The sequence below is a fragment of the Nomascus leucogenys genome, chromosome 5, assembly GCF_006542625.1.
Source record: "Nomascus leucogenys isolate Asia chromosome 5, Asia_NLE_v1, whole genome shotgun sequence".
NCBI lineage: Eukaryota > Metazoa > Chordata > Mammalia > Primates > Hylobatidae > Nomascus > Nomascus leucogenys.
Window position 1 is genome coordinate 25,513,320 of NC_044385.1, and position 72,089 is coordinate 25,585,408.

At 41.3% G+C, this 72,089-nt stretch overlaps 1 protein-coding gene across 1 annotated transcript; it reads left to right on the forward strand.

Moving 5' to 3' along the window:
• The first annotated feature begins 17,514 nt into the window (after nt 1-17,514).
• On the forward strand, nt 17,515-58,234 carry DUSP10 (dual specificity phosphatase 10). Its single transcript, XM_003265073.4, has 4 exons — nt 17,515-17,710; nt 19,926-20,779; nt 53,164-53,535; nt 56,993-58,234. Exons 2-4 carry the CDS (start codon nt 19,969-19,971, stop codon nt 57,256-57,258), a joined length of 1,449 nt encoding a protein of 482 aa, XP_003265121.1. The 5' UTR covers nt 17,515-17,710; nt 19,926-19,968; the 3' UTR covers nt 57,259-58,234.
• The last annotated feature ends 13,855 nt before the right edge of the window (nt 58,235-72,089 follow it).

A 72,089-nucleotide genomic window follows, 5' to 3' on the forward strand; every position in this document is an offset into this window, starting at 1 on the left:
CGTTCTTGCTCTACGAAACGTGAAAGACTGCCTCTCTCCTTGAACTTCATGTTTTTTTAATCTGCAAAATGAGAATAGGAACGTGCACCACAGAGTTGCTGTGGAGTTCAAATGAGATAAAATGTATAAAAGCACTTTGCAAAGACAATTGTTATGACACAGCATTGAATTATAGTTATCTGTAAGCATACCTCATCATCTAAACTATAGGCTATTTCAAAACAGGAAGTTTGCCTTACCCAGGTGATATTCAAAATTATTATATTCAAAATATTTAACAACTTGTAGGGCATCAACCAATCAGACTGTACATTGGCCTAATCAAAGCAGACACTAGCTATGAACACCCAGAATGGCTAAGCCCATGCTCACGACAGCCCTGTGCATACCCATGGGAATATTCCAAAGGGACTAGTACAGTGCCTCGCGTATAAGGGATGCTCAGTGAATTTATTTGAAACATTATCTGCTTTGCGAAACTTTATTTTGCTCACAACATTTTTAGAAGAACTTCCAGTATAAAATGAGCTACATCTCTCTCTATTTTCCCAATATTTCTCAGGGGCATGTGATCTATTCTTGCCCTACTTGACTCCCCAACAGAATATTTTTTTTCCCAAGCTTAGTTCCAGGTACTAGTCCCTGAACACTTGAAGCCTCTTTTCTTTTACCTAAGTTACAGATTCATTAACCCAGACTTTTAAAAAATGTTATTATTAGAAGTTTAATCACCCATGTCCTCCTTTGAAGTTCTTTCTAAAATTACTTTCTGGCAATAATAATTATGTCAATCAGGGGGCAGCCAAATATAGCTGTGGCCCTTGGGCCAAATCAAGACGGGAGTTTCCAGCCATAATCTATTATTTAGCTCCAAATGGTTGTGCTAGTTTCCCCACCCCCACTCCCTCTCTGTCCTACCTACCGTTCTTTTGGCATAAAGTGACAACCTAGCAGGTGAAGTCCTAAAGACCAGGATAGAATGTCAGAACTGGGGCTGTTTTGCTCTCTTTGCTACATTGGTGTCTGTGGCCAGATTTTGCAAGTTGTATCTTATAGGAATGCAAAGACAAAAATTAAATGATAAGTCAAGGACAGAAGCTAAAATGGTGGTGGTGTTTGTGGTGATGGGGGAGGGGGATGGTAATATTAGGGATATAAGAGAGAGAAGCCAGGGAACCTAGAAATGAAGAGTAGCAGACAAAGTGTGTGGATGGTAAGATTCTCATTTTGAAAGATGATCTCAGTCACAGCTGATTTTGATGTAATCCAGGAACGCTTTTATGAATGTACCAGATTCAGTGAAGGAAGCCACAACCAATAGATGCATTTCAGTAGTGGCTCTCCTGCCTTTCATCCTCCACAGCACTCCACATCCATTGTTGGGGTTCTATGACTTTCTCTATAGGCTCTGGGATCTGAGACCACCTTGACCATAATCAGGCAGCATTTGATGACACCACTTTCATCAGCTCTGCTCAGTATGAGATCAACTAAGTTATCCCTTGGCTTCATTTATTCATTCAACAAACATATACTGGATGCCTACTATTTTCCAGGCACTGTTCTGGGTGATTGGAATGACAAAATGTCTATTCTTAGTGGTAAGGAACTAAGAGGCAACAGAAATATCGGCCAAAAATCTTACGTGAAGGTAACAACATGCATAAAAACTCAGAGACCAAGGAAAGGGCAGATTCCAGTAGTTCAAAATGCCAGGCTTGTGGAGAGTTAACTGAGCCATGCCTGGTGTTTACATGGGCTATAAGGAACCAGTGAAGGGCCAACCAGTGGAGTAAAGTGTTTAGATTTGGACTTTCGACAGCTCACTGGAGCAGCAGAGTAGAGAAATGCTTGTTTGGATTTGCCTGACAATATCCAGGCAAAATTTCAAGGTGGCCTAGACTAGATTGGTGGTAATGAGGATAGAGAGAAGAGGGTGGATTTGAGAGCTATGTAGGGGAGAATATCAACTAGGCTGGTGAATGATTAGTCAAGGCAGGTGAAGAAGAATACTCCTCCATATTTCTGGCTTGATGCCTTGGCGATGGAAGGCACCAACTCACCGAGGAAGAGTAAACAAACAGAAGAAAGTATAGGAAGTAAGGTGATGAGTTCAGGTTGGCTAGAGATGTCTCTGGAGTATTAAGATTGACATGTCACAAACAACCCCATCAAAAGGTGGGCAAAGGACATGAACAGACACTTCTCAAAAGAAGACATTTATGCAGCCAAAAAACACATGAAGAAATGCTCATCATCACTGGCCATCAGAGAAATGCAAATCAAAACCACAGTGAGATACCATCTCACACCAGTTAGAATGGCCATCATTAAAAAAACAGGAAACAACAGGTGCTGGAGAGGATGTGGAGAAATAGGAACACTTTTACACTGTTGGTGGGACTGTAAACTAGTTCAACCATTGTGGAAGTCAGTGTGGCGATTCCTCAGGGATCTAGAACTAGAAATACCATTTGACCCAGCCATCCCATTACTGGGTATATACCCAAAGGACTATAAATCATGCTGCTATAAAGACACATGCACACGTATGTTTATTGCGGCACTATTCACAATAGCAAAGAGTTGGAACCAACCCAAATGTCCAACAACGATAGACTGGATTAAGAAAATGTGGCACATATACACCATGGAATACTATGCAGCCATAAAAAATGATGAGTTCGTATCCTTTGTAGGGACATGGATGAAACTGGAAAACATCATTCTCAGTAAACTATCGCAAGGACAAAAAACCAAACACCACATGTTCTCACTCATAGGTGGGAATTGAACAATGAGAACTCATGGACACAGGAAGGGGAACATCACATTCCAGGGACTGTTGTGGGGTGGGGGGAGGGGGGAGGGACAGCATTAGGAGATATACCTAATGCTAAATGACGAGTTAATGGGTGCAGGAAATCAACATGGCACATGGATACATATGTAACAAACCTGCACATTGTGCACATGTACCCTAAAACCTAAAGTATAATAAAAAAAAAAAAAAAAGATTGACATGTCAGTAGGAAATTGCGTGGATTGGCGTTTCTCAAAAGTACCTGCCCTGGACACTGTGATGAGAAACAGAGTGCTGCCAGAGGTAAATTAATGCTGCGCTTCTTATAAAGAGAAGAAGAAAATCAGTTGTTTACTTGCATTCCAACACAAGCTTCTCCTCTGAATTTGAGCCAGCAACAAATAATCTGTAGTCCTGCACTGGCCCAAGGGACCCTGACTTTGAGAAGCTCAGGTCTAGGGTAGGAGTTCAGGAAAGTTGGGACTAGATGTTCAGGTAGACCATCCACATGTGATGCCATCTTCACTCTCCATAGCTGGTCTTGTCTCCTTCTTCACCTCTTCAACTGAACTTCTCTCCTCTCAACATATAGCTAAATGTTTATTAATATTTCCATTTCATCTCAGAAGCAAAGGTGCCTCCTCACTTTTGAAGGCTAATAAATGCCCCTGGCTGGGTGTGGTGGCTCACGCCTGTAACCCCAGCACTTTGAGAAGCCAAAGTAGGTGGATCACTTGAGATCAGGAGTTTGAGACCAGCCTGGCCAACATGGTGAAAACCGTCTCTACTAAAAATACAAAATTAGCCAGGCGTGGTGGCATGTGCCTGTAATCCCAACTACTCGGGAGACTGGGGCAGGAGAATCACTTGAACCTGGGAGGCGAAGGTTGCAGTGAACTGAGATTGAGCCACACACTCCAGCCTGGGTGACAGAGCAAAACTCCATCTCAAAAAATAAAAATAAAAAATAGAATAATTGCCCCCGGTCCTGCTGACCCATTCATTCACTCTCCTTCATTCAGGACATGGTGCTGACAACTGTCTCCCCCTTGTACTTTCCACGTCTTGAAAGGAGTTCATTTCCATGAACTCAACACAGCCTCCAATATACTCAAGTCCTCCATTCCGAAAAAAATAAACAGGAAATCTCCTGGCTACCCCTGGCTACTGCATCTAGCTCCTTAGCTCTCTCTTTTCCTTTATCACACACCATTTTGAATTCCACTGTCCCTCAGGGGACAACTCCCTCCCTCTCTGCAACCTGCTTTCGGTGGGATTCTCAGTTGTTATGGCTACGTCTTTTTTCCATCTTCCACCTACTAAAATTCTTCACAATGTTTGACATTTAGTCAAACATCAGTTAGTCTTCTTGAAACTTGCTCATTTCTAAGGTCCTTGTTCTCCCAGTTCTTTCCTCACTTCTTTGACCACTTGGCCACAAATTCGTCTCCTTCCACAGATGCCTAGCAGATATGACTAATTTCTGAAATAGTTTTTGAAAGTAGTTTGAAAATAGTTTCTTTTCTGAAACTATTATGGAAAATATCTTCCTGCATAAGTTTCTTATGAAAATAGAAACTCTTCCTTCCTTCCTTCCTTCCTTCCTTCCTTCCTTCCTTCCTTCCTTCCTTCCTTCCTTCCTTCTTTCTTTCTTTCTTTCTTTCTTTCTTTCTTTCTTTCTTTCTTTCTTTCTTTCTTTCTTTCTTTCTTTCTTTCTTTCTTTCTTTCTTTCTTTCTTTGAGATGGTCTCCCTCTGTTGCCCAGGCTGGAGTGCAGCGGCATGATCTCGGCTCACTGCAGCCTCCCTGCCTCGGGCTCCCGTGATTCTCCTGCCTGGGCCTGCTGATTACCTGGGATTGCAGGTGCACACCACCACGCCGGGCTGGTTTTTGTATTTTTGGTGGAGACCGGGTTTTGCCGTGTTGGCCAGGCTGGTTTCCAACTCCTGACCTCGAGTGATCTGCCCGCCTGGGCTTCCCGAAGTGCTGGGATTACAGACGGAGTCTCGCTCACTCAGTGCTCAATGTTGCCCAGGCTGGAGTGCAGTGGCATGATTTCAGCTCGCTACAACCTCCACCTCCCAGCCGCCTGCCTTTGCCTCCCAAAGTGCTAAGATTACAGCCTCTGCCCGGCTGCCACCCCGTCTAGGAAGTGAGGAGCGTCTCTGCCTGGCCGCCCATCGTCTGGGATGTGAGGAGCGCCACTGCCTGGCCGCTGTGCAACCTTCCAAGTGTGAAGTGACAGCCTTCGTTGTAGAATGAATGAAGACACTGGCACTGATTATATAACACCTTGGCAGCTATCTCAAGTCGTTGATGGTGGAGGTATTGGAATTATAGAAGAAAGCAAACACACAAATTTGACTAAAGGCTATTTTGTAACTTCTTTCTATTGGCCCTGGCAAACCAAGGTTATTCTGGATGGAAATAGCCTTGAAAAGGTGATATATATATGAACGTATCTGATTTTTTTTCCCCGTATAGTTCTTACTTTGTGCATTTGATATTCAGTTGTGTTTGTAATCACGGAAAAATAAAAGCATATATTTTCTTAAAAAAAAAAAAGAAAATAGAAACTATTAATGAAAGTATGTTCCTGGAATAGTTTCTTTTGAAAATAGTTTCTTTCCTGAAACTACTATTGAAAGTTTGTTTCTGGGTAAGTCACTCCAACTTTGTCTTTTTTCTTCCACAAAATGAGCAGGGTTGTGTTGTGACACTTCCAGTCTATTCCAGGTAGAATTTGATTCAAGAAACATTTATTACATGTTTTATATGTGCCAAGAATAGATTTAGAAAATATACTCAAGAAGTGTGAGTTACATCAGGAGTCAAAATTCACCTACAATCTGCCATGCAACAATAACCTAACCAGCTACTCTAAATATGATTATGGTGCTCGTTGTTTTAGCCATCCAAAAACCATTCATTGAGCACCTAGTCTCTGTGTCAGACATTATGCTAAGTACACAAACAGAATCATTATTTCTAATCCCACAATACTCAGCAAGGCAGTGTTATTATTCCCATTTTACCAAAAAATAAACTGAGGCTCAGAAAGAGTAAGGAATTTTTATACAAGACAAAAGAGAAGTTGGGGTTGTGTCCTTTAATTATGTATTTATTAGTGTGCCTTCTGGTTTAATGTCCATTTTCTCTTCTAAACAGTAGGCTCTTTAAAGCAGAGAAAATGTTCATTTTGTTCATTACTGAATCCCTAGCACTGAAGAGGTAGGTACAGAGTAGGTTACCGAATGATCTAACCAATCAGTTGATCAAATTAAACTCCAGGGTCTCTTGATTCTAAAGCCCATGCCGTGTTTCCTAGGAGACTTGGTCCTTTATAAATGCAATGTTTGTGTCACAAAGTTTTTTGGGAACACAAAGGAGAGCCCCATTAATGAATTTTTGAGAGATCTTTCATGTCATTTTTGGCTATATCTTGCTAGAAGGTGTATATCCTGACACATAGCACCCTAGATGGCCAAGGAGTGTTGGGAGCGACCATGAAGGGGCCTAGAGGAGGAATGCAGAAATAAATAGTTCCACAGCAGCTCCAAGGAGCAGAGGAGAGATAAAGAGATGGATCGAGTTCCTGGTGAAAAGTGACCAAAGGAACAGAGAAGTTACTCTCCCTCACAGTCTCTCCAAGTCCAGCTCTGTTGATCTAGAGGAGCACTATCCAAAAGAAATACAATGTAAGCGGCAATTGCAAACAACATAAGTAGTTTGAAATCTTCTAGTAACTGCATGTTTAAACATAACAAGAAACAGGTGAAATTAATTTTAGCAATATGTTTTATTTAACCTAATATATCTAAAATGTTATTTTAACATGTAATCAGTAAAAAATTATGAATGAAATATTTTGTCCATTTTTTCCTAGTGAAACTTGGAAATCTGGTATGCATTTTATACTTAGATTAGATCTTAATTCAGACAAGCCACAATTCAAGGGCTCAAATAGCCACATGTGGCTAGTGGCTACTGTATTGGAGGGTGTGGATTTAGACAAGCATAGTGTGGTATGTAGTCCAGTTGCTTCAGAATTGCTGGAAAGCATGAAAGGAAATGTAAAATTTCCACTCCCATCCCAAACCTACTGAACCAAGCCCCCCAGGGATCTGTGTGCCTTTAGAGTTGGAGCAATGCTGGTCTGGCTAACAGGCAGGGAGCTTCCAGTCTACTAGAAATGAGGGAGAATGAAATGGAGAACCACATATTCACAGTCAAGCACTCTACATATCTCTGATAAAGAGCCAGGGAAACAAAAAACGTAAGGCAGCTGCAAAAATGGCATGCATTTTTATCTCTGATTTGCTCTTGTGAACTGTGAACCCTTCTTGAGAAATCCACTCCTTAGGCTCTTAGCTGAGATTTTATAATTCAACCATATGTCGATTAACTTGGGAAAGCAGAAGTAACAAATAAATAACCTCAACAAGATGTCAACATTAATACTGAGATTTAAAATGGCCTTCTTAATACATGCTATAAAATTGAGAAAACAATCTGTTCTTACTATGGAAACTCCTGACAGTCTCAAAATTCAGGATGTTTAGAAAAAGATTAAATATGCATTTGGGGGAAAGTAAAAATATTCATATATTTCTTCCTTCAGGCTGAATGGACACAAATCAGAGGCTCAGAAACTGTATCTTAGGTTTATTTTTATCATTCCAATCTCCAGATTTCTTTAGAATCCCAAAGCCAGAAACTTCAACTGGGATTTTCTATTTTTCCGTAATAAATTATAGGGGGGAAATTTGTTTTTCTTTGGCATCAATAATTCTATCTTAGATCTATTCAGTGTATCCTCATCACCTTTTTAGGGTAGCTTTAAACTCATGGAAATTATGTTACTCAAAGGTGAAGATGAACCCAATTCAGTACATTTTTTAGTGATACAGGACAGGATTGCAGGACACTTGGTACAATGCTCATCTTCTAGGCTATGCTTTACTCTGTCCACCAAAGGGGAAAAAGGGTGTATTAGGATTCTCTAGAGAAACAGAACCAACAGGATGTGTATGTGTATATATGGAGATTTATTCTAAGGAATTGGCTCATGCAATATGGAGGCTGGCAAGTTCAAAATCTGCAGGGTGGGCAAATGGGGAAAGAACCAATGTTGCAGTTAAAGTCTGAAGGCCAACTGGCAGAATTCCCCTTGCTCAGGGGAAGTCAGTCTTTTGTTCCATTCAGGCCTTCCACTGACTGGATGAGGCCCACCCAAATTATGGAGGGTAATCTGCTTTACTTAAAGTCCACCCCTTTACATGTTAATCTCATTAAAAAACACCCTCACAGAAACAAACACCTTCACAGAAACAAGCAGAATAACACTTGACCACATACCCCATGATCCAGTCAAGTTGGCCACAGAATTAACCATCAGAAAGGAAGATTGCACTAGCTTAAACATACAAAGGGGAAAGTTCTGCATCCACACAGAGAGAGACACAAACTACTCCTTATGCCATGGGACTAGCGGAACTTGTCTTTGAGGTTCTCCTGGGTTGAAAGAGAGGGGCCCCAGGTGTGTGCTCGACATCCCTCAACTGTACAAAAGCTGTTGGCTCCTGTCTAAGCCAGTGCAGCCTTCCTTAACGTGCACCAACACAGACAGCCCTATTCTTTCTTTCCTATCCCAGGTGGTGGGGCCCAGTGTCTGCTGAAATCAATTAAAATGAGTTTTAGTAATATCACATTTTTTTTTTTTGCCAGCAAACATTCAACAATCCCTCTGTAACCAGATCCTGTTCTATTTAATAGCTTGTGAAATTGTAAATTTCTGGAAAGAGCAAAATACCCTTTACTTGTCTGCTCCTTGCCTTCTCTCTGCCCAAAGTTACCCTTCCCAACTCTGGAGTCAAAATACAAACTAAATTTTCAAACAAAAGCAAACAAAACAAAACAAAAAACCCAGCCAGCCCACTGTTCTTTTTGCCTGCCTGCCTTACTTCCTTCAGTCCTTCTTTAATATGCTGGGCAATTTTGATGAGTTAAAATGTCTGCCTTTAACTCCTCTGATCCATATTTGGGAGGACTCGTGTATTACATGAAGATTAGGACTGTGTTGAAAAAGGAGTCCAAATCTATTGGCATTTCTATTCTGCAGAACATAGAAAAGACACTTCATTGGACTGTTTGCTATTATTAATTCAATTTAAGGTTTAGAATGGCGGTTCGTAGAGTTGCTTCAGTTTTCCTAACTACTGGGAATAGGAATTGCAAACTGAAGCATGAAGGAGCTAAGAATTCTTGTGAATTATACATCTTAGTTTACTACTGTAGAAAAATGACACAGTTTTTCTGTCACCATACCTGCGATGGTGAGCACTGGCAGATGAATGAAGCACAGTGCCAGATCTCTGTTTGGCTACTTTCTGATCCAATCTATTTATCTTTCTTGCATTCTAAATTTTTGTGACCTGCAAGTTAATGGCAAAAATAACATTTCCTTCTTTTCTAACATTTCTACTTGAACTAAAATTTTAGCCAGTTCCAATAAGGATTTTTCTCTTACCTGTTGAATAACTTGAATTGACTAGACCTGACCTGATTTGGATTAATTTGAATACCCCTACTATATGCCTGAGTGGTACTGTGGGCTCAGTACTTAGCATAGCATAGACACTTAAATTCACCCAGAAAGGGCTTCATCCACCATGTTCATACATTCTTGGCCCTTGCTGGTCATGAGTATAATTACAAAGTGTTTGCTTTATTTACCAGCTAAACCAGGGAAAACACTGAACCCTCCCCCTGGGTGGGAAATCCAGGTGGACTTGGGCCCATTCACAGAGCATTAGAGACAGGACTTCTCAAGGTGCTGCTCCCCACCTAACCGAGAATCGGTAGTGGCATTTCCTTTCAGAGCACATCACCAGGCAGATGAAGAACTCACTGATTTCCAGGCTCAGGTCCTTGATTAAATGCCTTTCTGAAGAAAGCTATTTATTGGCATCAGTCACATGCTAGAGAAAATAAACACTGGACAATCCGTCTGTCAGGGAGATAAACACCAGGAAATGCATGCCTTTGAGAATTACAAGAAGGAAGATGTTGAACGAGAAAAGGAAGATACCTTCATCCTGCTGAAACTCAGTGAACAAGAAGAGGAATTTTTTCTAAGCATTAAAGACAATCATAATTGCAAAGAGCACTGACCAAAACAAAAATAAAGTACGGTATGGAATATAATGAGATGGATTATAATGAGAAAGATGTTGATATTTTCTAAATTCTATGGGAAATAAATGGAGTTAAACTGTAAAGAGGGAAATATGATCACAACAAAACAAAACAAAACAAGTGATGTGTAAACAATGTAGCTCCCCAGAGATAGACACTTGGTTAATATCTGCATAAATAATTCAAAAGAGGAGTGAATTTAGGGACGTTGGAGGTTTCTAAGTTTCCAGCTATTACAGAAGGCCAAATCAGTAGCTAGAAAGCTATCATCAGATGGACCAGGGTATGCCTCTAGAAAAATGAATAATTCAAAGGTACGTTCTTGCTACAACCTGAATATTTGTGTCCTCCCAAAATTCATATGTTGAAATCCTAAGGCCCAAGGTGATAATGGGGGCAGAACCCTCATGAATGGGATTAGTGCTCTTATAAAAGAGGCCCTAGAGAGACCCCTCACACTTTCCACCATGTGAGGACACAGCCAGAAGTTAGTAGTCTGTAACCTGCAAGAGAGTCCTTACCAGAACCCAATCATGCTGGCACCTTGATCTTGGACTTTCAGCCTTGAGAACTGTGAGAAATGAATTTCTGTTGTGCGTAAGCCATTCAGTTTATGATATTTTGTTATAGCAGTCTGAATGGACAAAGACAGTATGTTTAAAAAACATTCTCAGTTCATTCATTCATTCAGTCACTCACTCACTGAACTGAAGCTTAATGAGTTCAAACTATGTGTTAGCTCCTGGGCCACCTGCTAGGGATGGGATGGCAAACAAGACATGGTTTTGCTAATAGAAGTGTCATAGGCTCTTCCTTGAATTTACCAGTCCAATCTGCAGTAGCAACCAAGCCATTGACACAATTTAGGGCAATATTTGAGACTGTTCTGGAAATAAAGTGGAGGTCTGGATCCGTTCCCCAATGTGGAGGCTGAGGTTGTAAGAGTGAGACCACATGGAGATTCACGTCATAATGGACTTAGAAAAGTTCAGAAGAAAACAAAAGAAAAAAACAGCAAATTCTTATGAAGAGGCACTTAAAAATATACTGCAGTCTGGAGACTGAGGGGGACATGATAGAAGTTTATAAAATCACAATGAGAGTGAATGAAATAACATAAAATGGTTAAAAGCAGATGCTCTGGTGCCAGATTGGGTTTAAGTGTTGACTCTGCTGCTTTCTAGTTTTGTGATCTTGGGCAAATTACTTACCCCATCTGTATTTCTGTTTTCTCATCTTTAAATTAAGCTAATAAAAAAGTACTTACTTACAGATCGATGTGGCTGTGAAGATTTAAGTGAGTTAATGCATGTAAATCACTTACAGCAGTGCTTAGCACAGAACAAAACACTTAGTAATATGTTACCTATGATTATTTTTTCCCCAAATTCTAGATCTTTAAAATCAGTTCAGTTAATATTCAATTATAAAGATACAGTACATTATGATGTACTTTGTTGTCTAAAGGAACTTCTTATATGTAGAAGTGGTACAGTCTGAACCTACTAGGAGAAGCTGAGAACGTTAGATTAATTCTTTAGTGTTACACCTGAAACAAGTCTTGAGGGGGTTTATGAATGCTTTGTGTGCATGTTTACCTTATAACTTTGCATCCCTCAGTAACACAGTTGGACCCAGCCTCCTGGGGTTGAGAAACTGGCGCTGACAGCATATCGTAATGATAAAACAAGATTGCTCAGTTTAGTGAAGGGGAAAATGTTAACAGTCTTTGATGTAGCAACACATAATAACAATAGGCCATCCGCCACAGAGGAGGGCATTGTTGGAGACCCAAGGCCAGTGAATGTTTTGTGTGTGTTATTTTCATAAAGAAAATAAGTTTACATCCATTGTCCACACACTTGGGCTGAGGCAAAATCCTCTTCTGAGAAAGAGCAGCAGATGTTTGTGGGGTTACAAATAGGGGAGCAGTGAAGGGGAGGAAAAAACTGAAAGGGATCTGTTTGCCTAAATGAAGACAGGGAGCATATTAATTCCCCTAACCAGCCAGTCACCTCTGTGTGATCAGTAGAGGCCGGAGTGAACCTTGAAAAGAGGTCTGAGGTCAATCATGCTTTGGCCATGCCATACAGTGAAATTGCTTTACAGGCAAAAAAAAAAAAAAAAAAGAAACAGGATTAAAAAATAAAACAGAGGATGGGCGTGGTGGCTCACGCCTGTAATCCCAGCACTTTGGGAGGCCAAGGTGGGTGGATCACAGGGTCAGGAGTTCGAGACTAGCCTGACCAACATGGTGAAACCCCGTCTCTACTAAAAATACAAAAATTAGCCAGGCGTGGTGGTTCACGCCTTGTAGTCCCAGCTACTCAGGAGGCTGAGGCAGGAGAATTGCTTGATCTCGGGAGGCATGGGTTGCAATGAGCCAAGATCATGCCACTGCACTCCAGCCTGGGTGGCAGAGCAAGACTCCATCTCAAAAACAAAAAAACAAAAAACAAACAAACAAAAAATCCAGAACCACCACAACAAAAAAATCCTAACCAGGACCCTTTCTTTAACTGAAATCTTACTTTGGAACCCCATGAATAAGACATATATCTATCCACAGCTATATCTGCATCTGTCAAGTGTGGAGGTGTGGAGGACAAGATTGTGGTCACAGAGGCTCCACCAGTTCACCCCTGCTCCCATTTCTATTGCCCCCACTTGTACTGATGTCTTTTACACTTTGTATATAAAGTTTTCAAAATCCAATGTGTATTCTAATCTTATGGCACATCTCAATTCAGACTAGCCATACTTCGAGTGACCGACACATGTGTCAAATGACTACCACACTGGAAAATACAGATATAGAGCCTTAAATGGCTCAGAGCCTTTTCCTGAGTCACAAACACACCTGCCCATGAATTTTGTAGGAAAGAACTGCAGGCCTCTTGTGTTCAAACTCATAGATAGTGGGACAAGCACATGGCCCTGCCTCTGTTTCCATCATTACAGTAGCCACCGTCTTAGTCCAGTTGTACCGCTATAACAAAATACCTGAGACTGGGGAAGTTGTAAGGAACAGAAATTTATTGCTCACATGAGTTCTGGAGGCTGGGAAGTCCAAGATCAAGGTGCCACCTGCAGGTTCACTGCCTGGTGAGGGCCCAATCTCTGATTTCAAGATAGCACCTTGTTGCTGTGTCCCCACAGGGGAATGGAAGAAAACTAACTCACTCCCTGAAGCCCTTTTGTAATGGCCCTAATCCCTTCCATGAGGCCTCTGCCCTCATGACTTAACCACCTCCAAAAGGCCTCATCTCTTAATACCGTCACACTGGCGATTAAGTTTCAACATATATTTTGGGGGAACACATTCAAACCACAGCAGCTCCTTCCTTCAGGGAACCCTTCTTATCAGCCCTTCCCTGGGCCTGGAGAGTGTTGCCGGATGTTTTGCCAGGCTGGTCTCAATGACCTCAAACACTTACCATGCCACTTTCCTATTCCTCAGCTTATTCCCCACTCCTTCTGGTATAATATCATCTTTATCTTGGATTATTTTTAAGTTTTCTCCAAGCCATTCTCTGCCTTAATTCTAGTACCTCCAGAAATCTACCTTGACCTTGAGGATTATTTTGAAGGCCCCACCTTCTGCCATTACCCCCCACACTTAACCATTTAAGTGCACAAAAAAGAATTTACTTAATACATTTGCTAAATACTATCTATATTATATCTTATATGTTGGCCTAAGTTATCATCATCTTTTGACTTTAATACACAGCACTTTGTGCTGAAACAGTCAATATTTTTCTTATGATGTTTGTGGGAAAAAAGATATGCTCAATACAATCATGTTACAACATCCAAACTGAATGAAGGTGCTTCACTGTTTCTTTGGGACTGAAACTAACATTAAGCCTCTGCTTCTGGTTATTGATATACAGATCAGATTTGTAGCCATTGGCTGACTAGCATTACGAATTTACGTCTCAGGGCATTATATTTCAGTGTAGTATTTTCACATTTATCACTCAAAAACAGGAACAAAACCACTTCTTTTTGTCCAAAAGATGTTTTGAAGAGTAATGAATGGAAAAAAATTCCATCTATAATCTGATTTTTTTCACCAGTCTTATGACTTGAATATAAGCTTAGAGATGCCTAACTTAAAAAATAACTACAACTTTGCTTATATTCACAATCTGGTAATTATTCCACGTTTCAGATTTGATACATGATAAGGAATTTTGCCATCTTTCCCAATGTTTCAGCCTGGATGGCTTAGATTCTTAATCAACTAAATTATGATAATCTACTACTTTGAAACTATAATAAAACAATCATCTCATTATGAGAGTTACATTTCTTTTTGAAATTACTTTTCTTTTTTGGGCCTTGTGGGAAAAGCTGTTAAGAACTCTTCTGCAATTGTATAAATCTATAATTTGGGTTTAGATATTGAGGCATTAGAAATGAATTCATCATTTATAGATGATACATACCTTTAAAGATAGGCTCCTTATTTCCTAAAGCAAGTAAATTAATTTTTTTTCCACTGAATGCCTTTTATCAGCAGGGGATCTTTCTTCTCCCCTGAGCACTTGAATGAGTTCCCTTTTTCTTCTGAGTTGGGGTATTACCATTTTATGAATAAATGAAGACAGAGACTGGATGAACAGATGTAACACATAGAGTCAGAATCAGAACTTAGAACTCTCAAACTCTGAGTTAATGAAAAATTTTCCAATAATTGTCTATGTTTAGGGAAAGGTAAGCTTGCAGCCTTCCAGCTCCAGATAGATCAAAGGTAGGACCTCTGGGAAGTTCTTTTCTGATTTGTATAGAAATTACCCGGAACCCGTTTCCTGACCATAACCTGTTGATCTTCAAACATTTAAGAACCAAATGGTGTGCCCTAAGCAGTCTGCTGTTATCAGGAGGGTGAATGGATGTGTGTGTTGGTGTGTGGATGGAGAGAAGTGTAAACCAAAATTAAAATTCTAAGCCCTCCCCCGTCCCGCCGCCACCCCCCCCCCCCCCGCCCCCTTCCCAGGCAACCATCTGAAAGGACTAATTTCTCAACGAGGGCTCTTGTAAAATTTATCCTGAAAGACTGGTTGAGGCCATGAGGGGAAGTGAGGGTGGGATGCGCCCCATTCATTATATATCAACCAACGGACTAATTTCTCAACCAGGGCTCCTGCAAAATTTATCCTGAAAGACTGGTTCAGGCCATGAGGGGAAGTGAGGATGTGATGCACCCTATTATATATCAACATGAACTTTAAGTCTGATAAGAAACATTTTACAACCTATTCTCTCTGAACCTGCTGCCTGGAGACTTCATCTGTATAATAAAACTTTGGTCCCCACAAGCTCTTATCTTAACCCAGACATTCCTTTCTTTGATCTCAGGTCTTTAGACAAACTCAACCAATTGTCAACCAGAAAATGTTTAAATTTGCCTATAGCCTGAAAGGCCACCCCCTCCTTAGAGTTGTCCAGCCTTTCTGGACCAAACCAGTGTATTTCTTACATGTATTTGATTGATGTATCATGCCTCCCTAAAATGTGTAAAACCAAGCTGGACGCCAACCACCTTGGGCACGTGCTCAGGACCTCCTGAGGGCTGTGTCACAGGCCGTGGTCACTCATATTTTGCTCAGAATAAATCTCTTCAAATATTTTACAGAGTTTGACTCTTTTCATCGACAGACGCTACACAAAATCCTCTCCTATGTAAGACTATCGGACGTCTACGTGATGCCCGTCATAACACTGGTGTGAAAAGCTGGACTGGGGGGTATGTGTCTGCGTGTAAGTGGAGGTGCCTAAGACGATTTCTCTTCACAGCTCATTGAGCATAGCTGACTTGCTAGCTATGGTCTGACACTTTCTGATTTCAGATCTGCCCTGAAAACAATTACATGAATATGCCCCTGCTACTCAGTATACTATTAGGCTTGGAGTCTGAAGTAGACCTCTAAACCCCATCCAGTCAGGTAAGGGAGAGAAACGATAGCCCAACATTCCCTAGTGCTCATAATGTATTATTCCGTTATTTCACTTTTTAGCCCTTCTCTCACAGATAAGAAAAGACAAAGCTCTACTTCTTTAGGGTTCTTGGACGTAGACTCTCCACAGTTCATCTGGGGTTGTTCATCTCCACTTCTTTTTGTATCCCAGGGCAACTTTCCTGCAGTTTCCCTAATGAGAATATTTTCCGGACTAGGCATGGGGCGGCTTGCCCCGCCCCCTACTCTTCTCCCGGGACAGGAGCTGCTGCCAGCTACCTGGGGACGGCCAAAGTCAGGGGAGCGGGGAGAGGCGGCGTCACCTCCTCCAAGCTCCTCCGGCCCCATTCAATCTAGCTATTTGCACTCGGCTCTGGCTCTTTTCCTCCAGCTGCGGCTGTTCCAGAAGCGCCGGGCTGCCGGTCCTGGCCTCGGCAGGGGCCGTGCGGGACCGAGGGGTGGCGGCCGAGGCCTGCGGGGCGGGTGGGTTGCGCGCGGCTGGCACGGCGCGGGGACCCAGCGCGCCAGGCGGGAAAGGGGGGCGGCGGCGTGTGGGGACCAAGCCCCGGATGGACGGCGGGCGGGTAGCGGGCCCCAGGACGCCCGGCCAGGGGATTGGCCTCTGCGCGGCTGCTGAGGGCGCGTCCCTTGTCGCCTCTGGCGTCGACTCAAGCCTCCTCCTCCGAGCAGCCCTCAGTGGCGCCGCCTTAGTGCTCCGGGTCGAGCCCCGGGAGGGTTAGCCTGGGGACGGCAGGGGCGTGACCGGGGCGCGGAAGTAGGTGAGCAGCAGGGCGGCGCGCGGCGGTCAGGCCGGGACAGCAAGAGGGGCAGCGACATCTGCGGGCGGGCGGGAGGCGGACGCTTCCCGGGCGGAGCAGGGCCGTCCGGAGGACGCAGGCCGCGTCGAGGCTGAAGGGCCTCCCTGTCCGGGACGGTCAGCTGCCAAGTTCGGGCCCTTAGCGCGTGGCCCTGGGCCGCGGCTCGGAGCGGAAGCGTCGCCCCTGGCTGCGCGCTCATGCTGGTCCTAGCGCAGAAGACCGGGCGAGGTCCGCGAATTTTGGCTTAGGGTTTGTCAAGTCACCTCGAGCGACTCGGAGAGAACCCGGCTTTCCCACTAGGGACGGTGATCGCAGTCTCTTTCCTTTAGAAAGTTACTCCGACACTTTTGATCATCCGTCCATAGTAAGGAGGAAAAATAGATGGTTTGTCCCCGGGTGAGGGAGTGTTGGAGGATCCCGTCCAGTGGGAAGAGCCAGTTTTAGCGGAGCAGCGCGTCCAGCCCGCTGACGCTTCAGCCTGGTTAAGGGTTAACTGCATCCTGCCGGTTCGGTTTACATGTAAATAGAGAGCAGCTGCTCCGCGCGGCCCCGGCTGGCTCTTTTAAGTTTTTGATTGGTTGCCAATGACATCACCGCCCGTGTTATAACACCGAGGACCCAGAGCAGCGTCGGACAAACCCTCCTTAAAGAGATGAGGCCACGCCCTCTTACCCGCCCCCTAGGCTGCCCATTGGTCGCGGGGCTCTGTGAGGTAGCGGTCGGCTTTCTCCGGATTCTTATTGGTCCAACTCGCCGTCTGTCGGCGGCGAGTCCGCCCCCTCAGAACCTTACATTTACAGTGTAGCAAAAGAGAAAGTAACTATGTTGCTGCTGGAGATCAATGAAGCTAAGTGAATGGGGGCTGAATGTGCGAGTCCATAGCTGAAGCGGAGCGCCAGATGGTGGAGGAATACACTTATTTATGAAGTAAGTGGAAGTCACTGCGACTACTCCTGAGAGCCCGAGACTGGAGGTGGAGGATTGTAAGGCGGTGCTTGTGTGAGTGTGTGTGTTTGTGTGTGTGTATGTGTGTGAGAAAGAGAGAGAGAGAGAGAGAGAGAGAGAGAGACAGAGACAGAAAGATAGAGATGCGATGCTGACGGAGGAGCTACAGCAGGTAGGGTTATAAGGTTCCGCTGTTGGCTCCTGCTGCCCTGTGCGTTTACTCTCTCTGCAGTCTACTTGGGTTTGGGGCGAAGAAAAAAATGAGGTTTGTTGGGATGCTTTGCGGCAGTTTTAAATGCCCGGGGCTTGTTAGTGCGCTGTGTGCCGAAGATTGAAGGGGGGGGGCGGGGGCATGTTAAGTGCTCCAGGAGTGGGGAGGAAGCATTCTCTAACCACTTAATTTTCTCTCCAGCTCTTGCCTAGTGGTGGAAGGAAGAGGGGATAGCTCAGTATTTCTCTGGGAGATTTTCTGGGCCAGACTGGATGGTTTCACGGGCAGTATATACGCCCGACCCTCTGCTGCAGGGATGCAGATCTCTCTGTACACTTGGTGTGTGTGTGTGTGTGAGCCGTGAACTCTGTGTGGAGGTGGGGGTCCCAGCGTGTGTCTCTGTGAACACGCTTATGCGTCCCTCTCAAAAGAAATGGTCTGTTGATCCTGGACGTGTCCTACCAGGTAACACAACAGCAAAGACTTTCACCGCTTGGTCCAACCGGGAAACAGTTATAGCTTCTGGAATAGTACTCGCTCTTCAGAAAAAATACTACGCAAGGGAAGGGGGGTTGACTCCTTCGCTCCCATCCAAAAGTGGATGAGAGAAACCCGAGTCGTTGGAGATCTGCCGACGTGATGGGTGCGTGCCCCCGTGTGCGCGCGTGAGTGTGGATTCCGCCTGTGACACTTTGGTTCTGTGTCAGAGAATGGTGACTGTCGTGTGTAGACGGATGAGAGTGGTGACGGTCGTGTGTAGACGGATGATAGATGGCATTTTTCCAGATAGCTCTTAAAGTTCGTTTAGGTGAGCGGCTCTTGGCGTGGGGTTTGGTGTCTTTGCTGTGTGCATGTCTAATAGAAGCAGAAGAGTTAGCAAGCCTGGGTTGTAGAGTGCCCCTGTGCCTACAGGAGGAAGGAGCCGTCTTTTTGCAGACACTCTTTGAATTCAGAGATAGATCTGGTGGGCAACAATTCACTGCCCCCTTCAACGAGTACAGGCTAATTGGGAGGTCCTCTTTACGGAATCAGTACTCTCGAAGGGGGGATATCTGTATGGGATTGAAACCTTATACAACGTGGCTGCCTCCCATTGAGAGAAGCTCTAGGATGCACAGTCTGTGCCAGCCAGGGAGATGAAGAGGGGAGGAGAGCCCAAGTTGTCCTTTCCAGGCAGGAATGAGGGTAGGGGTAGGTGAGAGGGCAAAGGGTGATGGATCTGCCGGGGTTGGGGTTTCCAGGTTTCCAGATCTGGCTCCATGGCTTGAGATTTCGTTTTAGGACACCAGTTAGTAGTGAAAAGGGGAAATGCAGATTAATTTATAAGAGGCCAAAAGACAACATGTGAGGTTTTAATATGACTATGTTGTGCTTTTCAAAGGACCCCAATAGAGAATGGAAGGCAAGAATAGCTCCAAGTTAAAGAGATTCACTTAAGGGGATTTGCAGAAAGTTGACATCCACCCTGATGTATATTTAGCTGCTGTACATTTCTGTGAACCATGCCAGTGCTCTTGGTTACCCCTATGCCTTTGCAGCGAGTGAGGGAATTAAATGGCAAGCATGCAAGGGTGGACAAATTGGTCTTTCTCAGATATTTGCAGTGTACTTCTGCCCAAGAGCTGAGGTTCAGAATAGATGCCTCCTAAGAGCCTCCCTTCTGTCTTCAGCTTTTCTAATTATTTGTGCTTATACCTTCTCTACAGCTGAACTTTTATGTAGGTCCAGGAAAGGTTGTTCATTAACATTTACAACATTACATCCAAATTTAACGTTAGACTTAGCAACCAAATTGATTGGGGCCCTCAGATTTGCATCCTCTTTGAATACATAAAAATGAATTTCAAGTTTTGATAGTGGTATGATAAAGGGCAATTAGGATGACTTTGCTCAGAGGGATGCAAAGGTCTTTCCTAGGAATTGGATGAGACTGCCTTTTGTGTCACGTGACTTTATTCTTTCTTTTCCCCTTCCCCTTCTTTACAGACTGTCTTGAGTTCTTCTTGAATTGCCAGTTTTCAGCCTCCTCATGCCTCCGTCTCCTTTAGACGACAGGGTAGTAGTGGCACTATCTAGGCCCGTCCGACCTCAGGATCTCAACCTTTGTTTAGACTCTGGCTACCTTGGCTCTGCCGCCCCAGGCAGTAACAGCCACCCTCCTGTCATCGCCACCACCGTTGTGTCCCTCAAGGCTGCGAATCTGACGTATATGCCCTCATCCAGCGGCTCTGCCCGCTCCCTGAATTGTGGATGCAGCAGTGCCAGCTGCTGCACTGTGGCAACCTACGACAAGGACAATCAGGCCCAAACCCAAGCCATTGCCGCTGGCACCACCACCACTGCCATCGGAACCTCTACCACCTGCCCTGCTAACCAGATGGTCAACAATAATGAGAATACAGGCTCTTTAAGTCCATCAAGTGGAGTGGGCAGCCCTGTGTCAGGGACCCCCAAGCAGCTGGCCAGCATCAAAATAATCTACCCCAATGACTTGGCAAAGAAGATGACCAAATGCAGCAAGAGTCACCTGCCGAGTCAGGGCCCTGTCATCATTGACTGCAGGCCCTTCATGGAGTACAACAAGAGTCACATCCAAGGAGCTGTCCACATTAACTGTGCCGATAAGATCAGCCGGCGGAGACTGCAGCAGGGCAAGATCACTGTCCTAGACTTGATTTCCTGTAGGGAAGGCAAGGACTCTTTCAAGAGGATCTTTTCCAAAGAAATTATAGTTTATGATGAGAATACCAATGAGCCAAGCCGAGTGATGCCCTCCCAGCCACTTCACATAGTCCTCGAGTCCCTGAAGAGAGAAGGCAAAGAACCTCTGGTGTTGAAAGGTAATGCCCCTGCTCCCTTCCCAAGCACGGTCCTGATTAGCCAGGTTCACTTTGGGTTTTCTCGTAGAAGTGACAGCATTCTCCTTACCCTGGCTACCAAAGACCAAAATAGACTTTATTCTTGTCTTCCCTTCTATGCTCTTTATTGTTTTGGTTTAGTAAGAAAAACGCAGCAGCACTGAACTGGAAGCCAGAAGATCTGGGTTCTACCCTTAATTCGGGTTCTAATTTGCATTGTGCAAGTCATTTCACCTCTCTGGGACTGTTTTCTCACCTTTCTAAAAAGGGGCTTTATACACACCAGATGGTATCTCAAGTCATGCCTGGTCTGCTAGCTCTATTCCAATCAATCACTAGTTGGAAAGTTATTGTCTCTGAGACTTAACCAATGTTGATGGAACAGAGGAAGGAGCAACTATGGTGAACTACAAGTAAACCTACAGGTACCAGTTCTTATTGTGGGAAATTCTTTCTCTTTCTCACCTTTCTGACCAGCTTGACTTTTATGTGGTTTATAAAGTGACCTTAAAGAAGGGCAGAGCTTCTTATTCTAAGGTCCTATATAAAGTATAAGTTCACCAATTACATCCATTCCTCTGCCAAGGCTCCAAGGGAACAGAGACGTTTTTATGAAACACTCCCCAACCCATTGTTATTTCTGGCCTCACCTGACAACAGTTGGCATCATGGCTCCTCCAAAGATGGAGTAATGGGTCACTCGCCCCAGTATACTGAATACAGAATAACTGAGATTAGTGGAACTAAGCTCCAGCAGAAGGAATGTTCACCCACTCTTCTCGGAGCACCTTCCATACCGTGTTGCCTAACTTTTCCAAGTAGCCTGCATCCTGTGCCCAGCCTAGTTGCACCTCTTTGCTCTCAGATACTGACTTTTGGGGCACTGTACATCACTCTCATTTGGCATCTTTTACCTGGTGGTGGTAGTGAGAGATAGTCATCTTTTCTCTTCTCTTCTCTTGTGTTTTGAGCTAAGGTACACAGTTTCTGGGTCACATCTCCAACCAGTCTCCTAAAGTGTGTTGACCAAAGGTGTTGCTGAGTTTGAACACATTGCATATTTAAATTGCAATAGGCCATGTGGGTGAGCAAGTTAGTTATTTTGTCTCTATGGGACAGCTTTGCCATTCTCCTTCTTGTCTTCCCAGTGAGGCATTCTGCCTTTTGTTAAGCAGCATTCTGGGAACTATAGTTCTGAATTCCATTGACACAATCTCCTCTTCCCACCCTCCACTCTCCTCAAACTTGCCCTCATGGGGCTACACTACCACAAAGGCACATCTCTCCTTAGGGCTGGTGGGCTTTGCTGGGAAGGAGAACATGAAGGAATTGTATGTAGAGAGTTCCAGAAGCTTCTAGGCATTTCCTGGTGGTGGTGGTTGTGGTGGTGGGTTTTCTTGGGGTCACAAATATGTTCAGATTTCCTCCATATAGCTCTGTATTTTATTGTTTCTGTTTTCTTGTTTGGTTGACTTTGAGTGATTCCCAGGATATTTACCCTACTATTGTCTTACCATAATCTTGATGTGTCTGGCCTCTTACAAATGAGAAAATCCTACCAAGGAATTTCCCATTTGTAATAGTTTGTCTTGGGGAGCAAAGAGGAGGATAGCCAAGGATCATGACGATCTCCTCTTTTCTCATGCAGAGCAGTTGTTCATGATAAAAAGCAAGTCTTTTGTGTCTTCATGATCTGAAGAGAGGAAACAACACGGATCAAGATGACCCTAGACCTCCCAATCATGGGGATGATTAGGAGGAGTTGCAGACCCTACTCTCTATTTTGGAGTGGGTGGAGTTGTGGATAGGGGTGACCCGTCAGTCATTGAGAAGTGAATCTCCTGGGTGCTACTTGTGAAAGTGAGGTTCCTCTCTCCTTTTCCTGTGGATGCAGCTGAGATTCTGGACAGCCTAGACTTGTTCCTCAGTGTCAGAGTAAGATTGCCTCAATGGGGCGGGGCAGGACACACTGCTGACCTCACCACTGGGCGCCCTGGGCAGCCACTGTGAGGGCTGGTCATTTCGAGTTGGTAAGACACTGCGGCGGTCGACTTGGAAGACGCTCTGGTGGTAGAGGTTAGATTATTTGTAGTTTTGGGGGCCTTTCCCTTATCTGGGAATTTCATTGAAAATATGTAGTTCAGGAGTGAAGGGGTCTATGTTCTGCTTTATAATTATCATTGTCATTTGGTATCTTTTGGGAGAATGGCCTAAAATTGGGACCAAGATGGAAAAGAAGGGAAAGGAATGGGTCACTATTAGAATGCCCTTCATTATCTTTTCAACTTGGTAAACCAGAGATTAATACCATAGCACCATTGTGGTGAAAGACGGGGTGGGCATTCCCCAAAGGCATGACCAGCAGACTTCTCCCAGATTCTTGAGTGGGTCAAGCAGACCATTCTGGTCTGGCTTCTCCTCTCAGATTTATTTGAGTAATCCCCTCCCTTGGTGATAAGATTGTATTTCAGCAAGAATGGTAGTGGTACCATTTCGGAGGGAGTAATTTTTGCAGGGAAGTTGGTGGGAGGGGGGCATAGTTAGAACATAAGGAGGAAACTTCTAAAGGCTTGTTAGTTTATTTTCAGAGATTTCAGTACAATCTTGGGTAATTTATGGCTGGCCCATCTGATGCTCTGGTTTATGTTTGTAAACACTGGTTGCTACCCTCCCTGTCCAAGCTCCTTGTCCCCCTGTCTCCATGCCATACTCTCCATTTTTGGTGCTGTCTGTCAAGTAGAGCGGCTGCTAACTTGCCATTTTAGTAATGCTGTGTCAGGTTGGGAAGAAACCGATCAGAGGCATGGCAGCCCCTGGGATTAAGTTACTGTTCTAATTTACAGTGCCCTCCCTGTTGTGACCTATGTTAGAATCTATGTTTTAGTCTCATCTTCTGAAGAATAAATGGCATCAGACCTGTGCTTCTCTTCAACTTGGTGAAAATGATCCAAATGAATAAATATTTAGGGATTTGTGAGGTCTTTGAAAGAATTATATTGTTTTACTCAAAGCTGATTTTTAATCAACTAAAACTTGCTTTCTAGTCAAACTGAATAAGAAAGCTAAACAATTCTAGACCATCCACAATGACAGCTGTCGTTTTTGCTATTAAGTTTTTCAGGCTCCCTTTCTTTTCAGTAAAACTGGGTCCAGGGAAATAATTTGTCATATACTTAGGTAGGAAGAAATAGTCAACTGCCCCTTTTTCTTAAACACAGTATATGCCTTCAAAAATGTTATTATAAACATTTTCAAGCATATAGAAAAGCAGAAAAGTGTATAATGAACATCCATATACCTATCAACCAGATTAAACAATTATATTTTTCCTGTTTGCTTTCTCTTTTCTGTTGAAATATTTAAAAATATAATATAGATAACATTTTAATGTATTTAAGTATGTTTAATGTGTAACTTAATGTTTCAAATTCAATGAAGCTGGAAATATTTTATAGTATACTATGAACAACATTTTCACTCGTAAACACTTGAGTGTCATGTACCCATTTTTAAGTGCTTTTCAACTTAGAATCCCTCTGTGACTGACTGGCAGTCAGGTCTACAGAGGAGCTTCCCTCCCTGGGAGTGGGAGGGCTCCAGGTGCCTCCTTGGTGTCTGTGTGTCCCCTTTCCTCCCTGGTATGTCAGGGCCCATGCCTGTACTTGCTCTATGCTGTTGTAAAACAAAGAATGACCAACTGCTACAATCTTTATAGGACTGCTCTGTACCAAAGGCCTTTACTGGGGAATGAGAGAAGAAGAGGGAAATGGTTTAAAAGGATGATCCATGGGGAGGATTTGATCATGCAGGCAGTTAGGCCTTTATACTATAAAACTTCATCACTCCTTAGAATTGAGCACCATAGATTGCACACTTTTCCGTAGTTGAAAAGAATTCTGAAATATACTCTTATTGGCAATGTAGAGTTCTATGACAAAGTGGATGGCTAGGCTCAGAAATCAGAGACCTGTGAAAAATATTCTGTTTCTGCCCTTTTTTGGGGGGTGGGGTGGGGAAGGGAATAAAAGTCTCCCCTTTTCTCTCAGAGATGTTATGAGGATTTTTAAAAATATCTGAAATAAAGACATATCTACATTCATAAATGTGCTGTTGTTATTCTGAGCCTCTGGTTAACATCCGAGGCTAAAATGTCAAACAGCCTTGTGGCAAATGATGGAGAAATCAAGGCAGAACTTTGGATCTAGTCAGCCTGAATTCTAGTCTTGGCTCCTCTCTAACTAGGTATGTGCCCTTGGGGAAGGAACTGAATCCTTCAGTTTCTTAGTTACCTCATTAACAAAAAGAGGATATAGCAATAGCTATCTCAAAGTATTAGTTTCTGAAATAAATGAATTAACGTGTGTAAAGTGTTCAGAACTTTACACACATACATGGTAAGCACTCCATAAATATGGTAGAATGTTGTTATTGATATTGATTGAAAGGAAATGATAGTGCCAGTAAAAAGGCAAATTTTGTTTCTAAGGAGTACAAATAACAAGCAAGGTATAGTAGAATGTGTGTGTTGCTATGGCCTAAAAATAACTTGGTGACTGTTAACTAATTTAAGTAGCATGGAGTTGGAATGCCAAGTAATTGCAAAAACACATTGAGCCAGGAGGCTGGAGTAATTTGGGTATATCCAGAATTATTTGTTTTAGGGAAATTTGTAAAAACATAATAATTCTGTCCAACTAATGTCCCATAACAAAAGCATAAAACTTTTTAGCTTTGCTTTTTGTTGCCTCTCATCATCTCATCAGGAGGATTTATTTTTGGAATAAGGATTGCGGACTGACTATAAAAGGGGAGGTGGAAGGAGGGGTGCACTGGTTCCTGAGTCTGGGGTTGTGATGAGTTGGAATGTGAAGGAAAAAGGAGGGAAGGAGTTGAATGGCCTGCTCCTGTCTTTCAGGAAGTCCTGAAACTTCTTTTTGAACTGCTGCACAGTTAGTTGGCTGTCCTGTCTCTGAGCTTTTGGGTACACTCTCCTGCTTCCTAATTTAAGTGTAGGTGAACAGATAATAGAAATGAACTCTCTCTCCCAGCCACGTTCTTGCTTCATCTGTTCCTCATTCACGATGTGCTTAGCAGAGTGAAATTTTGCTCACTTACACCTGGGTTCAAATCTAGGCTTTCCATTGACCAACTGTATGCCTTTAGGCAAATCAGGGGATCTTTCAGAGGCCAGGTTTTCTTCATTGTAAAACAGGAACAGCTCCAGCATCCTAGGATGAAACTAGGTGATATAAAGTACCTGGCATTTGATGGCTGTCAGTAAATCAAGCCTCTGGACCCTGCTCTCCTACTCTCATGCGCTAATGTAAGAACCTCTTACATTGCAGGGGCAGGGGTGTTGGGGAGGATGGGCAAGTCGTTCTAAGCACAGTACTGTGGGAGCCTGTTAAGTATGAATACTCTTGCCCTTACCAATTCAGAACAGTTAACTTAATCATCCAGCTTGTCATGGACGAGTTCAAGAAACTCCTCTCCTGGCAATAGTAGATATGATTTCACATTAGAAAAAGCAAAGTAGGGGAAGGAACCTGAATAGGTAAAGCACTTTGCCTATTTCTGTTTTCAAAACATGTTTGTATAGGAGAATGGAGAAGGGAGAATGGTGAATATGTACACTTTTCTACTTGGTCTTTTGGGCAAACCCATCTGAAGGTCTGACAAAATTACAGGAGCAGAAAAACTTTCCATCGCATACTCCTGGTGCATCCACCCTCAGGGACTAAGTGAGAGCTTTTGACCAGTAGCAGAAATCTAGTTCCTTAAACCCTGCATTATCAGAAGCCAGAACCTCCAAGCCCCAGCATTGCTAAAGAGCAGTTTGGGCATGAATGTGTGATATATCGGAGTGCTTAGGCAGTTTAATCCAAGTTCCTTGAAAAAGATAGACTACATACTAAGGAGAGAAATTCTAGTTCCAAGAGAGGTCATCTCACCTTTTTGGAACCAAAGAATCCCAGCTTTGAGAAGAGCAAGGAAGTTTAGAGGGCCCCTAATCCAGTAGTTTTCACTGCAGGCTGTTCATTGATATCACCTGAAGGCGATTTAGAACCTATGATGCCCAGTTCCTGCATCCAGAGAGCCTGATCAAATTGGTCTGGGGAGCAGCCTACACATCAAGATTTTTTAAAGCTCCCAAAGTGATTCTAACAGGCAGCAAAGTTTGAGAACCACTGGTCTAGTCCAGTATTCTCATTATGCCACTACAGGAAAGCGGCCTGTCCAAGGTCACATGCGTGATTAATTTTAGAGATTTGGTCCTTAATGTTAAAGTAGGTCTTGCCAGGTTCAACAGATTCAATAGATATCAACAGACTGAGGTATTCATATGTATTATTATTTAATAACAACAGAGTCTAATATATAGCATGAAATATAAGCTTTTTGAGTACTGTTGCCTTTCTTCTTGAATTTTGAGATTTCACTTCAGAACTAAAAAGACCAAAGTCTGAGGACTTTCAAAACCAGCAGTTCATGGTCTATATGTTTGCCTGGATATTAGAATATGAGCCGAATATTAATGTTGATTTAATCTCTTCATCTAGGGAACCTAGTGGTTTAAGCTGTTAACCTAGTGGTTTAAGCTGTTAACAGCTATCAAAACAGGTATCAAAGAGGCCCAACCATCTTACATTTCTAGGGGCTTTTTGGTAGTGGTCTCCACAGCTGTACAAACTTGTGGGTAGAGGAGATTCATTTGGTTGTTCAATAAATATTGTTGAATGCCTTTGGTGTGCTAGGCACTAATCTGCAGGCTGGGGAATCTGCATCACAATGCTTATCATTCAAATGCAAGAAAGACAACATATATGGATGGGACCAGTCTTCTAGATCCTTTCCATCTTGGAAATTGTGTTCGTGTTTGTATTCTTCATCCTCTTCTGCCACACAATCTCATTTAGGGAGTGTTTCATCTTCAGGAAATTTTGTTCTCCTGCGAAGCACTTGTTTCTACTTTTTTTTTCTTTTTCTTTTTTAAGAAATAGCTGGCCGGGTGTGGTGGCTCACGCCTGTAATCCCAGCACTTTGGGAGGCTGAGGCAGATGGATCACGAGGTCAAGAGATCGAGACCATCCTGGCCAACATGGTGAAACCCCGTCTCTACTAAAAATACAAAAATTAGCTGGGCGTGGTGGTGCACGCCTGTAGTCCCAGCTACTCAGGAGGCTGAGGCAGGAGAATCACTTGAACCCTGAAGGCAGAGGTCGGAGTGAGCCGAGATTGCGCCACTGCACTCCAGCCTGGAGACAGAGTGAGACTCCGTCTCATTAAAAAAAGAAAAAAAAAGAAAGAAAGAAATAGCCTGGACTTTTCTAAATATGTCATGGGCCAATATGATTTCTTTCCAATGTCTTGACCCGAAAAGAAATGATTCGTTGGTTTTTAACAAAAAAATAAATATATATGCCCTCTGTGCCTCAAAAGCTCAGGGCTGACAAGTCTCCTCTGTGTGGGAGAGTGAAACTTTGTAATTTGGACCCCCCCCAATTTTGTACATGTTGATGATAGGAATAAGGGCTTCGTTTATTTTCGCCGCATGCTCTCTATGGAAAGAGGATGTGCTAAGCAAACAAGCATTGTAAACGATATTTCAGAGGCAAGGTTTTGACCTGCTTAAAAAAAAAAATGTTTGCAAGTACGATTAAAAACCAGTATAAGGGACAGGGGTGGGATGAAAACATGTCTCTAAGATTTCAAAGCTTGCATTATTTCCCCTAAATCCCCTTCAAGGAAGATTTGAATCCCTCTTCAACAAATTTTCATTGATTATGTTTCTATTATATATACTGTAGGCTCTATATTCACGAGTGTAATCATACTAATTCAGAAAAATATAGGAAGAGAAAATGAGTATGACCTGTAGCCTGAATTTCATTATAAAAGATTTAAAAATATACATTTTATATTAAAATTGATGTAATCTTTTAATTATGAAGTCTTCGATTCTTTAGGTGTTTTCATCCATAACCCAAGAGTGAGATCTTGGCTTCAGTTTTTTCCAGGTTATGTCTACATCATCTATTATTATTTAAAAGTTGGAGTTACATATAGATACATAGATATAGAGAGAGATACAGATATATGTAATTTTTTTTCATTCCAGTCCCCCACCCAAGCAAGACCCATATTTTATGTAACTTAAAAGTAAAGAAAAGAAACCTTGAGCATATGTTTTTGGATAAGGAAATGAGCTATGCAGGCCTAGTACTTTCATATAGGATAAAGGCTATTACCCTACACTCTGTCTCTGGCAAAGGAGAGAATCACTTACAGAAAGAAAAGGATTTGTGGATACATCAAATTATCTGCATTGCCCTTAACGTTTTATGTGTGGTAAAGGCCTACTCAGGCCACCGTCCCCAACCCTGGCCCCCTAACTTGAATTTCATAGAACACAAAACAAAGCACAACTCTTCCTGAGTGCTTCCACAACGGGATTTTGCTTTCTTGCCTTACCACTTCAGAATGGACCACCGTCAGGCATCTGTTGTCCATTGCACACATCAAGTAAACAGATTAAACTGCCTGAGCCAGGGGGGTCGCATCAGGCCTGTCCTCCCTTTGAGGAGCTTAAACCTCTCGTGTTATAATGCGAACTTGACTGATCTTATTTTGTGTCCTGAGGTAAGGAGGCAGTCACCATTTTGCATCAGAACATCACTATCCAGTTGTTTAATATCTCGTATTTATTTTATGGAAGAAATAATCTCACATTCTTTGTATCACATCCCTGAGCTTCACTACCATTGAGCTAAATATTACCAGCTGTTGCTACTGGCAAGAGAGAAGCAAAAAACAAATTTAATGGAGAAAGAGGAGGGGTGGGGAAGTAGACAGAAAAGAATAACATGAGGGTAGAGGGTCTGAGGGTGACAGCAACATATCTTCTAGCTCCCAGACCTGAGTTCTGAGCTCCAGTATTGAAGACTGTGAGTCATTTTCTTCAATCATTACAGTGTTTCTTCCTGTCTTAAAATAATAAGACTAGACACAAACTTCTAAGAGGGCCTTCCCTGAAGAGATAGAGGGGACATTTTCTATTGTTTCTTTTAATTTCTATTTTTATTAAAATGCTATGTTTTTATGATAAGACTTTAAAGGAATGGGTCTTATGGTTCTCATGAGGTGATATTTTAATCTGCCAGCAGAACATCAGTTAATCACATAGAACTACTCTGGCTCTGACCAACCTGTCATCCCTGAAATTAGAAAATTATTTTCCAGATAGTTTGGAAGGAAAAAAAGCTAAAAGCTTCTGAATGCTTTCTAGATGCTGGGCATTGGGCTGTCATATGTGTGTCTTATTTAGTTCTCAGAGAAGCTTTGTGAATGTCATTTTATATCCTGACTTTTATAGCTGAGGAATCTGAGGAACAGACTAAATATTTTCTCCCTTGTTATTAACTAGTGAATGAGAGAATAAGAATTGAAATCTAGTTCTTACGATTTCAAAGCCCAAGTTCTTTTCAGGCTGGCCATATCTATTTGCAAGTCTCATTCCTTATGGTGGCTTTAGTTGTGCTTTACCTCTGTGGTTCCTTAGTTATAATGCCATCTTCCTTTCCCCATTTTTCTTGTATATCTTCAAATAAAAATTCCAGTGCTAAGATGAGTAGCCTATTCTGTGTCCTTAGAGTAGACTGGCTTGCCAGTAACCTTGCCTCAAATTATATCCCAGCTTTTGGATACTTTAAATTTTGGTCATGACAGTTTTTTAAGGAATAACAATTTGAGCAAAACAAACTTTTGAAAACTGTGATAATTCTAACATATATGAAGTATTTCTTACATGCCAGACTCTATGCTACAAGTATTATGTCTCATGATCGCATTCCAATTTACACACGAGGGACTGAAACTCGGAGAGGTTCAGGCACTTGTCCAGAGTTACTCAGCTGGTGCCTAGTGGATCCTGGGTGTAGCTCTGGTATACTTCTGCTCAGTGTGCTTTTGATATCTGGAACCTTAGAATTCATTCTCCTAGTAGCCTGTGGATAGAAGGATGATATTTCCTGCTTTTGCACACATTAATAAACCCACTTTCTAGAGTAGGAGGTAGATGAGTAAAGGTAAAGAAAAGTACAAGTACAAAGTTAGGTATAATGAACAAGAAAGAATCTGTGATGAGTATGATGACTACATCCTAAAGACTCTAATGCCAAAGGTATTTGATTGTTTATGCTTTATATTCATTATCTGTCCTATTAGTGTGGATGATAATGAAAACTATAGATTGTTTTCCCTCAAGTATGTGAAGAAAGAATCTCTAGTAGGTTATGATTGCCCTTTGGGAAGGTTATCAGGGATAAGTGAACAGATCCTATCAAACCATTTACTGTTTAGTTTCTCTCCTCTCCTTTCCTAATCTTTCTTATCTCTGTTCTTTCCTTCTACAGTCTAAGCCTACAAATATAGCTCAGGTAATCTGGGGGTGTGGCAAGGACAGACCCTGGGAAAAATAATAATGAACACATTTGAAGGACAGCAGGATGGACTCCTTGGAATCCTGTGTTAGGGCCAGCATTCATAGAGGCAGAATCCGTCTTCTGACAGAGCGCCCAGCTTCACACAGTGAAAGTATGTGACTGTCCTCTCAGATATCAACTATAAAGTTTAGTCACTAAGTTCATTTTATGCTGCTAAAACAGAATACCTGAGATTGAGTAATTTAGAAACAACCATAGGTTATTTGGCTTATGGTTCTGGAAGCTGTGAAGTACAAGAGCAGTGTGCCAACATCTGGCAAGAGTCAGCCCATGGTGGAGGGCATCACATGATGAGCAAATGTGCAAGAGAGTGAGAAAATGGAGGCTAAGAGTTCATCCGTTTTATTAGGACCCACCCCTGTGATAACCCACTCCATGGGATGGCCATGCAATTATGGTATTAATCCACTCTTGAGGGTAGAGCCCTCATGACCTAATCACCTCTTAAAGGTCCCATCTTTTAATACTGCTACAGTGACATTAAGTTTCCAATACATGAACTTTGGGGGACATATTCAAACCATAGCAGTAAGGTCACCCCAAACACTCAGGTCCTCCAGTGAGAGGGGAAGGGAGGGAGACATGGGTGATCAAGGTGGTAGAATTAGTGAATGGAGAACAAAATTTAAAAATCTGAGCATTTTTTATTCTGAAATATAAAAGTAATCAATTTTAAGAAAGCTTAAAATAAATTCAAGGAGATTAACTTCATTGATAATAAGTTCTCACATTTACATGGTAAGGTGAGTTTTCTGAACCACAACCACCCCAGGATGACTTTAGAAATGCTGAAAAACCACAGAATTATAGTCCATTGCACAGCAAGCATTCACTTACTCTATGTTGAATTAAAAAAAGAAAGGAAGGACATTTTTCAAGGAACATGGTGTCACAGAATTGTGAGAGATGTTATCAAGCATTTGATCTAACCATCCCATTTTACAGACATAGAAACTGATTACTTATCCAAGAGGATATAAATAGCTAGTAGCAGTACTGGCATAGGATTCATGTTTCCTAACTGTCAGTTTAGGGTGTTTAAAAGCCCAACCAGTATATAATCCTTTGGATTAGTATCTGAGTTGTTGTTAAATAAGCAAATCTTGTGGGTTCAAGTATTCAGCCAGGTCATTCCATAATTTTTCTCATTACCTTTCTTAGGAGCATACTTAGTGACTGATCGAATGAGCCACCTGATGCTCCCTTACATTTGTATTCAGTCTTCCTATAAGGAGTTTATATATTTTCTTGTGAAGGGAGTATAATTTGGAGGTTAAGAGCACAGATTCTGGAACCAGGCTGCTGAGTTTGAATTCTGATTTTGCCAATTATTATAATTTTGAACTTGGACAAATTCACTTTTCTGTGCCTCTGTTTGCTTGTCTATAAAATGGGGAGGGTAATGGCTCTTTTCTCATGGGCTCATTTGAGAATTAGATAACATATGTAGAAGCGCTTTGAAAAATAACTAATGCATACTAGCTAACATTTATTAAAAATCAACCATAATTATAATATTGAATCTCTACAATAATAATTCATAATCTGCTTATAGTCAACTGACATATGAGTGGTATAGTTTAGTAAAATGCTTTGATGTCACCACTAATGCAATACAAGTAGGAAATACTTTTCTGATGCTTGGTAGATCTTTTTGTTTAAAAGTTTGGAAAAACCCAGTGTTTCTTGTGGGGTGGATAGATAACTACATAGGGTTTTTTTTTTTCCTGAAATAGTACTGTGCTGAAAAATTATATGCTATTTCTATGTAAGGAAATCTTATAAAAGTCTTAGCAGAAGCACTTTATGTATACTTATTGTTAAGATATTAAGAACATTTTAGAAAGGAAAACATAATATTACTAATCCCGCCCTGACTGGCCTAGTTTCATTTTTACGTTTCTTTTTGTTCTCTACCCATATATGTGCATGTTTTTCAGGGTTTCTCACATAGAAACTGAAATTCATTTTCACTTTATATTGCATGTACTTTTGCTTCCTGTGTTGTCATCATAGATTTTCTTCTTTAATGCTGTAACCTGTCTTATTACCACATTTTACTTACTTGCCTATTAATATAAATTAAGATTGTTTCCAAGGTTTTGATATGACAAGAGAAACCTCTCGAGGGAAACCCTTGTTTGGAATTTTCTCCACCTTCCCACCTGCACTCCCCATTTAGAGAAATGGGTACTAGCTGCCATTTTGGGTGCTAGTTGCCAGTTTGATTTTATTTTTCCCCCCAATTCTCTTTCACTTTTTAACTTCTGCTTTTCTTTCCTGAATGTAAGATCCAACTACCTATCAAAGTTGTGAGTTTTTACGGACATCTTTATCCTTGACCACAGGTCTTGAAACTGATGCTGAATGTGTGTGTTTACCACATGTCCTGTAAGGCACATATTGCAGATCTTGGACCTCTTTGGTGGATAGAGTGAGGACATGTGGAAGCACCACTCAGCGCTATTAAAAATCAGAAGCTATTGTGGAAGCGAATGATCTGGCAAGGCTAACAATGGCTCCTTATTTCATAAATATGAGTCACTTCCAGTTTTACACTGTAGATAAAACACTCTGAAAGGGACAATAAAAACAGCAAGAGGTAGACTTAGTGAGACGCTGAGTAGATGTGTTTGTGTCTCCCTCCCTCCCTCCCAACTTTTCTAAATCCTGAGGTTTTAGTGCAGTGCTGAAGTCTTCTAGGGGCTTAAGCAAACACAGGCAGCAAAAACACATCAGAACGGAAAGATAATTCCCATTAGTTCTTTTTGCCAAATTGAGGTAAAGTGCCCTTTAAATAGGAGATAATTCTTTGACAGATAATTAGCTTGTCTTCCTTGATAAAATATGTGAATTGGTTGAGTTTATTATAATTAATTTTGCATAAAATCTATTCATGTACACTTACTAGGTGAATCTCTTCATTCCTACCTTGAGGATGGCTAGAAAACCCCATTTCTGCTCCAGTGAGAATAGAAAGAACTGGATGAATGCTGTGGTTATGGAGTCCAGGAAGCCCTCTCTTCCAAAGATTGGGAGGAGCTGAATGTGGGATATCATTATTAAAAGACACGGAGACTTCATATTAATATATGCATTTATTAAAACAAACTTTGAGAACACTTTTAGGCCTGAGAATGAGATGCTACAAAGTTGCCTAAATAATTACCTTGAAATCAATCTCTTGCTAGTGACATTCTTCTGGCTTCCCAATGCAGAGCTTTTTCCAGGGAGTGGAGTGAGTGATTGGCTGGGTGCAGCTAGCTGTTGGCTGGGCGGTGGCTGTGGGAGGTAGCCTGAGAGGGCACGGAACAGTTGCTCAATGACTCAATGAGTCAAAGCTCCTCTCTGCAGTTTTTCTTCCCCCTACTCCTTAAGCCATTCTGAGCTCCTTCAGGCATCCTCATGTATCTGTGCACTGCTTTTGGGGTGTCTTTTCTCATTCAAAGCTATTGTCATGGCTACTTGATTTGGCTCATATTAAAACATGCACTGGGAGATGTGGGAGTGCTGAAATAAAAGAGCATGCTGTAGTTAATCGATCAGAGAGCCTCTCTTTTCCAAGTTGAAGTGTTTCTTTTCCTGAAAAGAGAGTGGCTATTTGATGTTCCATGGGAGCTGAATGACTTCCTGGTGTAGTGTGGCTTATAGCACCTCAGATTTTAGTCATTGGTCACTACCTCTCCACGTGCATGCACGCACATTCACCTGCAAACAAATGCACATTTTAGTTAACATTTGTAGAATGGGAACAATTATGACACTGAGCATTAACTCATTTAATGGGGATAGCAGTAGTATTAAATCTATCTGCGGTGTCCAATATAGTAGCCTTGCTGCAAGCCAAACGTGGCCATTGAGCACTTGAAATGGGGCCAGTCCAAACGGAGATGTGCTGTAGGTGTAAAATATATACTAGATTTCAAGACTTTATATAGAAAATAATGTAAAATATTTCATTAGTAATTGTTTTAATATTGACTCTTGAAATAATATTTGCACATGTTAAGAAAAATATATTAGCGATATTTTACCTGTTTGTTTTTACTTTCTTGAATGCAGCTACTAGAAAAAAAATTGTTATTATAGTAGCCTGAATTCCATGTCTGTCAAATGTTGCCAATCTCAATATGGTAATAACAGTATTATTATCCCCACTTTTTAGATGAGGCAATTGAGGCTGAGAGAGGTTAAGTGAGTTGCCCAAAGTCTCACAGCAGAATGCCAAATTCAGACCTGCCTGACTCCAGAGCCCACACTCTTCATCACTAAGAAACTGTTGTATAATAGAGAATTTGTCTAGCCATTGTCCTCAGTTCCTGGGAAATAATTTCTAAACCCTTGGAACTCCCCGAGTGTTAGGAGTGTCTTTGTTATGCATGATGAGCCCCTTGGATCACACCTGTGTTTATGCTAATGCGATGACTCAGGATAAGAGTTTGTCATCAGAAAGACATGATTAGAAGGTCAGGGCTTTGTATTAGTTCATCTTCTTCAGCAGAGGAGAGTAGGACTGAAGATTGAGTTCAATCACAAGGCCAATAATTTAATTAATTATACCTAAGTAATGGAACCCCAATAAAAACTCTGGACACCAAAGCTCAGTTAAACTTCCTAGTGAACACATTGCTGTGTCAGCAGGGTAATGTGTCCTGATCCCACAGGGAGAGGGCCTAGAAGTCCCATATGCAGGACTCTCCCAGATATTGCCCTGTATGTGTCATCATCTGGATCTTCCTGATTTGTAGCTTTTATAATAACTATCATCATAAAGATAGGGCTGCATTCTGTGAGTCATTCTAGTGAATTATCAAGCCTGAAGCATTGTAGAAGCCACAGAATTTATAACCAGCTGGTTAGAAGTGTGGGTGGCCTGGGAACCCCTGAACCTGTGGCTGGCATCTGGAAGTGAAGGCATTCTTATTTGAGACTGTGGCCTTAACTTGTGGAGTCTGCACTGACTCTGCTTAGTCAGTTTCAGAATTATATTGCAGTATTGCAAGAATAGACTGCCTTTTATTTGGATGTATGTATTAGGAGACCGGCAGCTGAGAGAGCTAAGTGCTGCAGCTTAACTTGCTTATCTCTGTAACACCATTTCCTTGGTGACAATGGCCATTTGCATTCTAGACTTGGAAAATGACTCAGTCTTTGAGCAACTGCTTTTGACCACTAGGATCAGTTGGGAGGCAGGCAGGCCTCTGAGACCTTCATACTCAAAATCCTTCAGGCTGTAATCTCTGGGACCTATTTCATCTCCCAGTTAGCATCATGTTAGTGGTGGTGACAAACATATGTGTTGGCCCTTCTTTGGTACCAGGGATTCTTAAATATTGGTTTTGGGATTGAGATCTTCATGGGAAGCTGAGACAGGGTGATACTATGGGTAAGGAGTATTTTGATTTTTTGTTGTGTTTTTTAATCATTTGCCTTGTCTGGAATTACGCTTTTGTGGTATGTCCTATTACATTTCATAAACAAGGTATTTAGTTCAATTGTTGCTTTTTCTTTTGGGGCTTTTGTTTGGATTTTTAAGCCAAAATCCATGTGTTTTATTTATTTTGGTTTAGTTTCTTCATGCCTGCTTAAAATAGACACTGTCTCTTGTCTGTGGTCCTGGTAACCACTACTCTTCTGTTTCCTGCTCAGGCCTGGCCCATGTTCTGCAAGGCTCTCTTAGGTCACCAGCTCCTAGAAAGTTGACTCCTATGAGTACCTCTTGGGGCCACCTTAGAATGCAGATTTCTAAGAAAAGTCCAACATAAACTCTGCAGTTATTGGGAGGAAAGTTTCCTTCACCAGGGGAAACCAGGAATAAAACAAGATTTTGGAATGTATAAAAGAGGCCTCTTTCAAAAACAAATCAATATGACTTGTTTTTTTCTAACATGGGCCAGCCCTGGGCACTTTTCATCTGCCACCACACCAGGCCTGCTCTTCAGAGGTGTTCAGCTTTAAGACTAGGGACAGTTCACACCAGATAACTATGAGGCAGTGTTCTCTGCCACTCAATGACTGTGGAAGTCTCAGTTCCAGTTTCTGAGAGGGGGAGAGCAAATTCATCAGAACCAACTGAAGAGGTACAGAACATGAGGCATTCACTTCTCACACAGTCCCTGAGCATCTCACCTTCCAGAATACCAGAGGCTTCAAGGCCCTTTTTGTACCTTTCAAGAGCATTATAGCGTGCTATTACTCTTTGAGAGATCTAGGGCTGTAACAGCCCTTATTTTTAAAAAAGAGAGAACTGTGTTTGAAGAAATAGCTCTTATGATATGATTGTGTGGTTTCACATGGTCTTAAGGTCAAGTAACTTGCCCAAAGGTGCACAGTTATTAAGAGGGATAAGAGGAACCCCAAATTACTGATTTCAGATCCAGTGTTGTAGCCCTTCAAAAGGAGATAGAAGAAACAGGGCCACCTGGGGGTGGTGAAGATACTGTCAGAATTATCTGTTACTGCTTACCACATCTAAGTGAGAGGGTCAGCAAGCTCTTGAGAGGGCCCACCTAGATCTTAGCTTGTGTATACCCTATACTGAGCATTGTGCCCCCATTTCATATTTAGTGCTTAATAAATGTATATTAAACTGAATCGAGGGCCCCTCCTGCTGCTCAGTGACATCCCTCAGGGTGACTTTCCCTCCTGAGCCTTCTTTTCTCTTTCATGACTACCTTCCATCCATCTCTACCATTCATCACTCACATAGAATGTCCAAGAAGTAGGGGCGAAGAGAGAGGAGAAGGGGTAAGAGGCCACCAAGTGTGATTTGCGTTTAATCTCAGCCCTCCCTGGAAGGTGCCCATTTGCCACACTTAAGGGTGGCCCAGCACCCCTGTAAATTGCCTCTTCCTCATAAGTCTAGTCAGCCCTCCTTCCCAGCCTTGGAATGCCAGGATTTCTAAATCCTTGTGCTGAATTCACCTGGCCAGTCCTGCACCCGACTGTGTGAGTTACAGCTAGATGGCATTGTTCAGATCAATTTTCAGTGTGTTCTGAAAATGTTTCTTCTGCCAGTCCTGTCCCTGAATTTCCCTAATGTTCCTTCCTCCTTTCCCTCATTAGATTTCTCTTTGGGGACTATTTTTTCAATCAAATCTGGCAAATCCATAGCACAATGCTGAACAGCATATAATAGATGCTTTACAATAAACTGGTCCTATCTCATCTCATTCCAATGTTCACTGAATCTAAAAATAATTAATGAGCACTTACTACATACAATTCAGATGCTAAACAGTGAATACTTAGAATTTCTATTAATAACTACAATGTAGTAGCTGATTTAATTCTTGCAATAACTATTGTTGCCTGTTAGTACTATTATTAGCTCCATTTCACGGTACAAAGAGGTTAAACAGCTTTGTCAATATCATACTGGAAAGTTGTGGAGACAGTCTGGCCCTAGTGCACCAAACCATTACGCTCTATTTCCTCTAAGACAAAGAACATCTTGACTTTCTTGGGGTCCAAATTTTAATAAGAACAATAAACAGGGAAGAAATAAATAGGTAACTTCAGATAGTGATAAGTCTTCTGAAGACAATGAAACTCTTAAAAAACTTCATGATATGATAGAAGAGATTTGGAAGGGTAGCTGTATATTGAATGTCAGGGAAGACTTTTCTGAGAACACATCTGGTCTGAGGTCTGAATCACCTACATGAGTCTAAAGAAAAATAAATTTTTATCCTACCATACTTTCAGAACACCTCTGTGGATTTCTCCCCCCTACACACAGAGCAGTCTTCCAGCAGACACTAGCAGAATGTCTTGCAACTTAATTTTGACTCTACCTGGTGTTAGCCTCAGACCCCACAAGTTGAGGGCTTAGTCCTACAAGATTACCCCACCTTCCCCGCACTGGTTATAAATCAGTATTTCTGCAGCCCCCTCCCTGGGTGCCATTAATTTTCTAGGACAGTTCGCAGAACTCAGGGAAATGTATTTACACATTATAAAAGATATTACAAAGAATATAGATGGACAGTCAGATGAAGGAGATGGATGGGGTTTATGGAGGCTTCATTACATAGGCATGATTAATTACATCATTGGTCATTGGTGATCAACTCAACCTTCAGTCCCTGTCTCCTCCCTGGAGGTTGGGGGATGCGGCTGAATGTTCCAATCCTCTAATTAAGCTGTTTTCTTTCTGGTGACCAGCTCCCTTCCTGCAGCTATTTAGGGACCCCCAGCCACTAGTCATCTCATTGGCATTCAAAAAACACTCATAACTTCAGAGATTCTAAGGGTTTTAGAAGCTATGCTACAGGAACCAGGGGCAGAGATCAAATATATATTTTTTCATTTCACAGTTATCACAGTGAGGATCTACAGGAAGGGAGTTTCCAGAAGAGGGAACAGCAAATGCAAAGGCCTGGAAGTGGGAAGCAGAGCACCCAGGATTTACACACCCTCTGACAGCTGATTTTGTTCTTGCCATTGTTTATTCATGTCATATCATACCATATGATATCATATATGGTTTATCAAGGCTATATTGAAGTTATAGAACACCAGAGTTGGGAGAAACTTAAAGATTACCCTAAGTCCTGATTGTACAGGGGTGGCAAAAGAGGTCATAGAGCTAGAACCCAGTAGAGTCCTTGCCGTCAGGGCTTCTGTTACCCTGCGCAAAGTTAGACATGGCTTCAGGGGAAATGGTCGAAAGTCTGATGGTGCCAGATATGGGGTGCATCCCAGGTCAGCGCTTCATTCCCCATGCCCCAGGTTGAACTGATCATTACTTGGCTGGTCCTCCACTTAGCCTCAAGTCCACGTTGACAATATGTAATTCCAGCCCACCTCCTCCGAGACAAGCAGTGTTTTTAATTGTTTTGTCTTCCCCCTAATCTCAGAAGGTGTTCACCCAGGCAGGGACAGGCTAGCTTTTTTTTTTTAACCCAATGTAACTTTGTATGTCTCTTAGTGCATGGAGACCTCACCTTGCTTCTAGTGGACCTGTCAAAGCTCAGCCCTCATGGTATGGTGTGATCATTGGACATGACTGAGTCCATGTTGAAGGACAGCCCATGCCTTTTCTTTCTGGAAGTTGATCCTTTAGTACTCAGCCTTGCTCATTATATTCGCCAAATATAAAATCCAGCTCAGTGACTTGAGGAAGTTGTTGCTATGCCTTTTGTGAACTGAAAACATCGGTTCAGGAAAACAATTCAAATTTTGATGCTGACATTTGATCCTTTCCCCTACCACTTCCTGAATTCCCTAAGCCACAGCTCGTTGACCTCCAGATCCTACTGAAATACACAGTTATAAATGCTGTTTGTTGGACATGGGGGTTTTATTCAAAGCAAACTCAGATGCAGCATTTTTGGCTGGACACTTCCATACATGATTTTAGCAATGGAACCCTATCCAGGCTTCACTTGTGTAACTTTGTCTTGCTTACTGCTTTCCCCCATCCCTCCTGTCATGGATGTTTCTAGAGGACCTTTTGTGAATGTAATTTCCAATGGGAATGTTTCACAGTAGAAATATGCTCTCCTGTGAGGCTCGCACGTGACATTTCTGAAGATTTATTTAATTGGACTTTACTTAAATCCCACTGGGAAACATACTTTTGCTGTGAAGCTGTGATGTGTTTAATTTGGGGTCTAAGATAAATGTTGGTCCTCGGGGTGGATGGTTGAGCAACAGTTTTCCTCTTGTACAGTGGGCTTGTGTAATGAATAGCTTTACTGGGCTTTCCTCTGTTTGTTTGTTTAGCAATGCTTCATTATTTAAACTTCTGCACTGAAAGGCAAGAATGTTTTTAGACATTCTTTAGAGAATTAAATAATAATGCAGAATATCTGGTTGAGCTCTCAGGAGAAATATGGCTTTGTGTTTTATAGCACTCTCCTCCTGTTAACATTCCTGTCTCTGCAGCTTCCCAGGATGATCTCATGGATTTTTTTCCCCCTCCTTTAATCCGTCTTGATGGATTAACCAGTATTAAGTTTGAGACCAGTGAGCAAAAAAGGTGGAGCCCTGACATGGTATAGAGTAGCCTCCCCAGTACACAGAATGTCTCCAGCTAAAATATTCTTCCGCCCAGAAGGATGCCACATGGAAGTCATGTGCCAGTGCTGATCTGAAAGCGGGTATATCTAATGTGGAGGGAAGTGTCTTTGGGAGATGAGTGGGCTTCTGTGTGTGCATGTAGCTGGTTCATGGAACAAAGGTTCTGCAAGGCTTACTGCGCTTGCCTTTTATAGGCATGCTGGTCCTTTCAGCACACCCCCACCCCCTGCAGCCCCCACCCCCACCACCCTGCCACCCCCATTCTGACCTTGGACCATTTTTGGCTTGGCTTTAAGGTATGATACCAAGTTGGGTTGGCTCTCAGGGGCTTTGTTCTCAGGCAGCCCACAAGTTTTGGTGTGGCTCTTCAAAAGTAAGTATTATACGTTAATTTCGAAAAGTAAGCTACACTGGGAATTACAAGTGGCACTATATTCATTTGGGCTGCTTTAACCAAATGCCATAGACTGGATAGCTTAAACAACAGAAAGTTATTTTCTTACAGTTCTAGAGGCTGTAAGTTCAAGATTGGGGTGCCAGCATGGTTGGGTTCTGGTGAAGGCTTTCTTCTTGGCTTGCAGACAGCTGTCTTCTTGCTGTGCCCTCACAAGGCAGAGAAAGAGAGACAGCAAGCTCTGTGTTGTCTCTTCTTATAAAGGTACTACTCCCATCACAGGAGCCCTACCCTCATGACCTCACACTGGGGATTAGGGCTTCAGCATACGAATTTGTGTGTGTGTTTGAATATGGGGAGGAGAGATACAATCAGTCCATACCAGCCACTAAAAAATGCATTCAGAAAAGGAAAGGGTATGAATTTTGCCCAGGATTTGAAGTGTGTGTAAATTATACCATTTGGTAAATCAGTGTGTTCTCTCTCTCTCTGTTTCTTTTCCCCTCCCCCCCTTTTCTTTTCAAGCACATATTGACCACCTGTTGTGGACTTTGGAACACTCAGGAGCTTCCCACTGAACTCTGAATAAAACCTGCCTAAGAGGCCCTGTGAGGAGGGTCCCTGCCTCCCTGCCTTCCCCTCTCCTAGCCCTTCTCCCCACCTGCCTCTTGCCCAGTCATTGTGCCCCTCCACATTTGGCTCCCTTGAGTCACTCAGAGGTCCCCTGAGTTCCCTGCCTTTCCCAGTGTGTTCCCTCTCCCTCTGTTCTCCTGGATTCCGTCCCCTCTCATACCTCAGAGAGGCTGTCCGTGAACCCCAATCTAATTAGTCCCCTCTCATAGCACCCAGGAACTGGAGAGTGGCTTCCGTTATGACTTATCCTAATTTGTGACTGCCTTCTGGAATCTGTGTTTATAGTTGTCATCTGTCTCCTCCTGATGGAGTGAGGAGGGGCGGGGAAGGGGCCTCTGCAGCGTGTCACTCACCTCCTCAATTCCCAGAATGTTTGGGGAGGGTTTGGTCTTAAATACAAGAGATTATAACAGTGAAAAATGTGTTAATGTAACTGGCATGTCTGTTAACAAATCCCAGAGTTGATCTGAGTGTTTATGGTGTGCCTTTCTCCCTGGGAACCCGTTGGTCTGTGCTAACATAGGTAAAGTTTAGACATGTACAGTTAGAGAAACCAGAAAGAAAACTGAACTTGCAAGTTTTCAGGAACATGGGGGCTGGAACTTGGCTGTCTTTCTGTTGGCCCCTGACCCCTAACCCCCAGACTGGATCTTGGTAGGCACCCTTCTTAGCCATTCACTTGAGTGAAGCCCAAAACCCTTTCCTGGAAAGCAAAAATACTTACTCTTATTTTCTTTAGTTGGCATTTTTGTTTGTTAGTGAGAATGGAGCTCAATAGACGTAGATAAAATCCTGGTGAGAAAAAAAAGAGACTACACAGGCTGGGAGGAAGGTGTGCGGATGGAGGGGACACCTGGATCCACCAGAAACATCTGTTCTGACCCTTCCATTCCAGACTAGGATTAAGAGAGAGCAGAAGGCAATTCCCTGCCCCTCTGGCAGAGGGACTGACTTGAAGTCAACTATGCCCACACCCTGCCTTCAGGTGGTTCTTACTGAAAGCTTTGTGAGACAGAATGGGGAGGGTGAGTTAAAGATGGTATTCTCTGCACTAGCAGAGCCTTACTGTGTGTTTGGCTGGCAGGGATGAGTGCTCTATCACTCTTCCCAGCCCACCTTTGACTTTTTAAAAATAGGTCTAACAAATATTCTGTGGATTCGTTTGAAATTCAAGCATCAAAATGTATTCCAGGTAGAATGTCTCTCTTTCATGTTTTCTTCCCATCTACTACTGATGGATTTATGAGAGACAGAGGTGGAGGGAGAGGGAGAGAAGGGTAGAAGAGGGGAGATGGCAGGGACAGGGAGAGAGAAGAGGGAGAGGGGAGGGGAGGGAGGAGGGATCAGGGTAGAGGAGCAACAGTGGGGGAGAAGAGGTGAGGGAGAGAGGAGTGGAGAAGGGCGCAAAGGGGATAGAGATAGAGACCAAACCCAAGGCCCTGGTGGGGAAGAAACCAGAGTCATAGAGTCTCACTGACTTCTGCAAAACCTGAGGGGGTTCCTGGCTCTGGGAACTCTTGAGATCTTCACGGTTCAAATCCTGCTCACATAAAAGTCATCTGCTTATTAAAATAACACAAAGCTGTTTAATTGTTGTCTTTGTGGAAAATTACATGACTGTCATCAGCTGTTGCTTCTGGCAGTGCTTTCTGTTCTAATGTAAATAAATGAGGTAACAGATTTAAAGAAACAGGCTGTATTTACATACTTGTGAGGTATCCTCTTAAAACAATCTGCCTGTGTTATTCAAATACACACAAATTAAACTTGTGGTAGCTCAAACATTGGTTATTCATTAAAGCCTTAAAGTCGAAATGGTAGGAGGGGGGCAAGAGAAGTGTACCTCCCTTCAGGGGGTAGGAACCAGAGGCTGACTTTTCCCTGTGGACTGAGCTACTCCAGCCGGCGGAAATCCAATCCCCAGCTCTTTTCTATACCAATTCTGAGGCAACTTCTGAGCCAGGAGTGGAGGGTGGTGGGAGCAGAGGGGAATCTTTAAAGCTCTGACAAAAACTTTCCAGGGTCAGCATTTCTTGGAAGGCCTCGAATTAAACTTTATTTTCAATTTTCATAAATCGCAATTCCTAAATCATTGGATGTTTCTGACTCAGTTTACTTTTTTGAGGTAAATACGTGGGCAATCATTTCTTAAAATTCTTCCTATTGAGGGCATGGCAAAGGTTTTATCAAACAAGGAAAGAAACAGTATATTCGAAAATATAAGAAAAATGACAAGAGACCCCTCCAATAAACAAGTTAATGACTGGAAAAAGTAGAAGTATATGGAACAAAAAATCGTGAAGAAAGCACACTGCTAATTATACAAAGATTAGGAAGTAGCAAAAGCGACTGTTTTAGTTCTTGGTAAGTGTCATCAGCAAGTATTAGCTTATTTCTGGAATGCTGGATTTTTTTAATGTTGGGGTGGGAGGGATGGCACATGATCTGAGAGAAACAATAGTAACTATGGAAGTGGCTACCTTGTCTGGGTTAAATAACTGGGGTTCCTTGTCTCACACCAAGAAAATTTAGGACATGGACACACATGAGGGGTTTAGAAGCAGAAGCTTAATAGGCAAACGACAGGGAAAGGAAAACAGCTCGCCCTTTAGTGAGAGAGAGGTGACTTCCCAGAGGAAAAAGGCCGGGTAGTGGTGAATGCGCCAGATTTTATAGTCTGGCTTGAGGAGGTGGTATCTCATTTACGTAGGGCTCACAGATCGGTTTGACCAGGTGTGAGGTTTACACAGCACTCAAGGGAGGCTGGTCACCCCACCCTAATCTTATTATGCAAATGAACTCTCCCATTGCTTGGCGCCATCTTGTCTGCTCCTTACTGTACACGTGGCTGGCAGAGAAGGGAAGATGGAGCCGCCATTTTGAACATGTCTAGTCGCAGGTAATTCTTTTCTGCTGGCGTCCACCCCTGCAAGCTCTCAGTTTGCTTGTCTGTGTCTGCAGCTCAACTTTACAGGCTGCTCTTTGTTAGAAAATGATTTGGGGCTGCTTTTCATTAAAAGGAAAACCTTACGGAGGACTTCTGTACCCTCACTATCTGCCTAAGTAATTTCTTCTTAACTCCTGTATCACTATGATACCAAAGTTACTATACGATGACAACGCAAGCAATGTTTATTTCATGTAAGTGTCAGTATTCTATATTATGTTGTTTTGTCCAGACAATTCAAAGAAAAGACTGTTGTTAACTCAAAATTCAGGCAAATTCTGGTATCAACTGTTCAGAATTTTTTTTCTCTTAAAACATTACTAAATACTACTTGGTTAGATGAGCTAAGTAAAAATGAACAACTTTTATTATTGGAAGATAGTTTTGGGATGGCTATTCTGGAAGTGATTTCAGCCTATCATTTATCACTAGGAAAACACCAGGAAGATCTTTTTATTTGATTAAGTTTTTGAAAATTATTTCCAAAAAGAAATTGACCACCTATCTCAATACCTCTTTCCCTATAGCTCCTGTTGGTATCTAACATATCAGCAGTCACCTGTCTTCATGTGACTTGGGGCTAATTCCTGTGTACAAAGGGATTTAAATAAGACTAGTCCTGCTCTCCAAGGACCTAAATTCGATTAAAGCTCTTAATTTGGATATACACAGAAAGGAAAATATATTTTAAAAGAATATGTATTAATAATGCAGTTATAGTTGTAGAGTGAGGCTGCACGTATACATATAATAAGTTGTTGAAACTAAGTTTTTATAGAATGACCGAGAAAAACTTTAAATACCTCAACTTAACTTATTGAGGAAATTGAGGTATGAAAAAGTTGTGTGTGTGATAACTTTACGTCCATTTCAAAAATTTCTAGAAGTATACATATATTTTTAGAAATATACCAGAAATGCATTTTTGGCTATTTGATACGCCTAAAAAATGTCTTTTTTTTCAAGGCTTCTAAAAATCATAGATATAAAGAACTAAATATAATGAGGTTTTCAAGGGAGACCACACTAACCACCAGCCCCAACCCCCACTCTGCATGCCACTTCCTCTGGCAGTGATGGAGTGTAGACTAGGCTAATAGCACTGAGTACACTTTTAGCAGAGCAGAGCCACAGTGGGCTGTCCTCATGGCTCCTGCTTTGTCCTCCCTCTCTGGTGATGCCCCTGCATGGGGCTGCCTCTGCAGGATGGTCTCCTCTTCCCCACTGCGCTGAAGCAACTGTACCAGCATCAAAAGTTCATCTCTAGCAACACTGATGTTGACCACTGTAGTCTCTGGTCATCTTCCTGCATCTGACTACCTCCAGCGCTAGTTAGCTTTGCTGCTCCATTTGATAATCATTCAAATAGCTGCAGGGTTTGAATGCGTTCTTAAAATACCAGGATGGCTATTGTACACGCAAAATCATTGAATCATTACGAGAGACCTAAGTAGTAGTATCCTATTTTATAGTTATGGAAAGATAGCCCAGAAGACTTCAATAACTTTAAAAAAGTCACACACTTAGCATGTGGCAGACCCACTATTCTAAATCCAAGGCAAAGCTCTTTTTTTTTTTTTTTTTTTGCTGCTTTATATATCATCCACTGTCTTTTCTAGAGTTGGCTTTTAAGATATATCTGTAGATAACTGTGTCTTCTTCACACAGGAAAAACCCATGAATGGAGGGACTAAAATATTTTTAGATATATCTTCCTAAAAGACTTAATAATATAGCAAGCCAAATAATGTGGATAGGCACTCAATGGGATTCAAGATCCCATTATATTATATATCTGAAGTTTTATGTATATGTGTATATTTTAAGCTTGTGATACTTCCTTGTTTATGTCTTTTCAAACATAAGGCATTTCACATGTAAGCCAGACCACGCTGGTTTGAGGGAAGCAGTCAAATGACGTGATAATAAGAAGACTTCTCTCTGACTCATAGTCAGCCTCCTAAATCTCTCTCTTTCCCTGAGTAAGATAAATACTTCTTTATCTCGTGATTCATACCTTATACCTAGTGAGACAACACTCCCATTCAACTCTCTCTGCCTCTGTTTGATAGGGCCTCCCTTTACTCTTCTTGGGAAAGAAATACAAGTTCCCTGGGGGCAAGATCATAAGACAATTTAAGTAACACTTCCTTGGGTATTTTACAGCAGGAATGATTTTCATCTTGAACTTGAAAATACCCTACTGTAAAATACCCAATTCCTACTGTAAAATACCCAATCACATCTATGGAGTATAAAGAACATTTCACAGAAAACCAGAAGTAGAAATAATCTTTGTGGATTGAGCTGCTACCCACCCCTGCCCCACATGTTTCTCCTGTTAAGGTAGGTGATATTCTGCCCTGAAACTTATGAAGTGACTCTGACCCTGTCTTTGAAGAAGATTTCAGCCTTGACAGCCTGACATCAGCTCCAGTTCATCCAGGCTTTGTTCTTCCACAGATTCTTGTGCTTATAGAATCTTGAGTGGCTCTGATGTTCTGTTCCCATGGAATATATCATAGCATCCATCTGTTCTTGGTATAAACAAAATAGTATCCAACTTACAGCAATGTCTCTCCCACTTAAAATAAAACACCTAACTGTCATGTAGCATTTTATCCATATTGAGAGCTCTGTGAGATAGATATTATTATATTACAAGTCACAGATATGTAAACTGAGAGGCAGAGACATCAATAACTTGCTCGAGGTTACAAGGTAAGTGATAGGAGTCAAGATTTTTAACTCAAGCAGTCTGGCTCCAGTCTATGATCTTAACCACTATCGTCAAGGCACTGTTTTACTTTAAAAGACTGGTTACTCAGTAAGAAAAACTAGGCAACAGAGAGGGGTGATCAATATGCTTATAGCAAACTGTAGAAGAGTCCAATTTTAGCCTACACCCCTCCCCTTGGTCTTTGGACATTACTTCTGTTTGCTGACCTTCAGTGAGAGTGTTCCTTAAATTTCTGGAAACAGCTCACTTTCTAGCTTAGCATAAGACCAAAAAGTGCCATCCACCTTTACAGTATAAAAATCTCTTGCTTATAGATTCTGCATTTGGATGTGGTTTCTTTAACTCACCACCCAGCGCACTGCTTCTGAATCACATTACAGAGGACTCTTCTGTTTCCAGGACTGCAGTAGCCAAAACAGCAACAGGAGCTGAAATGCATCTATAAAGAGAAGTTTCCCACTAAAACTAGAATCCATTGCTTCAGTAGGACTGTCACTGAACTGACAGTGTGTTAGAAGAAAGCTGGCAGGCAGTATTTCCACATATAGTTCTTTAGGGGTGCTAGGTATTCTTTGTTGCTGCCATTTAGAATCAATGTACTGACCACACTCATTTTGGCAGAGAACCTACTTTTGAGATAAGCTTTGAAAATGTTTGCTGACCCCCACCCCGCCCTGCCTCACTCCACCCCAGCATTGTTGCTCATGGCTACAACATGTTCACACTAATAACTGCAGGCTGTTGTGCACATAGGGAAGTTAGCCACCTCGGTAGAAATTAGAGGAAGGGAAGAAGGAGGGAAGAACAGTTTTATTTTCAAAATCCAATTCTGTGGTAAAACCAGAAATGCAAAGACAGTCTTTATTAGGAAAGCTAGGACCAACAAAGTGAAATCAGATATATTTGTTTAGGAGAAATAGGGAGCTGTTGCTTTCTTTATGTTAAAAGTATGTTACGCAAACTTTAAAACTGCTCGGATACCTTGGTTCCTAATTCTTTTTTGTTAAATAAAATTTGAAAAGTAAAAACTCAGGAACATTAGCTTATATAGAGTCTTTATATTAAGCAGATTTTTTCTTTTTAGATCTTTAAAATGGTAGTTTCCCAAAGTGATGAAAAGAAAAAGCACTTAGAATGTGCTGGACATTGTTTTAAGGTACTTTATTAACCATTTTAATCATTGCAACAGTACAGTGAGGTAGGTACTATTATTATCCCTGTTTTGTATACAGGGAAACTGAGGAACAGACAGGTGAGAAACCTGCCCAGGGTCTCATAGCTAGTGTTTGGCTGTGCTGGGGATTCAAACCCAAGAAGTCCAGCCTCAATACCCCTGCCCTGAATCACTGCACTGCACTTCGGGCTCTCATGGACTATACGTGTGCATAGATCAGTTGGAATTTAGGACAAAGGTGATGATATGGGGGGTAATAAGACATTATTTATTGAATACCTGGTTGTGTATCAAAACCTTTACATAGGCTTCCTGAACTATAACCCTGATGGGTAGATGATATTACATCCACTTAATAGATTGGTAAACTGAGGCTTAATGAGGGAACCTGACTTGCACAGAGTCTCACAACTGCTAGGAGGCAGAATCATAACTGCAGCTAGGTGTGTTTGTCTCTGATCTTTGCTCTTAACCTCCATGCTACACTGCTCCTGCCTTGTTTGTTAATTATCATGTTCTGATATTCTTAAATAGTAATAAATATAACATCATCAAGGTTCCTCATTAAGTGATCAGTCACTTTGGCCTCTGGTGACATTTGATGGGATAGGGTCGGAGGAAAGTAACTGGAAAAGAAAAACCAGATTAGCTTTACTCTTCCCCCTCCAGCTTTCAATTTCAACCCTTCCCCAAGACAAGAAAACAATCCTTCCTGCAGACTTCTCTGGAAAATCCACCACTGTGAGCTTCCACTGGTTTGTTTTACTTTAGGCACCGTCCACAGAGAGAGTTTTTAACTGCAATACATAGCTGTGCATAAGCCTTATGGAGAACTGATGCCCAAGATGATTAGCAGACTGGCAGTTGAACAGGAGACTATTTCTTCAGACCCCTCAAGGAGAATTTCCTTGTTTACCTTATATGTTTAAATTGTAATATCTCCTTTTCTCTCCACCCCTCCCACCTCCAAATATTATATGAACAGAGTTCCTACATGGCTTAAGCATACAATACACCCATACTTTTGCACATAAGCATGCTCTGTGATTTGGAGCATTCTGTGTGTCTGTCTCAAATTCCCTCCTCCCCCCACTCCCCCATGGGTTTTTTCCCCCCATTAGGCAAATGGAAGGCCCATGCCACCTGTTAGCATTACATCATTGGCTCCCCAGAACACAGTTGCACCAAAGGCCTTAAACAAAGTAGTTCTTCTTGTATTGTTTGCACTCAAAGAGCTGATATCATGCCAACTGATGTCATTGTATGTCTTTGTGTAACTGCTATGGCAACTGGGCAGGTGGGGAGCCTCCAGCTGATGTCATTGAGAAAGGAGGTGTAGAGGCAGAATTTTAAAAAGCTGGACGCTGCTTTTTTCTGTGTGTGGGGTTTTCTAGCATGTGTTGGGTTTTCTAAACTAGCTGCTTTTAAGACAAATTACAGCTTGAGTACCCTAAATAAGAACAGAGAGGTTTTTCCCCTGCTTTTAGAGACTTCTTTTGAATTTGTTTTATTGTTCTTTCCTCTCATCTTGTATGGAAAAATGTAACAACTGCCTTTTTTGAAGAAAAAAGTGAATTAGGTTCCCATCACAGAATCTGTGTGGAATTTGGGTTTTTGTGGAGGCGAAGCTGAGCAGATTTTAACTCTTCAGAATCCCTTTTGTGGAGGCTGTGATGATGACAATGGGTAGTTTTTATCTTATTTATTTTTTAAGTCTTCACTGGTGAAGTTATTTTGCATATTTTCTTTCTTCTACTTCAGAATTAGCTCTTCAGGTTCGAACTTTATTGTCATAATTGCCTAGCAGAATAAACTATCATATGTAAGGGCAGAGGTTAATTCTAGAAATCAACTGAAATTCGTATACAGCTCTTGTTTTTCTTTTCAAAAAGCTGGGGTAGGTTTTGACTTCTTACTTTCAATGAGTAAAGTGAACATACTATTGCCCTTTGAGTTTTCCTTGGATCATAACCATACCTTAAGGAGAATATGATTTCTCTCTTTTACACAGCCAGCTCCGGGTCCATTGGTTGTGAAGAGTCATGAGACTCGGTCTAGGTTATGGTCTGGAGTTTCCCGCTGTGGTTTGTCAAAGATGAGACTTGAAATGGAGAAGAACATATGCTAGGCTCAGAGGCTAGTGGACAGATAGACTTCCTGTCCTTATTGCAACATAACCGTCTCTGCAACATAACCGTCTCTTGTTCATGCTTTGGGTTTTCTGCCTTATCTCCTGGAACTATCAAGACAGCCACAAGCCATCTGTCTTTGAGGGTAGATGTTGTGTTCTGGTGGCTTTCAGCTAATAGGACTTTTCCACTTCCCCCTCTTCTCAAAGGGAAAGCCAGAGTGTATCTAGTTCTGTTTGATTAGAGTTAGAACTCAGTTGGCACTAATAATGTCAATCCAGATTTTATAGCACTTACATGTATATTATTATAATTTGAGCTTTGTAATAATCCTTTGGATTTATCTGTGCATGCCATTGTGTGTAAAAATATTAGCAGAAAATTTAAACAATAAACTGTGATCCGTAAATCCCCTAACTTAAACAATTGTTCTTTTTTTGTACAATTCTTGAGCTTTTGGTGAATGTTTTTTACTTAGCTTTTAAAAAATTTAATATTAAACCAAAATGTTTTATTTATTTTCACATTCTTTTTGCAACTACTCTTAAACGCTACATAATACTCCGTGGAATGAATGTAATAACTTTTTTCTTTTATTTTTGTGTTTTACTTGGCCTTTTTAAAATATATATGAAACAGATAATATTGAAGTGAACATCTCCATATATCTAGCTATCTTTGGTTAGATGATTTCCCTAAGATCCATTCCCAAAAGTGAGATTGCACTTGTTCAGGGGAAGGTTTGCATTTTAAAAATGGAGAAATAAGCACAGTTTATAAGCTTTTTATGCTAGACCCATAACTCTTGGGAGGCAGAGCAGAGCCGTAAGCTCAAAAGTATGCATTCACACATCCACAAGAGGTTTCTTGATGGGTTTATGTGCCCACAAGCCTTGGAAAGTCGAGGAGTAAGCAACCGTGCTGCTCTCTCATTCTGTTCTACTAAAAGTCAGGGTTGACAAATGTCAGGGCCCTACATGGAGAATATCAAAAAAGATTATAAGAGCAATCCTTCCCACCCCACCCTGGCTTGTCTTTTCCAAGTACTTCTCTGCTGATTTCACCTGTGGGCAATCATATAAATAATATAAATTAAAATAGTGAATACCTGCTGAGTTCTCCTGTGTGCCAGGAGATGTGCTAAGTATTTACACGTATTCATTTATCTCAGGCTCACAATCACACTCAAAGGGAGACGCCATCACCCTCAGTTTACAGATGGTGGAATTGAAGCACAGAAATAAATGAACTTAAGTCATAGTGTCAGGAAATGATGGTACCCAGTTTATAATCAAGATAACCTGTCTGTCTCTTCCAATGTTCCTGCTTGTAACCACTCTGCTGTATTGGGAACAAACTTGTCCCTCTGGGTGAGGTGAGCTATGAAGGGTGCAAGACATGCTCCTGTGGTGCTGAGATTCCACCCGAAGAGGTCATCTGTGCCTTTCTTGGCTCCCAAAGCGCAGGGTTCTATGTAGGCCACTGAGCATATGGCTCTTTGAGGCAGGTCACATTTGCAGCTGACGAAATTGCCTGATGCTGCGTGGAACTCTTGCTAGGGGAACATGCCCTCATTTATAGAAAGAGCACATTTTCCAAGTGCTCCATGCAGTGATACTCCCCGAAGCTTGTCTTGGGTCTCCAAATGGACTTTTATTTTTTGTTTTATTTTTATTTTTGTTTATTTTTGTTTAAATACATATTTATATATGTATTTAAAATGTGCATGAACTACAATGCAAACTCATTCTAATGGGGAGGTGGCATGCTCTGCGAGCTCTGAAATCTCAGTCACTCTCAACTTCTGTGTTTGTGTTCTAGGTGGACTTAGTAGTTTTAAGCAGAACCATGAAAACCTCTGTGACAACTCCCTCCAGCTCCAAGAGTGCCGGGAGGTGGGGGGCGGCGCATCCGCGGCCTCGAGCTTGCTACCTCAGCCCATCCCCACCACCCCTGACATCGAGAACGCTGAGCTCACCCCCATCTTGCCCTTCCTGTTCCTTGGCAATGAGCAGGATGCCCAGGACCTGGACACCATGCAGCGGCTGAACATCGGCTACATCATCAACGTCACCACTCATCTTCCCCTCTACCACTATGAGAAAGGCCTGTTCAACTACAAGCGGCTGCCAGCCACTGACAGCAACAAGCAGAACCTGCGGCAGTACTTTGAAGAGGCTTTTGAGTTCATTGGTAACTATCTCCCATAGGGAATTTTCATCCTCTGCCTTCCTTTTCCCTCCGGCTCTTGCTTTGATATCAAGTTTAAGGTTTATTCCTGTGTTGGAAAAGAAAAGCTGCCCTGGAGTTTTGGAGGGCTCTGCTACCTGAAACAGCCTAAGCATTCTCCTAAGTCATAGCCTGTCGAGTGTATCCAAGCCATCAGGATGGATATAAAAGGACAGTAATTGAATTTGTTGGGATCCATTCAACTAGAAATCCTCATCCCTCAAGTTCTCAGTGAAATAGTGGTAGGGGTTAGCATTTATGTGCTCTATAACCAGAAAAGTGGATGGAATCGGAGTAAAAGTAAAAGTAAAGTAAGGAATAGCAAAAGTAAAAGTAAAAGTAAAAGTAAGGAATCGGAGGTCAGAGCTGGTGCTGCTGCTACTTGATCTACTAGCGCCGTTGAGCACCTTGGAAGCCATATCTAGTGAATATGACACCCCTTCCAAACACACCTATGCCTTCCGGTCACCCTACGAGGCCTTATTCATCCAGCATAAGGGGAGACGGTACTAGGTTTCCTTTGACAGTCTGCCCCAAACTCATTGAACTAGGAAAGATCAGATTGTGTAGACAGAGTAGTTCCCAAGGAGGAAGTTTTAGCAACAGCAGGCTTTAATCCCCAGAAGGAAGCAACTATTAGCCTAATCCTAATCTTAATTTCTGCAACTTCTATAGCCCCGAACTGCTGTAAGACTCAAAATATCACTGAACGCAGTGGCTCACGCCTGTAATCCCAGCACCTTGGGAGGCTGAGGCGGGCGGATCACCTGAGGTCAGGAGTTTGAGACCAACCTGACCAATGTGGAGAAACTCTGTCTCTACTAAAAATAAAAAAAAAATTAGCCAGGTGTGGTGGCACGCACCTGTAATCCCAGCTACTCGGGAGGCTGAGGCAGGAGAATCGCTTGAACCTGGGAAGCAGAGGTTGCAGTGAGCTGAGATCACGCCACTGCACTCCAGCCTGGGCAACAACGGTGAAACTCTGTCTCAAAAAAAAAAAAAAAGACGACTCAAAATATCATTTTGGGAGCACCTACAATATAGCAAAACTCAACATTTGTTTTTTTTTTTTTTTTACGTAACTTCAACTTTTATTACCATAAAGTTATTACCATAAAGGGGTGGCCTAGTACTTTTCCTAAATATTACAGCAGGTGGTTATTCCAGGAAGAATACAGTTAAGTGGAGTGGGGTGTTCCTTTGTCAGAGAAAAAAATAACAGCCTTAGGTTTAACAGCCACTGGGGTCTGGCGGATTTGCTGTCGTGTTGACATCTCCAGTCATTTTGCCAAGCTGTTTTCCTTGCTAATTATGCTGTCAGCACAGGACCGTGGAATATTGAGTCTGAAAGGAAATTCAGGGTGATCACGGAACTTAGAGAAGTAAAGTGACTTCTCCAAGGTCCTAGGAATTCTAGTGTCCAAGAAGGGGCCAGAATCCAGGATTTTTGACTCCCAAGCCTGAGGCCTTTTCACAACACGCTAAGGCAATGTTTATGATGCCCTACTAAGTAATTCCCAACTGGCAACACTGAGGATGCAGAGATACTGCAGATTCTTTATTAATAAAATCTGAGCCAAACGTGGAGCACTGAGGAAGAAAAATTTCTCAGCAAGCAGATGAGGAACTTCTGGTTGATACATGATGTGAGGTTATGACTGAGCTTCCATCTGACTTAATTCCAGTTGGAGGAAGTTAGGAAATTGTTTTCTATTTAATGAGTAGGGTAAGATATACTTGTTCTAAGAGGATTTCAACCAAAGCTCTCACATTCCTTATAGATTACTCAGGCTTACCTGCCATTTTTTTTTTTAAGGAAAACAAATACCAATAACAAATAGCATTCAGCCTGAAGAACAACTCCGTATCACAACCTGCATAGGCACAATTTTATTTTCATTGTTATATTATTGGATAAACTGAAATCTTACAGTCTTGCTTTAGGAAAAAGACAGCAGGTTTTATAAACATAATAGCTTTCACTGAGAGTGTAATATAAACTAAGCAGCATCTAAGTTTAGTGTTTACACCAGTTTATTTATTCCTGAATCAAGTGTGTGTAGTGGAACCCGTGGTCCATCCAGGCACTTAGAAGCTCATTCTGTCACCACCATGCTTTCTGGTCTTGACTGGGAGCTAAATACTGTGTGCTGAAGGGAAAAAGCTGAAAAACGGAGATGCTTACTTTTCTTGAAATGCTGTTGACTATGAGAAGTAAACCTCATCTGTAAATTTTTAAGATGAAAATTTACATCAGGATTTTTTTTTCCTTGGTCCACTAGTGGGTAGCCAGTAGATGTAGTTTAGGTGAAATCACTACTCTGTCTACCCCTTCTCCTTCCCTGTTTATCTAATTGATGTTCCTTCAAGGAAGCTTTCTTAGGGATGCGTTAGAGTCTAGAAATGTCATTAAGAACCTGTTCAGGCAGTGCCCACACACTATTGTCTCGAGCTTTTAATTAATATATCTGAAAACTTAGCAAGTCTTCCTCTTTCAATTGTTCTGGATTTTGAGCCATTGCTGGGATTCCTCCATCTTCTGCATTATTGCCACATTGGAATGTCATATGTGGAAGCAAACGGGTTTGAATGCTTGAGAGGTAACACCCTCAGCCTATATACTACTAGCCTTTAGTTAACTTTGCAACAACAACTTTTTTTTCTGGGGAGAAGCTGAACATAGTATCTTTCTAGTTTAGCTTTATTCCTTTAACCTTAATCAGGGTTTAGTAAGACTAAAACTCTTATCCATTTAATGCCCATTCCTGTACAGAGCAATTCTATAAAATAAAGTGTTTTTTCTGTATTACAAGTGAGAGAGTTGTTGTTACTAGCACTAGGTTTGTTAAGTCACACAACCGAAAATTGGAATTAACATCCTTAATCCAAAGAGGAACTGTATATATATATATATATATACACACACACACACACACACACATACATATATATGTGTGAGTGTATATTTTCATGTGTGTATATAATTTTTCCTTCATTCTTTTTTTTTCTTTCAGTAGTGTAATTCCAGAAAAAAAGAGAACAAGACATCTGAGAGAAGGTTCAGCGTGTGTTAGAGGTGACTTAATCAATAGCTTATTCAACGTGAAAGTTAACTGTGTTACAGGTCTGGCTTCAGGCCACTGCTGTCACCCGTGAAGCAAACTGTTCCTATGAGCAATTCTTTCATTTAAATGTAGATGTATAGCTTCTTGTTTGTGCTAATATCAACTTTAGCCAGTTCTGGAAGTTGTGACATAAATATACATAATGAACTAGTGGATTATACTTGGCTTTAAAACTGTTTTAATTCATTATTTCTGTACAAAATAAGGCATTGCAAAGTTGAGATAAAAGAAGTTTCTCTCTCCGTGCCTCTCTCTTCCATCTTCCCTTCATCTCTTGTATTTCTCCCTTTTTTCAGAGGAAGCTCACCAGTGTGGGAAGGGGCTTCTCATCCACTGCCAGGCTGGGGTGTCCCGCTCTGCCACCATTGTCATTGCTTACTTGATGAAGCACACTCGGATGACCATGACTGATGCTTACAAATTTGTCAAAGGCAAACGACCAATTATCTCCCCAAACCTTAACTTCATGGGGCAGTTGCTAGAGTTCGAGGAAGACCTAAACAACGGTGTGACACCGAGAATCCTTACACCAAAGCTGATGGGCGTGGAGACGGTTGTGTGACAATGGTCTGGATGGAAAGGATTGCTGCTCTCCATTAGGAGACAATGAGGAAGGAGGATGGATTCTGTTTTTTTTTTTTCTTTTTTCTTTTTTTTTTAGTTGGGAGTAAAGTTTGTGAATGGAAACAAACTTGTTTAAACACTTTATTTTTAACAAGTGTAAGAAGACTATAACTTTTGATGCCATTGAGATTCACCTCCCACAAACTGACAAATTAAGGAGGTTAAAGAAGTAATTTTTTTAAGCCAACAATAAAAATATAATACAACTTGTTTCTCCCCCTTTTCCTTTTAAGCTATTTGTAGAGTTTATGACTAAATAGTCTGTGCAGGTTCATAGACCGAAGATACTACACACTTTAAACCAATTAAAAAGAACCAAAAGTAAATAGAAAAGACATTGAATCACCAAGGCCTGGGATCAACCTGGGCTGTCCACACAGAAAAAAACCCAACCAAACCAAGCCCTGTTGTGCTCACTGGTGCAAAGAGAAGATCAGGGCAGCTTAAGTGGTCTAAGAATCCTTCAGGCATTCTTTAAAGGGACGAAGGATACCTTTGATTTTGTGTGTTTCATGCTCTGGATTTTTTTTTTCCTTCTCTGGGTTTAAGAGATTTTTTTTGAAATAGTGAGGAACTGACCATTATATGCCTTCACTGGCTTCTTGTGCAATAATATGATGTTTTAAGTGTGCAAACAAGTTAGAGCTGGCAGCTGAATGATAGACAAATAGTGCAAATTTGCCAGCTTGGAGATAGAAAGGAATTCAACAATATATCAATTACTTTCCTTCCCACCTTTTTCCTTTTTTTTCTGATTTGATTCTGGTTACAGTGCCATAAACCTTGTTACATATGTATATCAGAATGTAAGAAAAAAAATTTATTTAAAAATATTTTTCGCAAAAAAAAAAACAACCTTGGTGTGTTTCTGTTGATTGTGTAAAAATTTATTTTCATTATATAAATGAAACTGGTTTGGGATGTGTCTTTTTTCCCCCCTGTTTTACCTTAACTCAGGTTCAAGCCTTTCTTAGCTCTGGTAACTTGCATATATAACAAAAAGTTGAAATAAAACAGATTTTTATATAGGGAAAGAGAGATGAGGAAGGGAACATATCCAGTTTTCTCACTGTGAAACAGAGAATTAGCAAGGAAGTGAAAGAGCTCCAGTATTGATCTGCCCAGTCACTATCCCTTCTATTCTCACAATGCTGTCATCCTCTCCTGCAAATATCATTCCTTTTGCACTGGGGAAGGCTTGCATTAAGGGGATCCCATCTGCCTTTGCGCCTTGGTGACCAAATCACTGCCAGATTGATTGGTGAGAATTCAGTGATCTCCCTAGTGGCTATTTGATAAATACTTAGGACAATCTTCCATTTAGGGATCTTGATGTTCTTCCTCCCACCCCCACCCCACCCCATTGTCACTTGCTCACTTGACATCTTTGGTGACATTAACCATGTAATGGGTTGCAGCAAATTGCTGTTGCCTACTCTTTTCCCAGCAAACTGAAACTCAGCTCCATACATATGTACAGCTTCCTTATAACACTGGGTTAACGCATAGCTGGGTTCCCAATTCACTGTTGATGGAGGGTTGGGGGTATGGGAAAAACACAATGCAAATATTTTCTATGTTTCATTAAATTAAAAGTCTAGTGGGATTTGGCCATAAGGAAGATTTATGGCAAACTGAAATTTGCCTGGGGTGAATAAAAGAGTTGAAGAATCTGGCATGTTGGATTCTATGTGACAACATTTGACATAAATAATTTTGTGTATCTTGGCTTGAAAATGTTATAAGGAAATATTTTTGACATTTAAAAAAATAGCTTTTCTACCAAAAGTAATTTAAATTTTTCTTTTATAGAAAAGTGGAGACTGAATTTAACAGGAATTAACAGCTGTTTTAGATTATTTTAATACAAAGTGTTAATCAGGTGAAAAGTAAATCTCTGCTTTGTGCTTTCTACTCCTCAGGCTAACAATTTCCTTGCTGTTAGAGTATTTAAGGAGTCAGGCTGGTATATAATTAGTGATTTAAAATGCATGGTAATTTATCAGACATTTCTTTTTGTTATTTTAAGTCTAAGTGTTAAATTTCTGATCGCATGTAAGGTATATTGCCTCCCTCTGTCCCTTCCTTCTTTCCTTCTGCTTTTTGTTCCCCTCCCTCCCTCCCTCTTCCCTTCCCTCCCTCTTCCCTTCCCTCCCTCTTCCCTCTCCCTGCCCTTCCCTCTCCCTTCCCTTCCCTTTCCCACTTTCCTACTTTGCCTCTTTCCCTCTTTCCCTCTCTTTCTTTCTAACAAAACAGGAAAATCAATACAGTTTCTTATCTTTATCCACATGGAAATGATTTATGTTTTTGGAAGTTTATGATTTTGAGAGAAAAGCCTATCCTGGGGCAAACAGTAATCCTGCCAACCAGAATACCAAGGATTCTGAGAGGGACTCAGGTCTTTTCTACTAGTCTGCTGTGAGTCACTTAGCCTCCATTTCTTCATAAGGAATGTTAACCAATTCATGAAAATAATACAGATTAACCAAGCCATAGCTCTAGAAACCAGACTCCACATGTTGCTGGGCCTCACTAGCTGTCTGGGAGCTATGAGGCAGCCCTAGGAAATAATTGTGTCTCCCCAAGAAAGCCAAGTCCCTGACCAAGGCATGAACAATTCTCAGAATCCAGCAATGGTTGTTTTATACTAAATGAATCTAATTACTTAGTAGAATGAACCTGTAATTAATTTAAAGAAATATAGCAAGCATTGTTATCTTAGGTTGAACAAAACAGCTTTAGCTTTCTATATATATTACATTTATTTCAATAGTTAATACTTTTCCAATCAATGCATGTGAACCAGGATAGGGAGTTTTCATTTCTTGAAAGAGTTTGTGCCAGTGTCTTCTGCATAAGGAAAGGCAACTTGTTTGGAGGGCATGGGAGGTAGGGCAAAGAAGCTGACAAAAAACATGTACAAGGGGAAATATTCAAGAAGAAATGTACACAACCCCACAATCACATACTGGCAGTAAAGGGGAAACATGGCCTTTTGTAATACGAGAAACAGGAGAAAATGGGAGGCTAAAATGAAAAGAAGAAAACCTATGTCAGAGTAAAGAACTAGGACCTGAATTACACTCCAGAAGCTGACTAAGATAGAATGCTAATAAATTGCTCCACTAGATGTTCTGATGGTAAGTCCGATGAGCCAAGTTAAATAGAGATCGATCAATGATGGCCTTCACATTATGTGGGGACAGACTCTTGTAAATAGGCCGCAACACTTCATCCCTGGGATGCAAGGCTGGTTCAACACACGCAAATCAATAAATGTAATCCAGCATATAAACAGAACCAAAGACAAAAACCACATGATTATCTCAATAGATGCAGAAAAGGCCTTTGACAAAATTCAATAACCCTTCATGCTAAAAACTCTCAATAAATTAGGTATTGATAGGACATATCTCAAAATAATAAGAGCTATCTATGACAAACCCACAGCCAATATCATACTCAATGGGCAAAAACTGGAAGCATTCCCTCTGAAAACTGGCACAAGACAGGGATGCACTCTCTCACCGCTCCTATTCAACATAGTGTTGGAAGTTCTGGCCAGAGCAATCAGGCAGGAGAAGGAAATAAAGGGTATTCAATTAGGAAAAGAGGAAGTCAAACTGTCCCTGTTTGCAGATGACATGATTGTATATCTAGAAAACCCCATTGTGTCAGCCCAAAATCTCCTTAAGCTGATTAGCAACTTCAGCAAAGTCTCAGGATACAAAATCAATGTACGAAAATCACAAGCATTCTTGTACACCAATCACAGACAGAGAGCCAAATCATGAGTGAACTCCCATTCAGAATTGCTTCAAGGAGAATAAAATACCTAGGAATCCAACTTACAAGGGATGTGAAGGACCTCTTCAAGGAGAACTACAAACCACTGCTCAATGAAATAAAAGAGGATACAAACAAATGGAAGAACATTCCATGCTCATGGGTTAGAAGAATCAATATTGTGAAAATGGCCATACTGCCCAAGGTAATTTATAGATTCAATGCCATCCCCATCAAGCTACCAATGACTTTCTTCACAGAATTGGAAAAAACTACTTTAAAGTTCATATGGAACCAAAAATGAGCCCGCATCGCCAATTCAATCCTAAGCCAAAAGAACAAAGCTGGAGGCATCACGCTACCTGACTTCAAACTATACTACAAGGCTACAGTAACCAAAACAGCATGGTACTGGTACCACAACAGAGACATAGATCAATGGAACAGAACAGAGCCCTCAGAAATGATGCCGCATATCTACAACTATCTGATCTTTGACAAACCTGACAAAAACAAGAAATGGGGAAAGGATTCCCTACTTAATAAATGGTGCTGGGAAAACTGGCTAGCCATATGTAGAAAGCTGAAACTGGATCCCTTCCTTACACCTTATACAAAAATTAATTCAAGATGGATTAAAGACTTACATGTTAGACCTAAAACCATAAAAACCCTAGAAGAAAACCTAGGCAATACCATTCAGGACATAGGCGTGGGCAAGGACTTCATGTCTAAAACACCAAAAGCAATGGCAACAAAAGCCAAAATTGACAAATGGGATCTAATTAAACTAAAGAGCTTCTGCACAGCAAAAGAAACTACCATCAGAGTGAACAGGCAACCTACAGAATGGGAGAAAATTTTTGCAACCTACTCATCTGACAAAGGGCTAATATCCAGAATCTACAATGAACTCAAACAAATTTACAAGAAAAAAACAAACAACCCCATCAAAAAGCGGGCAAAGGACATGAACAGACACTTCTCAAAAGAAGACATTTATGCAGCCAGAAAACACATAAAGAAATATCATCACTGGCCATCAGAGAAATGCAAATCAAAACCACAGTGAGATACCATCTCACACCAGTTAGAATGGCCATCATTAAAAAAGCAGGAAACAACAGGTGCTGGAGAGGATGTGGAGAAATAGGAACACTTTTACACTGTTAGTGGGACTGTAAACTAGTTCAACCATTGTGGAAGTCAGTGTGGCGATTCCTCAGGGATCTAGAACTACAAATACCATTTGACCCAGCCATCCCATTACTGGGTATATACCCAAAGGACTATAAATCATGCTGCTATAAAGACACATGCACACGTATGTTTATTGCGGCACTATTCACAATAGCAAAGAGTTGGAACCAACCCAAATGTCCAACAACGATAGACTGGATTAAGAAAATGTGGCACATATACACCATGGAATACTATGCAGCCATAAAAAATGATGAGTTTGTGTCCTTTGTAGGGACATGGATGAAACTGGAAAACATCATTCTCAGTGAACTATCACAAGGACAAAAAACCAAACACCGCATGTTCTCACTCATAGGTGGGAATTGAACAATGAGAACTCATGGACACAGGAAGGGGAACATCACACTCCGGGGACTGTTGTGGGGTGGGGGGAGGGGGGAGGGACAGCATTAGGAGATATACGTAATGCTAAATGACAAGTTAATGGGTACAGGAAATCAACATGGCACATGGATACATATGTAACAAACCTGCACATTGTGCACATGTACCCTAAAACCTAAATTATAATAAAAAAAAAATAGGCCACAACACATTTTATTTTATGCTTTTTTCCCCAAACATGAAACATGCAATCTCAGGAAATACAGTTGCTGTTTGGTTTCAAGCTCTGATTGGAGACAGTTGTTGCATATGGATGGAGGTCGGATGAAGGGTGGTAGAAGAAACTATTTTAGCACTGGCACCCAGAAGAATGGGTCATAATTCAGAAGTGCCCCAAATCACACCTATCTGTAGAAGACTTCCTGCCTTTTTGAGGTGGTGGAATATGAACACCAGTGCTTTCTGTGGTTCCTGATTTCTTCCTTCGTGACAACCTTTGTCAGTGTTTGATACAAGGTGCATGTATCGGGGTTTAATAAGAAGCAGAAACAGTGACATAGAATGAGGGGTTTATTCCAGGGATTAGATCTCAGGCAAGTGTGGGATCTGGTGAAGAAGTCAATGGGAGTGTGTTGCATCTGTCTGATAATGAGCTGAGCCCTCTGGGTCAGCACAGCCATCAGTAACAAAAGCTGGGCATGAAGTAGACGAGAACAAAGAAGAATTGGAATTAGGAGGAAAAACTGGAACCCACGTCAACCTTTTACCAACCTCAATGGGGGTGACTTCCAGAGGGATCTAGTGCCCTCTGCCATGGAGCTGAACATGTACCTAGCATAGGACTTGGCAAAGCTGAAGACAGAGCTTTGGGAGCTTCAACTACAGCTGCTGCGATAAGTCCAGGTGGGTCACCACATCAGGGAAAATGTGTGCTTGCCATCATAGAGTTTGGTGCCCCCTTCAAATGGTTGTTGCTTCAATTCTGCTTTTCCAACCTCATGCAGATTTCCCTTAAGGCTAACCTTAACTCAGTGTGAATCAGGAGAGGAAATTCTAGAAAACATAGCTCCTGATTTAGCTAAGTTGATACTGTAGAAAGCTACCAAAGTCCATCCCTTGCCAACTTGGCATCCATGTCCACTTCTCTTAACTAAATATAACTTCCAAATGAAGACATTAGCAAAATGATGCTTCTATCTAGTATGATGCAACTATCAGTTCTACAGATGAAAACACATTTAAAAGACAACCAGGCACGGTGACTCACACCAGTAATCCCAGCACTTTAGGAGGCTGAGCTGGGTGGATCACTTGAGGTCAGGAGTTCGAGACCAGCCTGGCCAACATGGTGAAACCTGTCTCTACCAAAAATACAAAAATTAGCCAGGCATAGTGGTGCATGCCTGTAATCCCAGCTACTCTAATCACTTGAACCCAAGAGGCAGAGGTTGCAGTGAGCTGAGATTGCACCACTGCACCAGCCTGGGTGATAGAGTGAGACGATGCCACAGAAAAAAAAAAAAAAGGATACATAGCCTCATAGGTTACTTTGTCCATTTGGGGATGATACTCAGTCTTTTTTTTTTTTTTTTTTTTTTAGCTAAGATCCACTTTCCATTTGATGTCATTTAAATATACTGAGATATAATGATAATATGGGTTGAATTGTGTCTGTCAAAAAGCCATGATGAAGGGCTAAACCCTGGACCTTGTAAATATGATCTTATTTGGAAATAGGGTCTTTGCAGATATAATCAAGAAGAGGTCATATTGGATTAAGGTAGGCTCTAATTCAGTGACTGGTGTACTTATAAGAGGAGGGGAATTTGAACACAGACACAAAGAATGTCATGTAACCATGGAGGCAGAGATTGGACAAAGGAACATCAAAGATTACCAGCAACCATCAGAGGCTACAAGAGACTCATTGAACAGATTCTCCCTCCGAGCTTCTAAAAAGGAAGTGACCCCACTATCACCTTGATTTAGGACTTTTCGCATACAGACTGCAGTAAAATGAATTTCTGTTGTTTTAAGCCACCCAATTTGTGGTACTTTGTTACAGCAGCCCTAGGGAATTAATACAAAGACTATTATTACCCCATTTTATATTAGATAGTGGATGGGGTAGAAAAAAGAATTGGTTAATATACAACCAAATATATTTATATCAAAAAATAAATATCCATAATTCTTACCATCCTAATTTCTATAACTAATCTTGTGGTCATAGCTGGTATTTATAACTTCCTTCTTTCACTACCCATTCCATATACTTGTGTTCTCAGCAAGCACATCACCTAGTCATAGTTTCTTGCCTGTTGGGGTGATGTCAGTTTTCATTTTTGAGGGATCCAAGCTTTTGCAATTGAGCCTGCGTTGGGTTATTTTCCACTTACTTTCTTCGTTACAGCAACAAAAGTAATTACAAGACTTGAGAGTATAAGATATGACCTTGAATTCCACACTTTTTCTTACTCCTGTAGTCTAGTAGTAATCCAACTTCCCCAGTCATCCCAGCCAATACACCAATATCTGACTTTGCTTGTTGATTCTTTAGAATGAGGAGCCCAAAGTCAGCAGCAGGGAGTATCAACTTCCATCTTAATGGAATCATTGCTGTATCTCCCAGTAGAAGCATCTCTCCCTTAGGGACCAGAACTTCTAGAACAGCAGAGTCTAAAGTTGAGAATAGAAAGAATAAATTTTGCTGTGGATCACTATGGGTAACAGTAAGAGGAGCCCTTTCCATTTTTCCCCCTTGATTCCTGGATCTATGAAATCTGGATCAGAGAGAAACAGCAACATGCATTGATTGATCATTTAGAGAATTTACTGCATCTTTCAGGACATTATCCTAGCTCTGCAAAGTGTTTCCATCCATCTAGCACAGTAAATAGTTAAAAGGAGAATTCCACCTTTCTACTGCTTTAGAGTGATGAATAACAAGTTAAGACTAATGAATTCCATAAGCATGAGTCTGTTATTCTTCATTTGCTGCAAAGTAAGTTCCTTGGTCAAAAGCAAAGCATTGTGGAATAACATGAAGGGAAATAAAATATAAGAATTCTTTAAGCCCACAGATACTGATTTTGGCAAAGGTATTACAGGTAGGGAAGACAAATCCCTATAAAGAGTAAGTTTCTATGGAGCAAGAACAAAATACTGCCCTTTCATGCCTTGTGAGTAGAAGTTCATGTTGCTGAATTCATGCATACCCTCCATGTCTACCATCATGGCTATTTTTTTTATGAGCTCATTGGTCAAGAACAGAAGAAACTGGAAAGAAAAACCTGGTAGAGGTCTGCAGAATGTGTCCTCTTGTCCATTATTAAGATTCTTATATGTTGAGGTTGAGCTTTGGTGAACATTCACATGGGCCCATTTAGGAAGGTCTATCCATTTACTTCTTCCCCAGATTTTCCTGTCACTAATTTTCCAGTCATGTTTCTTGTAAGTCCCTTATTATCCATCTAAACTGTTAACTACTGCCCATGAAGCAATGTAGATTTATATCTCTGGCTGTCTTTCATTTGAGGCAAAATGAACAGTTAGGTACACTGCTGGAAGTTCTTATTACTGGGAAAATTTTTCTTCCCCACACCACCAGTATAGGGCCACAATGATGTAGTCATTTGGTTTTGGATGATACCAGAATATCACACAAAAATTTCTGTAAACAATGCCAAATATTTTTCAGTCCACTGGTCACTGAGTGCTTCCCATGAGGCCATGGGTGTAAGATTCTGAAGCTATTGTTGCACAAATAGACACCATAGGTAACTGGGTCACTTGCTTATTTAATATACTTGTGCTTGATCTCATATATTCTACTTCCATTTGATCATTGAATGAACAACTTAGAGGCTTCCATTTGATCATTCACATACAACTTAGAGGCTTGATGGATCAACAACACTTAGTTCATCATGGGCAGTTCAGGTTGCGTTATAACTTGATGGCCCATGATCAAGCTTCCAGTTTCAAACTGGTATTCTAAAGAAGAATTTTGAAGAGAAAAGAAGAATATCTGAATTAAAAGAAGAATTTTTCTGAAGAAGTTGTTATAGTTTTGCTCCAGAATTCTAAATGTCTGCTCTATGATTCATCTATCAGGTTAATGGCTTTATGCAGGATTCCTACCTAATAGAGACATTTTTAGCACCATGGAATCTACTGGATCTAGATGTAAGAGCAGTTTGCATGGCAGCCTTGTATTGTAGAGGCTTTTCTTGTTCTGGACCTCACACAAAACTAACGACCTTACATCTTACTTGGTAAATGGATTGTAGTAGCATGCCCAATGAAATATATATTCTCTTCGAAATCCACAAAGGCCCATTAGACATTATCCCTCTTTCTTAGTAGTAGGAGAGGTCAGATATAGCAACCTGTCATCATGTTCATGAAAGGAATATCTTGGCATGCTCAAAACAAGTAGATCACTACAAATTTCAGTAACATTCAGTGGATATAAAGTGAATTTTGTGGAATTTATCACTCTCTGGTATGCAAGTATCTTAACATCATATCTAGAGCTAGTTACTTTATCCTATTTACCAGATACAGTAATCATGACATAATATCATTAATATAATGTGCCTGTATGGTATCTGATGGAATGGATAGACAATTATAGTCCCTGTGGACTAGATTATAACACAGGGCTGTAAAGTTGAAATAGCCCTGAAGTAGGACAGTGGAGGTATATTAGTAACCCTGTTGGCTGGAAGCAAATTGCTTCTGATGGTATTTACCAGAGGTTAGCAAACATTTTCTGTAAAAGGCTAGAAAATAAGTATTTTAGAATTTGGAGGACATATGGTCTCTGCCATGATTACTGAAATCTGCTGTTGCAGCACAAGAGCAGCCATACCTAATATGTAAACAGATAAATGCAACTGTGTTCTAATAAAACTTTATTTATAAAAATCCAGTAGTCTGAATTTGGCCCATGAGCTATAATTTGCTAATTTCTGGACTTTATTAACAGGTATAGAGAAATAAGCATTTGCCAGCTCAGTGGCTCCTGACCAGGTGCCAGGAGCCCTATTGATTTGTTCCATCAATGAAACTACATTTGGAACAACAGCTGCAATTGGAGCCAACATCTGATTGAGATATTAAAAATTCACTGTCATTCTTCAAAATTCATCTGTGTTCTGCATAGGATAAATCAGCAAAATAAATGGGGAATTTGGTAGGAATCACCATCCTTGCATTTTGTTTCAGTTCCTGTTGGTGGCTCTAATCTTCATACTCCTTTAAGAATTCAATATTCCTTTTGTTTACTATTTTGGCATGTTGCTTATTGCTACACAATAAACTACGACACAACTTAGGGATTTAAAACAATAACAATTGTTTTGTTCACTAATCTGTTTTAGGCAGGTTCAGTAGGGACAGTTCATCTCTGATAAACTCATGCAGACAAGAAATGTCATCTGGGAAGGCTTGACTGGGGCTGGAGAACCTACTTCCAAGATAGCTTGCTCAAATGATTGGCAAGTGCTTCTTATAGTTGACTTGGAACTCATCCAGGGTTATCTACTGGATACCTTGGATCCTTTCCACATGGACCTCTCCATAGGGATGCTTGGGCTTCCTGAAAACATGGCAGCTAGTTTCCAAGAACAAGGATACCAAAAGGCATGGATGAAAATTCTAAGTCTTGTAAATCACTTAAATTCTGAAGTTCTGGATCACTTCTGCCAAATTCTATTTATTAAATGAATCAGTAATGCAAGCCCAGATCCAAGGGTTGGGTAATTAGACTTCACTACTCAATGCATAGAGTAGCAAAGAACTTGTGGCCATCTTTAATCCACGATAGTTCACTTTGCACAACAAAGCCAAAACTAGGAGACTGACAAAGGTTACTACCCCCAGAGGAGAGTTTTTGTAAGAAAATAATATTGAATTTCACAGATCTACTAAACCACTGGGGACTCCACTGAGCAGTATTTCAAATGGATTACACTCTACCAAGTCAGGAAGAGAAGCAAGAGAGGTAGAGAAAAAGGCCCAAAGAAAAGAACAGAACACAAGAATTTATTCATTAGTCCTTATTCCTTATATATGTCAATTTCAAGAAAGTCATCAGAAAGACATTTCCTTTTTCCTAATCTGGACATGAGTCTCTGGGATTCTCTTGAAAGTCATCTTCCCAATGCTAGGCAGCACTGCACCTTAGCATTTATCCATTTATTTGTTCATTCAACAAACATGTGCTTCATTGATATCTTTCAGTGGCCCAAACCATGGCAAGTGTTTATTAAGAAGACTCTACCCTTGAGGGGCCCATAGCCTCCCATGTATCTATTTAGACTATAGGTTAAAGACGTACTTGGTCTTCCCTATAACACCTAGGTCAGTGTCTTGGTTGTAGTATTGCTCAGTATTTTATTACTGACTCATCAGAGCATTTTTACTCCATTGGCTTTTGACATCTAAAACAGTTGTCAGCTTATAAAACTCCAAAATATTTAACAGTCAGCTCTCATAAGCTGGTGTGTGGGATGGTATCAAAAAGCTCTCCTCTACGTCATAAGGTTGTCACAGCAGATGGTACCTCGAGGATCTTTTTTTTTTTTTTTAATCTTTAGCTAATTTAAAGCTGTCACTCCTTATTTTGGATGGAAGGGAGAAAATAGCTGATTGGAAGTAGAGGAAAAAATAGTTTCAGGATCAATGGTGGAAATAGCAGCAAAATATTATTATAGTTGTAATGCTCTGCATTTATATGGGATTTTTTTCCAAAGGTCTCAGAACACTTTTCTGAATATCACCTATAAATTCAAAAACAATTATGAAGAAGTCAGAGTAAAGCATAATTATACTAGAAATTTACTCTGAAATATAATTCAATACTCTAATACAATTTTACTCTCAAATATAATTCAGTGAAAAGTAGACTTATTGTAAACTGAATTATAGACATACATTTGGATTTTTTTTTTTTTTTTTTAAGATGGAGTCTCGCTCTGTCGCCCAGGCTGGAGTGCAGTGGCGTGATCTCGGCTCACTGCAAGCTCCGCCTTCCGGGTTCATGCCATTCTCCTGCCTCAGCCTCCCGGGTAGCTGGGACTACAGACGCCCACCACCATGCCCGACTAATTTTTTTTTTTTTTTTTTTTTTTAGTATTTTTAGTAGAGACAGAGTTTCACTGTGTTAGCCGGGATGGTCTCGATCTCTTGACCTTGTGAGCTGCCCACCTCAGCCTCCCAAGGTGCTGGGATTACAGGCAGTGAGCCACCACACCCGGCCAAAGGGTCTGGTAATTTCCTTTTTTGTCTTTTTTTCCCCACCTTTCTGTGGACAACGGGGTCTCACTATATTGCCAAGGCAGGTCTTGAACTCCTGGGCTCAAGCCATCCTCCCATCTCTGCCTCCCTGAGAGTTGGGATTACAGGCGTGAGCCACTGCACCCGGCACATTTGGATTTTTATGGCATATTTTAACATAGGAAGTGCCAGGATATGGGTCTTCAAGGAAAGCACTAAATATAGATGCTAACAAATTTCCATGTTATGGATAGGGAAACAGGCGAGAAAGTTGTCAGAGAGTAGGTTGAGATGAAAATCATTTCCTGACCATAGCCCAACACTCTTGCTAGAGGTATTTTAAATGACATGGCCCCAGGGCTTCAGTGAAAGATGAAATCTTCTGTTCCTGGAAGCTTGCAAATTTCTTGTAAGAAGGCAGAGAGCAAGAACTGAATCGACAAAAGTATCTAAGATAGAGATAGGAGGCAGGAGGCCAGCAGGAGAGGAAAATGCAGCGCACAGATTGCTTTTCTGCAATGTTTGGACTACTAAGGAGATTATAAATGGACTAGGGTATCTATGAACCATCAAAAAACTTACGTAAATTTGTGTATGTGTTTGAACACATTCATTATGATGAGGGTGTCTACATCTTTCATCAGATTTTCCTATGGTCTCCTAACCACATGGGTTAGGTAAGATCTGCTGGCCTAGAGAGATGCCTTGAGAAACAAATTTGATATTGCTTATAGAAAAAAGTCATTTTACTAGCTTTTGCCTACTTTGGGCCCTTGCCTACCATTTTCATTCTCGGCTGAAAGGCAGCACAAAGTGATAGCACGGCAGCCTCTAAAGAAAGATTGCTGAGATTCAGATCCACACCCTACCACTTTGCAGTTGTGTGACCTTGAGCTAGTTACTTGGTTATTCAGGCTGTCTGCAGCTCAGTTTCCTTAAAAATGAGGATAATTATAATAGTATCTATTTCATCTGGTTTGGAGGCACATTAAGCTTCCCCACATTGATCTTCTTCCATTACATAAAACACCATGTTCCTTCTTACCTCTTTTGTACAAGTTATTGTACAAGTTATTCCTTATGCATGTTATTCCTTATGCATTGTACAAGTTATTCCTTATGCATGAAAAGTCTTTTGCTGTCACTCCTTCCCTAGCAAACTACTGATGATCCCTGAAGGCTCACTTTAAATTTCACTTCATCAGAAAAGCTCTGACCCCCCATAGCTCAGTTTAGTCCTTCTCTATAATATCTGATGTGACGCAGTGGTCTGCTGAAGTTGGCTCATGCTGGCTAACCAGAGCTGATTGTTGAATATTCTAGAACTGTGTGAGCTGGCAACTGCAACTGCCCATAGCTTGAAATTAACTGTGGATATATTTACACCACAGAAATTGGCAGATGCTACAAATCAGGGCTTTTTTTGAAAGCTCGTTTACCAACAACCACTGTATACAGCATCCTGTATGTTTTCTTTGTCACACTTGTCATAATTTTAATTGCACATTAATTCTCTGATTGCTTACTTAATGTCTGTGTATCTCACCAAGAAGTAGGTTTCATTAGGCAGGAAGCATATCTGCCTGTTCACTGCTATACTTGTAATACTTACATAGTCTGGCCTGGGCATTTAACTTTGTCAAAGAAACAAATCAAAAAAGAAGGTAATCTGCAAATGGCACTTCTGTTGCTTCCATGGGCAAGAGGAGAATTACTTAGGGATAAGGAAGTAGAACAAATGTGACATTCTTCTTCTGAAACTCTCTCCCATGTGTCATGTGATAGCTAGTGGTGTAATACATTGTGTGGTTCTTAATATGGGGACATTAGAAGCTCCTGGCAACCATAGAACTTGAGTTACCATGTGGGATGAAAATATGTTTCCTACTCAGGATTGGAGAAATGCAGCCTGTCACCTTATCATAACTGTTCTTCTCGGTCATCTGGGTAGCTTAGTACTCCTAGAGATGCCATCGTCTGTGTGCTTCTTTGCTGCCCATACTAGTCCACTTGAGTCAACTTCAGATGGGGCTAAGTGGATGCAAAATTGCCTGTGAAATAGTGTCTCCAGGGAAGTGCACTGTCCATCACCCCATGGTACTTTGCAGCTGA

Coding starts and splice junctions, on each gene's coding strand:
- DUSP10 (XM_003265073.4), top strand. CDS start 19,969: ATGCCTCCGTCTCCTTTAGACGACAGGGTAGTAGTGGCACTATCTAGG. Junction 20,780..53,163: donor AGAACCTCTGGTGTTGAAAG/GTAATGCCCCTG, acceptor TTTGTGTTCTAG/GTGGACTTAGTAGTTTTAAG. Junction 53,536..56,992: donor AGAGGCTTTTGAGTTCATTG/GTAACTATCTCC, acceptor CCCTTTTTTCAG/AGGAAGCTCACCAGTGTGGG.